This window comes from Xenopus laevis, chromosome 9_10L (assembly GCF_017654675.1).
Source record: "Xenopus laevis strain J_2021 chromosome 9_10L, Xenopus_laevis_v10.1, whole genome shotgun sequence".
Lineage (NCBI taxonomy): Eukaryota > Metazoa > Chordata > Amphibia > Anura > Pipidae > Xenopus > Xenopus laevis.
Genome location: NC_054387.1, coordinates 52,559,809 through 52,631,897, shown reverse-complemented (window position 1 = coordinate 52,631,897; position 72,089 = coordinate 52,559,809). Strand labels below are relative to the sequence as shown.

The window sequence follows — 72,089 nt, the reverse complement described above, 5'->3', positions numbered from 1 at the left end:
GATGAGCTGGCTGACCCAAAACCCATGGGACCAGCGGGTCGGGCGGGTTTGGGCTGGCTACTGCAGGTCAGAGATGAGCTCTTTTCCTGCTCTCCCTGCCAATGACCTAGCACAGCCAGCTTCCGGTGCACAGCCAGCCAGCTTGCGCCCCCACCCCTTTTGTGACATCACTGCGGGGTAGGCACGGTTCTATAATAGAGGGGGGGATATCTCATCCCGCTCAGACTTTGGGCCTAAAAAATCAAATGCAGGAAGCAAGCAAACAGGTCGGGTTGAGGTAGTGGAGTTTGAGTTGAGGGTAAGGTTTCAAAAAATGGATGGGCCAATTCCCTGAGGTTGTTTAAAGGAGAACTAGCCCCCCAATGAAAAAGCTCCATCTAATACCATAGATAGTCCCCCTTCCCTGCATAATACCCTCATAGTGAATTTTCTCAGAAAGTGCCCCTAGACAGCATGCTCACTTATTTATGCAGAGTAGCGAAGTGGAGCTCATGGGCGCCATCTTCCGGGTCTTCGCATGCACAGTTGGAGCAGTCTGGTATTTGTACCAACTGTGCATGTGCCGAAAGTACATGCACAAAAATTTCTGCAGGGAAAAGGATCTGATGAAGACCGAAGAGCCAGAAGATGTCGCCCATAAGCTCCGCTGCACTACTGAGCTATATGGGTAGGAAGCAGGGAGGGGGAACTAACTTTTTTATTGGGGGGGTTTAGTTCTTCTTTGAAGGGGTTTTTCACCTTTGAATTAGTGATGTGCAGGTCCAGTTGGTCCAAGCGGCCTAGCTGCTCCTCGTGTGGGTCGCAGACGGGTTCGGGTTGAGTTCTTCTGCCTGCTCTCCCCACCCACGACCTTCGACTGGCAGCTTCCAGCGCCTTCCCTTTTGTGACAACATGGGCAGAGTGGTGCAGGTTATAAAATGGAGGGGGGAAGCCGGGTGCGGGTGAGTGCGGGTCCAGGTTGGGTGCGGACATCACTACTTTGAATTAACGTTTAGTATGTTGTAAATCAGTGCTGTCCAACTGACGCCCGTGATGCCCCCTTATGTGGCCCCCCCACATAAAAGTCTGCCTTCTGTGACTGCTACCTTGTGTATTCCAAGTCAATTTGCAATTGATTTACATTTTATATTTGTTTTTTTATGAGTTATTTAGTTTTTTATTCAGCAGTTCTCCAGTTTGCAATTTTAGCAGTATGGTTGCTAGGTTCCAAATTACCCTAGCAACCATGCATTAATGTGAATAAGAGATTGGAATATGAATAGGAGAGGGTCTCTATAGAAAGATGAGTAATAAAAAGTAGCAACAACAATACATTTGTAGCTTTACAGCGCATTTGTTAACTAGATGGGGTCAGGGCCCCCCATTTGAAAGCTGGAAAGAAGTCAGAAGAAGAAGGCAAATAATTCAATAACTATAAAAAAAAAAAAAATGAAGGTCAACAGAAATGTTGCTTAGAACTGGCCATTCTATAAAATACCAAAAGTAGGTAAACCACCCCTTTAACGTTTGAGCCAAATGTATGAGTTAGGCTAGACAGAGCATTGGCTCAGCTGCTCTCTGCATATTTTTTTCAGGCTGAGAGAAGTGGATCTGCTCAGTGCCCCCATTGAACTGCTTCTGCTTGCATGCAGTCACACACAATGGAGCAGAGGTCGCCTTGAAAACTCCTGCTTTCACATATTTTGACCGACCTCTGCTCTGCTGCGTGTGACTGCACACAAGCGGATCTTATGCAAATGAATGGGGTCACAGAGTGGATCTGTTTCTCTCAGCCTGAAAAAAAAAATATGCAGACTGAGATCAGTGAAGCCAATGCTCTGTCTGGCCTTGGCCTTAACCACGCGGGGAGATGGTAGGTATAACAGACACCCCACTATTTACTGTTACAAAATTATCCCCCCCCAGATCCATTTGTAAATGTGAATCACTGTTTATTGTGACCTTAAAGAAACAATTCAGTGTAAAAATAAAAACTGGGTAGATAGATAGTATGTGCAAAATAAAAAATGTTTCTAATATAGTTAGTAAGCCAAAAATGTTACTTGGTGTGACACAGAATTTGCTGGTCACACGAGGGTATCAAGTGACCAGGATGTGATTGCACCTGCTTTTACTGCAAAATGAACAAAGGTGGGAATGGGGGCCACCGTCACTTCCACGCAGGGAGATGGTAGGTATAACAGACACCCCACTATTTACTGTTACAAAATTATCCCCCCCCAGATCCATTTGTAAATGTGAATCACTGTTTATTGTGACCTTAAAGAAACAATTCAGTGTAAAAATAAAAACTGGGTAAATAGATAGTATGTGCAAAATAAAAAATGTTTCTTATATAGTTAGTCAGCCAAAAATGTTATGTATAAAGGCTGGAGTGACTGGATGTCTAATATAATAGCCAGGACACTACTTCCTGCTTTTCAGCTCTCTAACTCTGAGTTAGTCAGCGACTTGAAGAGGGGCCACATCGGACATAACTGTTCAGTGAGTTTGCAATTGATCCTCAGCATTCAGCTCAGATTCAAAAGCAACAGTTATGAACCATGTGGCTCCCCATCAAGTCTCTGATTGGTTAGTGACTGGTAACCAATCAGTGGAAACCAAGAGAGCTGCAAAGCAGTAAGTAGTGTTCTGGCTATTATGTGCATCCAGTCACTCCAGCCTTTATACATTATATTTTTGCCTAACTAACATTTTTTATTTTGCACAGTCTATCTATTTATTAGTTTTTATTTTTATACTGAACAATTCTTTTAAAAGAACAGGAAAGGGTTAAATCACTGGGGGGGGGGGTCAATACACCCTTGTTGAATGCAAAAACTCGTTTCTCCTCCTATTAGGAACAAAATACACTGGCCCAGATCCTGGAAGTAAAAAGCAAAGATTTCTTTCTGTGGGACTGCTTTTTAACACGATATTCACAGGCTGTTCCTATAAGATATAAGGACCTTGAGGCCACTGCACAGCTTTAAATTAAAAACATAAATCAGTGGCCCTAATAAATTATCTCAAAGAGACTGCCAAAGGGCACATGCCCCAGAGGAGAAAGTGTGTGAGTTTGTCGCCCTTTCTTACTACTGGGGCTGAATAGGGTCTGCACTTTCCAAGCCAGTAACAAAAATGGTGGATTATAAAAAACTGTCCCATAATGCCTAGTCGCTTTTACATTGGTTAACTACGTCAGATATTTCAAGTCAAGGCAGGTTTGCGGTCGTTTCGGCTGCACATCTATGGAAATAAGTAGGTACACAGAAGATTTACAATTAGAATTCCTATTGTAGACTGCGCTCAGAGAGAATTCCCAGCATGCTCCGCGCTAGGAACGTCAGTCTCACAGGTATCCCAGCGTCCTTTGCTTCGTCAGATCCCTGGGAGGGGCATTACGTTTAAAGGTTGTGCCTTTCACATGCGAGTGTTCCCAGCATGCTTTGCATTATGGAATTATATTTGCGTGCCTCGTCTAAATTCAGATTTTGGCCATATTTCAACCCCTCTCTTCCTGCGCTAAATTTTAAACCAAATAGGACTGTTTTGCAGAAGTAAGCAGATCACAAAACAGAATCACGGATCTCCTCGCCATAAGATGAAAGCGTTTAGTCCAAGGGACTATATATACTTCTGGAGTACATAGTAAGTTTGTGCTCGCTTCGGCAGCACATATACTAAAATTGGAACGATACAGAGAAGATTAGCATGGCCCCTGCGCAAGGATGACACGCAAATTCGTGAAGCGTTCCATATTTTGTTTCTCCCCCCAGTGCAGATTTTACTGAGCCAGTCCAATTCAGCCAATAGCTGGAGGGATTCGAAGGGAAGTGGCCAAAGGACTCCAATGATAAATGTGTGAATAGTTACAATTTCATTTGGGACCTTAAAACTTTTTTTTTTTTGTATGTGAAATGAAGTCTTTATAATTAGGACTACAACTCCCAGAACCCTTTGAAAGCCCATGAATGGCCAGTGCAGGAAATCTCAAGACCTCGAACTTATTTTAAATAATGACGCGTTCTAACCAAAGCTGTTAGACTACAAATACATATTTAGAAAAATGGGGGGTTCTATATTGCCAGGCAGCTGAGCATCAGGGACTAGCCCCAGTTCTCAAGGCACCATTAAATTACAATATAAACAAAAATGTCCCATAGCTTGTAATCCATAAAATTCAAAAGTTTATTATATTAGCATGGTAACAGAATAAAAATTGGTATATACTGACCTGTATGATCCACCTTACGTGTTTCGTGCCCTCCGGAACTTAAAGAGGTTGTTCATTTTTAAATTAACTTTTAGTATGATGTAGGGAGTGATATTCTGAGCCAATTTGCAATTGGTTTTCATTTGTGGTTTTTGTGTTATTGTTTTTTATTTAGCGCCTCTCTAGCTTGCCATTTTAGCAATCTGGTTGCTAGGGCCCAAATTCCCCTAGCAACCATTGGTTTGAAAAAGAGACTGGAATATGAATAGGAGAGGCCCTGAATAGAAAGATGTGTAATAAAAAGTAGCAGTAACAATACATCTGAAGCCTTACAGAACATTTGTTTTTAGATGGGGGTCAGTGACCCCCATTTCAAAACCGGGAAGAGTCAGAAGAAGAAGAAGGCAAATAATTGAAAAATGACAAAAAAAATAAATAAATAATGAAGACCTTTTGAAAAGTTGTTTAGTATGAGTGTTCTATAACATACTAAAAGTTAACTTTAAGGTGTTAATAGGTGTTTTACAGACTACAAATCCTAGTATCCCCCAGTAAAATCAGGGGGCCTGGGAATGTTGAGTGCAAGAGACATGACAGCACACGCCTTTCCAAGTAATAATTCTGCCCTTAAAATAGTTTCTTATCCACCCTCCAGCTCTTGTGAAACTGCAACTCCCAGGCATGTGATCGCAGCAGGAAACATGCAGGGAATTATTACGAGTCACCTTTCTGGCTCCCAGTTCGTTTAGCGAAACCAAATCTGCCAAGTGAGTAAACAAGTGACAAGTCTTCCCTGTGGCATCCTGCGCATCTGGGTCAGGGAAGGAGGTAACTGGTTGACTCAGAACCTCTTTATTTGCCTCGGTGAAGTTGAAAAATAGCTAGTGAACATGGGGAATCACGCTCAGCTCTGTGCACTGAAACACGTGTTCCACAAAAACAAGAACAAAATATTTTGGGGTGTAAGTAACCCTTTATACTTATACGGGGCCATTAGTGATGACATGTTAGCATCAGGGGTGAAATATGATTGGCCAGGATGTACGACAACAGACTGGAGGATGCTGGGAGCCAGGTCTGGACTGGGTGTCAAAATAGGCCCTGGCATTCCAAGTACACAGAGGCCCAAATAGTCCTCCACCAGCCTACTAAATAGTCACTGTCTATGGGACCTTACAGCAGCCCCTCTGGCATTTGCCAGAACTCACAGATTGCCAGTCCAGGCCTGTTGAGAGCCAGACAGGACATGGAAGACTGAACAGCAAGAACCCAGGAGGTGACCAACTCTGCCGTTGAGACAATCAGCAGCTGGAACTGCCTATGATGTCCAATAAGCCACCCTCTGTGATGGCCCCAGGGAGTAAGTCACCAATTGGGTGGCCAGCTAACTTGTATTTTACTGCCCAGACATTAAAAATGGCCCCTGATGCCAATGTTATTCATTTAGAAAAAGTTCAAAATATAGGAAGGCTGGTGTTTCATTTCAGAAATGGAGGCAACCATGGAGGTGACTGGCAGCACGACAACCAAGTGTGAGGACCATTAAAGGGCAGGTTTTCTTTTTCTGCCTGGAGCAACTGCTTTGGTAAAGAGTGTGTGGGTGTAAAAGGTTGGGGTGGATTGAACTGTATGAAGCAGATATGATGCCTAAATATATATTTGGTCAGGTGGTGGTGGGTCAGTGGGTCTCCTATATTTGGCTCATGGGCCAATAATCAGATTAAAACACTGCCCAGTAAGGCTAGCTGGGGAGAAGCATATTAATGGAGAAGGAATACCATTTGGGGTTCCAAAACTTAGCCGCCCCCAAGTGATTACTTTTACTTACCTGACACCCAGGCCGATGCTCCTATCAGCAGAAAACCACACCGGGCCTGGGTTCTTCTAGTGAGCACCATGGAGCGATCTTCTTCTTGCTTCTTCGGTTTTCAAATTTCTCGGGGCAGACGCATGCACAGTAGAGTGATATAGCCGGCTTTTTCGTTAAAGTTCAGCTTTTCGCTCAACTGCACATGCACAGCTGCGAGGAGACCAGAAGAAGCAGGAAGAGGATCTCTCCTTGGTGCTCAGTATTTAAACCAGGGCCAGTATGGTTTTCTGCTCATAGGAGCCCCGGGGTGTCAGGTAAGTAAAATTAGTCCATTGGGGGTGGTTTATTTTTGGCACCCCAAGGGTAAAATGGTATTCCTTCTCCTTTAAGAGGCTCATATGGCACTTGCCCCCAGGTATTGTTAAACTTGCCAACAGATATGTGGCTCACCCCTTGGCCACACAGTGGACATTGAGCCTGTGCTAGTTAGCCAGCCTGCCCCCTATGTGACCCTTGTGCAGGGATTCCCCTGTTCTATTAGATGTCTATTAGATTATGGGAGTCATTTAGTATGCATGGGGCATAATCTGCCTGTATGTAGATGGATAGCTGCAGAGGGCTCTGATTACACCACTTGGTGACAAGGGCCCTAAATGTGCACACCCACCAATACTTTGGAAGGTTCTTATGGTTGCCAGAAATGAGGAAGCCTGTGTACACTGGAGTTTGATCTTGCCAGGAAAGGGCAGAACAGGTAGGTGTAGTTTAACAACAGCTGGAGGTTGGGGTATTGTTGATATACTAGAAGTGGTTTGGCCCTCATTCATGGGGATGATTTCTTCCTGGCCAAGTTTGTCCTATTTTATGGACTGGGAGTAAATTCTGCTACCAAAATACAACATCCAATCACACTGGGGTTACAGCACACAACCACCTATGGCACAAACACTAGATTTCACTGATTCCTGCACTGCAGTTTGTTGCTGGAAGTAAAAGTCCCCATAGACGCAAAGATCCTTCATTGGTGAAAGACCGATTTTAGCGAAATCCGACCAATCCGTCAAATTATCGTGAAGTTAGTGGTAATCAAACGATCGTACATCTTATGATTTTTCATCCATCTGTCAGAAAATTGATCGGCCAGGTTAAAAAAAATTTATCGGTCCCAGTGCAATCTATCTATGTTTGCGCGGCCAAGCAGGCAGCTACCCTCAGTTTTCCTGGTAATATCGCCTGAAATGGTCTTTTTAGTTGATGGACAAATCGTACATTTAAACGATCGTTTTGAGATAATCGTGGTCTATCGATAACGAAAAGTTCTTTTAAAGATCTTTACATCTATGGCCAGCTTAGGTCTGAGAATGTGAGTGTGATTCAGTGTGGGAATGGGAGTGGATTTGCAAGAGAGGTATTGTGTGAATGTCAAACTGTGGGTATGACTAGCTGTGATTGTGAGTTTGAGCCTTGTGAGTTCTTGATTGACTCTCAGTTTGAAAGAGTGTCAGCCTATGAGTGTCTTGTTTTGGTACAATGAGAGGTTGGACGAATCAAATTTTCCTACTTGTTGGTTTAAATGTCCTGTGTGTTGTTCTTGCATTAGTTAAAGTGACAGCCATGACAATGTATATGCACTACTCTCTACGTGCCACATCATTGTGTAATCATAGACATATTGGGTATCATACTGTTCAGAAGACCCCTGGCGTTTATATTCATGATGTTTGGTCTTGGTAACTAATGACCTCTGGCAGATAAGATGTAGTAATGTGCAGTGAGGTTGTGGAATGCACTGCTGGGTGATGTTGTGATGGCTGATTCAGTTAATGCCTTTAAGAATGGCTTGGATGGTTTTTTGGACAGACATAATATCAAAGGCTATTGTGATACTAAGCTCTATAGTTAGTATAGGTATGGGTATATAGAATTTAATTAAAAGTATGGAGGGGTGTGTGTATGGATGCTGGGTTTTCATTTGGAGGGGTTGGACTTGATGGACTTTGTCTTTTTTCAACCCAATTTAACTATCTAACTATGTAACTTTAAGCCGATTTTCAGAAAATTCATCAACACTTCTAATTTAAAGGACCAATAACATCAAACAATTAAATTGTTTGAAAGTAATACAAATATAATGCAGTGTTTCTCTGTACTAGTAAAACTGCTGTGCTTGCTTCAGAAACACTACTATTGTTTATATAAAAAAGCTGCTGTGTAGCAATGGGGCAGCCATTCAAAGGAGAAATGATTCAGGTTACAGATAAGATAAGCTCTGTAGAGCATAATGGTGTTATCTGTTATCTATTATTTATCCTGTGCCATATAGCTTTTTTTTTCAATTTCTACCTTTGCTACTCAGCAGCTTGTTTATATAAACTATAGTAGTGTTTCTGAAGAAAACAGATCAGTTTTACCAGTGCAGGGCAACAGTACTTGATACTTTCATTACGTTAAAACACTTTAATTTTTTGGTGTTACTGTTCCTTTAATTACAGGTTTGCATTTTAGCGTAGAAAGACGTATTTGCTCATTTTGGGAGAATGTGTACTATCTATAAATATATGGTTTTCTGGGGTGAATTTATATAATATATAACTTACATATTGTCTTTTGGGGGAATTTGAGAGAAGATTGCCTTTTCTATTGATATTTATGTCCCATCTCTCCTGCTGTAGAGCGCCCTGTTTTTGAATGTTGCACATGCAGATCCAGGCAAGTTATGTAAAGGTTAGATAATCAGGTTGGATAATTCCAGACTCTTTCTGTCTTTCCTCACATCACCCATGTGATAGAGGAGCCTCCTGAAATTCTAATAATAGTCCCAATGTGACCCCTCTCAGTGCCAGGGCTCGTGCCACCCAAACTATTCCACCCTTTCGTACCCCAGTCACCCATCAACCACTCTAATTAAACCAGAAACTGAAAATTTACTTTCACAATTCACTTTACTTTCACTTCTTTCAGAACATAAAGTGCCTTCACCCCATAATATAAAAGTATAAAATAAATGTCTTTACATTTCACAGTTATTAAAAGCTGGTGCGGCAGCGCCACAGTTTGGAAAGAGTTCAACAGAACTCATGTTGTGGAGCTGTCATATTGATTTCTCTCTGTGTGTATACGAAGACAAGGTGATGCTGGTAATGCTACAGGTTGGGGGAAATTGTAATTATCATTTATGAGCATATTTTGGCACTTTGCTTCCTTCTGTTTCTGAGCATAGAGACTTTCAGCCCTCCAATAAATGCAGCACTGTATTTATGAGGGACAGGAGTGGGAGGGTAGAAGGGAGTCCCCTCTCCCACCCCCTAACTTGCATAGAAGTGGAGAACAGGGCCCTATATTGACCACATGCCAGGAGAGGGCTGGCTTCCATTCGCTGACACTTTGCTCTGCGCAGCGCACTGGATCATATTTGCGTCACTAAGGGACTAAGTGGCGCAATTCATAGCAAATACCCTACAGGTGCTGAGCATGATGGGAGAAGCTGTTTTTTAACATGTTGTACAAACATTAACCATCGGTGCTGGCCATGTGACTGTTGGGAGTTGTTAAGAGGTGGTTCACTAATAGTTGCCTCTCTGTGATATAGATAGCCACTGTTTCCCAAAGAAGAACACACCAAGATCTCAAGGAACTTCCATTTGGGATAAAGCAAAGTCACCACTGAACCACAAACGTTCCATCAAACTTTTTTGGACAACAAAATCCATGGCAATACAGCTGCCATAATAGCCACTACAAGTATCAATAGGAGGATGACTATTAATACTGGAGAGCGGCAGACATTGTCACGTGTGTTCAATATGATTGACTGGGCAGGGTTAACCTCCTCGCTCTCCAGAGGCTGTCCTTGGTCGCTGATGATAAAAACTTGAGACCCAAAAGAGGTGCTGAGGCCTTCTGGGCTAATGGCAGTCTGACACGTGCATGCTGGAAATTCAGGTTCCTCTGTTCTCTCTTCGGTTTCAGTGATGGGGATCACCACTGTGTTGGGGTTCCTGGCACCCTCGCAGTGTCTCTGGCAGGAGGGGGAGATTGGTACTTCCAGGATCTGGTGGAGTTCCCCTGATTTGGGAGGCAAAATGAGTCCCCCCTTGTTGAGGAAGGTCACATAGCGGCACAGGGGGCAGATGATGTTCTTCTTGACGGAACCTTCCTGCTTGGCCGTCAGTAGATATTTCACTAGACAGTCATGGCAGAATGAATGGCCACAGGTCAGCTTTCTCTGTGAGCTCGGACTCTGCAGCTGCTCATAACACACAGGACACTCATTAGGTGGTGGTGGTGGGGTCTCTTTGCTGCCTTCCTCATTAGACATGGCTGTGGCTTGACCTTTGGTGTCTGAAACACAAAGCCAAACAGTTCCCAAATTAGCATGGGAGCAACATTTTAACAGGTACAGCTGATACTTTCTGCAAAGGTGGGAGAGGGGTGGGTAGTAGATGCAGTAGGTACAGTGGGTTCCCTGGGTATCAGGGGTAGGTACTGTCTGTGCAGGTGGGAGAGGGATGGGGATACACAGTTCCTCCCAGTGCAGTAGGTACAGTGGGTTCCTGGGTATCTGGGATAGGTACTTTCTGTGCAGGTGGAAGAGGGGTGGGGATACACAGTTCCTCCCAGTGCAGTAGGTACAGTGGGTTCCCTGGGTATCTGGGGTAGGTACTTTCTGTGCAGGTGGAGAGGGGTGGGGATACACAGTTCCTCCCAGTGCAGTAGGTACAGTGGGTTCCTGGGTATCAGGGGTAGGTACTTTCTGTGCAGATGGGAGAGGGGTGGGGATACACAGTTCCTCCCAGTGCAGTAGGTACAGTGGGTTCCTGGGTATATGGGGTAGGTACTTTCTGTGCAGGTGGAAGAGGGGTGGGGATACACAGTTCCTCCCAGTGCAGTAGGTACAGTGGGTTCCCTGGGTATCTGGGGTAGGTACTTTCTGTGCAGGTGGGAGAGGGGTAGTTCTCAATACGAAAGGATTGTACACACTATAATTAGTTAGAGCTGCACATCATGTTGTCCAGAGCAGTATGAGAGTTGCAAAACAGTGAAAGGAATGCAGAAAACCTTCATTTTATGCCACATATTGTTTACACTAAATAAAGAGAGTCAGATATACAGATAATCTCCCTCCCACTCTCCTTACGGTAGATAAAACGTGCACTGGCTCTGCACTGTGTGAAGACCAATGGCCAGTTGGCATGGTGGCACTGAGCAAATCTCTCACCATGCAAGAAGAAGTCTTACCCTTTACCAGACTATACTGACAGACAGAAATTACCATATAAGACAGTTCTCAGCCTTGATCTCATGTCTGTAAATGGAAGAGACCTTGCCATGTCCCAGCGATTGCTACTGAACAGGTTCAGGGCATCATAATACTGACACATTTACTATACTTTTGCGCTAATCAGTTAGATACCAGGGCTCATTTATCTTATACCAAGAAACATCAAAGGAGGCTGGCACAAGCCTGGTCCCACAAAGTAGTAGAGCTGAAGTCAGATGGTAAAAGTTTAAAAACGTACATTTTATTTTTCTAAGATTAAGAACCAAGGCCTGACGCGTTTCATGTCTACGAAGGACACTTAGTCATAGTCATATGTTTATCTCTGCAGAGTATTAGTGGCTGACACAATGTGACTGAGGAATCGTGTTCCCAGTATGGGAGCTGCCAGTGGGCATCAAATGAAACCATAATGCAATTTAAAGGGCCATTACACACAAACAAACATATACATATCAGGGATTTCCTACCTACTGCCTTGCTATTGGGATTTCTGTTTGGCTGTAGTTTAACATCAGCTAGATGTTCCCTATTTGGGAACCCCCTTAAATACCGGATCCCCCCCCCCAATATATCAGCGTGCCAGCCTCCCCCCAAATTTACACTCCAGCCCTTCATTAAAATGTATTTTTCAACAGACTTAAATAAATGTCCTGAACATATTTGCCCTTTAAGTAAAATCTTCCCCCACCTCATTATATTAGTGTGCTAGCCTCCCCCCAAAAACATCCTTGGGCATACTTGCCCTTTAAGCAAAATCTGTGCCCCCCTGCACCTCACTTACTTGCTTAGAGGATCCCTGGGTTGTCTCCGGCTGTGTCACGTTTGGGAAGCCAAGCAATAGTGAGGGACAGCAGGGTGTATACATATAAGTATGTAATTCTCCTTATCCGTCCTACATTGCCATGACAGGACCGAGTGAATCAGTCAATCTCTGAATGTTGTTCAACCTGTTTTCCTTTTTGGCAAACAAGCAGGAGGAATCCAACCCCTATATCTATAGAAGCTCAGTCATCCTTAATCTCCGATGCTCATTTACAGCACAGCCTAGATATACTTAGAACTGACTGAACTAGAGTGGGAAAAAATAAAAAATCTTGGGCAAGTGGCAAAACTCATGGCAGAACTATTTACATTTATAGTTTGTCTTCTGGTGAGGCCATAAACTGGGGGAGTGGCATCGCCAAACGAGCCGATCTTTCCCCAATATGCCACTAACGGGCATGGCTATATCGGGAGTAATATGAACGTTCGGCCATATGGCCGAACGATCAGATTACGATGAGAGCGCAATGGGCTCCGGCGGAATCGACCAAACGACCGATCTCCGCTGGACGAAAAATGTCGGGACACTCCACACACGGTCCGAAAATCGTACGAATCCTCGATTCCTACGATAGGATCTTTGCGTCTATGGCCACCTTTACACAGTAGGAGAAACAATAACCTGTCAGAAAGCAGTTCCATCCTAAAGTGCTGGCTCTTTCAGAAAGCACATGACCAGGCAAAATGCACTGAGATGGCTGCCTACACACCAATATTACAACTAAAAAAATACACTTGTTGGATTAGGAATGAAATGTTATATTGTAGTGCAGGGGTCCCCAACCTTTTTTACATGTGAGCCACATTCTAATGTAAAAAGAGTTGGGGAGCAACACAAGCATGAAAAAGTCCCATGGGTGCCAAATAAGTGCTGTGATTTGCTATTTGGTAGCCCCTATGTGGTCTGGCAGCCTATGGGAGGCTCTACTTGGCACTATACTTAGTTTTTATGCAATTAAAACCTGCCTCCAAGCCAGGAATTAAAAAATAAGCTCCTGCTTTGAGGACACTGAGAGCAACATCCAAGGGGTTGGAGAGCAACATGTTGCTCACGAGCTACTGGTTGGGGATCACTGTTGTAGAGTGAATTATTTGCAGTTTAAACAGTGTAATTTAGGGAAAAAACGACACCATAAAAATACAGAATCCTTTTAACTAAAGCAGTGAAGTTGAAGCTTTAAATGACATAAATATATGACAGCTGAATGTCTGATATGAAAAGGAATTATGTTTACAATCCACCGCAACTCCTGTATTTCAACTCACTACAACGGTGGTGCTGGTCATCCGCAGACCCGGCCAGGTCTCACAACAACAGCAATTTTTGTTCAAGGATCCGCACACACGCTATTATTCTGCAGTTGGGGAAGTGCCCCTTTCTTTATTTTATAACACCACCAGTATCAATTTTTTCGGGGGGTACTTGAACAAAAATTGCTGTTGATTTGAAAAGAACACAGTGCTGTTTGGGCTCAAGTATCAAACTTAATCGGTTTTTAGCTATGGGATGATGGCACCCCTTTTTCACTAATAAAGATGTTTATAGAAAAGGGGAAATACACCTGCACCCCTTCTGGCTATGAAGGCTGCTGGGTGGGCCACAGGTTGTAGAAATTGAAACCTAATTCACCCCCCCCCCACATACACACACACACTCACTCATCATTCGTTCTAATCCTATTTTATATATACTAAGGTTCCGGTTTGGCAAGTTCTGGGTGGATTTCTCTATATATTTATAGTGCAGAATGTATCTCTGTATATATTTTATAAAACAATGTGCATATTTGTGTGTGTATATATATATATCTCACCTAAAACACAGTGGAAATTACCCACTACCCACTGTGACAATATGCTCTGTTATAAAGATAGCTAGAATCTCAGCCATAAAGCAGGACAGTATTGCTGCTTACACTGGGTATCAGATAGGATCTGTGTCACTGTGACAGAATGCTCTGTTATAAAGATAGCTAGAATCTCAGCCATAAAGCAGGGCAGGACTGCTGCTTACAATGGGGATCAGATAGGATCTGTGTCACTGTGACAGAATGCTCTGTTATAAAGTTAGATTCTCAGTCTAAAGCAGGGCAGGACTGCTGTCATCACAGTAATATAGTTATACTGTATATTATATAGTTGTTGCCATTTAAGTGAGTTGCAGTAGCACAGGGAGAGGACTGTATAAAAATTAGTAGCTTGGGTTGGCAGGGGGCACAAGGTCACAGGCCTCGGGAGATATTATAACACAAGATGTAAGTATTGGCTCTGGGCCTGTGGTACTCCACATTTTTAATAGTGGCAGGTAAAGTAATTCCTTTTAATGGCGCTATGGGAAGTGACATGGCTGCTCCCGCTAAATATTTAAAAGCAGATATTCTGGCAGGGGATGTGATCTGTTCCACATAATTGTTACAGTGGTGCCAGAGGTACCCAGCACTAAAACCTACAGAATTGTGTTCTCAGGGGCAATAGAGCCGACCCCTTAGGATTCCATGAATTGACCAGCTGGAAGGTTTCTGTCTTTGTACATGTTAATGATCTCCTGATAATCATGCTGATTATCAGAGGGAAATCCCTTTCTATAAAAGCCATTGATACTCTCTGACTCCCCATGGAGGAACTCAGGACCCAACAAATAACAAAAGTCACAATGTACAAGAGCTGTAATTGCTGTTGAATAAAGAGATTCCAGCTCATTCATTGGCCAATTGGGGTTTCAGTTATTATATATATAAATTAGGTTGGATGATTAAGCTTTTGTGACAAACAGGCCTCAGCCTAATTCATTATCTAATTATCTAGAACCAACCAGGCTCCTACAATAGCAGTCGGGAAAATAGCACAAGTATTTCACATTATATAGCAGTATGTTAGTATGGGCCATGGGGAATATGAATGAAAGACAAGACAAACCCTGGGTCAGGTGGTCTGGGGGGGGTTAGAAAACACAAAGTTTGGGGCAGTCAGATAATGGCAGTTTAGCAGACATCTGGCAAAGTCCACTCCTCAAGGTCTGTCAACAGCAGAGAGCAAGTTTCTCTTTAGGAATTGTTACAGTTGCGAATTCTTTTGGAATTCAGGTAACAACAAAATCCTGAAAAACTGGCCTGTTGGTATCCTAAAATTAAGTGCTTCGGGGGGGGGGGGGGGCGGGGGTTGGGTTTCTATAGTATGTCTGTTAATGCCCAACTCGTATAGCTTTCCATTTCATTCAAAATATTTAGAGAATATTGTTAGTTTTTAATGCTGCAATTTTTAATATGGAAAAAAAATGATTTCTTAATTAAGGATTCAAAATTAGATTGCCAGTTCTTGTGCCCATAGCCCCTTAATCTTAATATTTTATTCTGGAGCCTTTGTCTGTTTATTTATTGTATACCCCCCCCCCCATTCTCATTTCAGGCATGGGATCCATTATTCAAAAAACCTGTTACCCAGAAAGCTCAGAATTACGGAAAGGCCACCTCCCATACACTCCATTTTATTCAAATAATCCTTTTTCTCTTTAATAACAAAACAGTACTCTGTACTTGATCCCAACAAAGATATACTTAATTCTTATTGGAAGCAAAACCAGCCAATTGGGTTTGTTTAATGTTTACATGATTTAGTAGTAGACTTAATGAAGATCCAAATTACGGAATGATCTGTTATCCAGAAAACACCAGGTCCCGAGCATTCTGGATAACAGGTCCCATACCTGTATTGTAATTTGCTACATAAATAAAAAATGAAGCTGCAATTAGCCCATTATTTCAAAGCACTTCAAGTGTTTTGTAGATCTTCGGTTATCAGAACCTTGGGAATGCAGAGTGTCCACCCTCCTTTAAATGAATAACTTGGTTCCAGAGCTTGCACTCTACATACCAAAGCAACCCATTAAGTCCTGCTCAGTTAGTTTCACATGATCAGATACTCTGCCCAGGATATATACACCCAGTCTTTCATGCACCCCATGTTGTCCCTGACCAATGACTTACCTTTAGTCCTGCAAAGCTGAGCTGTTTCTGTTAGATCCCTGCACCAGAAAGCTCCAAATCTTGTGCAGAGATATTTATGGTTGTCCCAAATGCTCCGCCCCTGTTCCACGTGCATTCAGGGTGTGATCTTACCTGTCTCCCTGGCCGCCCAGAACATGTCTTGGTTTTCTCCCACTACACAGACAGGTATTGATTTGCTAATATGCTGGTAGGGTTTCTGTTCAGGATCTGTTTTTACTCAGTAAGTTGTAAGGGGAACTAACCTAAAAATGAAAGCTTTCTCTGATGAAAATAAGAAATCTATCAAATATAATCATACTCCAGTTCCATAATCCCACTGGCAGCTCAAGATACATTGATTTAACTATATGCTTCATATTTTTCTATTGGTTTTCTATGTATTTTGCAGATTTTCTTGGCTGTCCGGAATCTGCTGTTGGTAAATTGTATGCAGTGCTGTGTAAAGTGAACTTGGCTTGTGTTTCCTAAACATGGCAATGCAGTGGTAGCTCTTTGTCTAAATGTATCTAATTGATAATCAGACAAGGGCTCCAAATATGGTGTTACTCAAGACTCCACCAATAGCTTAATCAAGGGTGCCATATTGTACAGTACAGTGCAGTATTAGGGTATAGCTAATTGTGCACCCAGAACATTCCTTTTCTGTATATTTATATTTATACATATTGGTAGGAGCTGCTATTTGTTCTCTAAGGGTTAGGGCAAACCAGCAGATTCGGGAGATTAGTCCACCGGCCACAAATATCCTCTTCTTCGAGGCGACTAATCTTCCCAAGCTGCCTTCCTTGCCTTCCCACCGATAAAATGTAAATCGCCGGTGGGATGGCACTCGAAGCAATTCGTTTTGCGAAGTCGCCCGAAGTTTCCTCGTGAGGCAACTTCAGAAAATAAATCACTCCGTGTGCCATCCCGCCAGCTATTTATATATTTGCCGGCAGGGGAGGCAGTTCGAGGAGATTAGTTGCGCCGAAGAAGAGGAGATATGTCACCGGGCGACTAATCTCCCCGAATCTGCCTGTGTGTCCTGACCCTTAGACAGTACAGTATGAGGATACAGTTTAGTGTGTTTAGAATATCCCTTCTCTGTATATTTGTATTTATACGTATGAGTAAGAGATGCCATATTGTTTCCCTTAGACTGTTCAGTGTAAGAGCATAGCTGCCCAGAGCATCCTTTAAGGGTTTAAGCACATGGGCAGATTCGGGGAGACTTAGTCACCTGGCCTCACGAGGAAACTTCGGGCGACTTCGGAAATCGAAGCACCTCGAGTGCATTGGTGCTGGCGTTTTGTCATTATAGCAGGTGGCAGGCAGGGGGAAGGCAGTTCGGGGAGATTGTCGCCCCCGCAGAAGATGCGATTATTCGCCAGGCGACTTAATCTCCCCGAATCTGCCCGTGTGCTTAAACCCTTAGAAGTAACATTCGAGAAAACAGAATAAATAGATTTAATGTATGTATTTATTGAGAATGAGTCAGAGATAAGCAGAGAGAGAGACACACACAGAGAAAGAAACAAAGAGAGCACACTATCATCATGTGATGGTTCATTCGTGCAGATTAGTTTTAGTACTGGGGGAGGATTAATAAGTTTGAACTTTTTTTTTTTCAAAAAAAAAGAAAGGAAATGTTGTGAAAGCTGTGATTATCATCTTAGTCAGCCAATAAAGGGATCATGTTTAAACCACATATCAAAAGTATTACCCTGTAACTTTTTCAAATGGCTAACACACTGTACAAAAAAAATTACTTGGAACTTTCTCTTAATCCTGAGTTCTAGTAACAATGTTGTAAAGTCTTTAGCACCCACATTTGCATGATAACAACAACTGACCTTCCTCTGTTTGTTTCCTTTTCACCGATTAATAATATTGGCACTAGGTCTCATTTTTATTCTGCAAGCAAGTAAAAGAATGAATAGGCAGCAACAGTGCCCATAACCCAAAAATGTTTCCTTCATTTAAAGGGGTGGTTCACCTTTAAGTTCATTTTTTAGTATATTATAGAATGGCCAGTGCTAAGCAACCTTTCAATTGGTCGTCATTATTTCTTTTTTTTATAGTTTTTGAATTATTATATTCTGACTCTAAATAATAATGCTCTATAAGACCAATTTATTGTTATTGTTACTTTTCATTACTCATCTCTCTATTTGGGCCCTCTCTTATTCATACTCCAGTCCCTTATTCAAATCAATGCATGGTTGCTAGGGTAATTTGGATTGCTAAAAAATGCAAACTGAAGAGCTGCTGAATAAAAAGTTAAATAGCTAAAAACACATATTAATAAAAAATGAAAACCAATTGCAAATTGTCTCAGAATATCACTCTCTGAATTATACAAAAAGTTATCTCAAAGGTGAACAACCCCTTTAAATACCCCCAAATTTTTTTCAGTTTAAACGACTGTAATATTCCAACAAACCCTGTTTCAGATCATTTTTTACTATAAGCAAGAAAAGCCCAGAATCCTGTCATTGGTTGTTTCCTTACAGAGACTTTGCTGTGTTCAAACCTCCATGCTCAGATTTGTTGCATTACCCATTCTTCATAATAATCTGGCCACTAAACGGCACTGTTAAGATGGAATCATTGTATCTCGTTAGAGTAACCATTAAAATGTGAAGTTCATTTTCAGATCAGATTCAAGAGAAACTAGTCTGACTCTGTACTGCAGGACAAGTCCCCTACCCCTGCTTAGAATCACATTGTCTTGTATCCCCACACCTTGTTCCACAGTGAAGTGATGGATTCTTGGACTTGAAGACCCTCTGCTTTCCTGAAAATCTGTGCACCACCCACTAAACTGTAACTCTGCCACTGGTTTATAGGTCAGTGAATAGAAACCAGAACTTGATTCCACCAAACCATCTGTGCTGAGAACACCAAACTGAACATAATGAGTTCTACAAACCAACCCAGAGAAAGAGAACCTATGACCCATCCTGAATGATATAGATGAAAGTGACACAGACAGTGACATAACAATAGGAGAAGAAGGCCCTGGAGCTGCAGACAGGACCCAGGATTAGAGGGGGGGCGGTAAGAACCCCTGATTCTGCCTCTCTGCACCTCCAGATGTATAACCATGGGTGTGGGGGATCAAATCTAATTAGACTCCTGGACATAGATGATTGGTTGTGTCAATCATGTTATGTTTCAGATTTGCTGAGTATTGCCTAAAGCTGGCCATACATAGGGAGATCTGCTGGTTTGGCGACATTGTCAGATGAGCAGATCTCTCCCCGATATGTCCACCTTGAGGCCATGGCAGTTGGATTGAGGACCGCATTAGTGAACCAATGAGATTTTTAAACCTGCCCAATCGACATCTGGCTGACCTTTGGCTAGAAAACTATTGGGGAAGCCAGTTTGAGGGCCCCATACACTGCCCACCAGTTAATCTGTCCGCAGCTTATATCTGTCCATGTATTTAGGGGTTGGTGTAGTAACCAATGCCACAAGGACAGCTGAAAAAGATGATTTGGGCTGAAAAAAGGGTTTAATTTATCTGAAATATTACTACACCAGCCAGCCCCATAAGATCCTGAGCCCAAAGGAGAAAATAAGATTTCCTGATATCACTGTAAGGGAATTTCCCCGACTCGCATCCGACACTAACCCGCCCTCCCTTGGCCTGCACCCAACAGCATGTGTGCTTCCAGGGGCTGCTTTTAAAGACCCACGCCGACCCGCCCGCCGATGATGTCACAAAAGGGGCGGGGTGAGCAGGTGCATCATCTATAAAAGGCGAACCCGGAAGTCGGATGCCGGCATTTGATGGTGGCGGGTGGGGAGAGCAGGAGAAGAGCTCAACCCACACCCGTCCACCAACCGCGATGAAGCATGTGAGGTCGGCCCGAACCTGCCTGACCCATGGGTATCGGGCTGGCCCGCACATCACTAGTAAGTATGTCCCTATGACTTTAAATCCCTACACTTCCTCATCTCCCTAGTAATGCCCATTTATCTAGTTACTTCATTAACATATTTCATGTATTGGCCTACTTGCCTATGACCAATTCCTGCCACACTTTCACATAGTGTCAGGGAGCCTGGGATCAACAAGGCCCAGTAAAGCTGTTCTGCCCTAGAGGGACCTGTACCTCTAGTAAAAAGTGGAGGAGCAGGGACTCCGTGAACGAGGCCAGGCAATGACAGGTTAACTCTTTCATAGCAGCCTCTAGGAGAGGGAGATAGAGAGGTTAAGTAGAACAAACAGCCTGTGCTCCAACTCTTCCCTAGACTGAATCTGCCTAAAGTAAAGGAACCTTAGTTGGATAGGGAATCAGCCTTATATTTATTCTCCCTAATCATTCCACTGCATGGGATCTGGCAGGGCCGCTATCAAAAATCATGGGGCCCTGTACAGCAGAGCCAGACTGGGAGTAAAAAGCAGCCTGGGCAAAAAAAAAATCAAAGCAGCCCCCACACACACAGACACACACAGACAGAAACATAGACAGACAGACACACAAAGACACACACACAGACAGACACATAGACAGACAGACACACAAAGACACACACACAGACACACACACAGACAGACACACAAAGACACACACACAGACAGACACACAGACAGACAGACACACAAAGACACACACACAGACACACACACAGACACACAGACAGACAGACACACAGACAGACACACAAAGACAGACACACAGACACGCACACAGACAGACACACACACACAGACAGAGAACATACACACATACGCAGACACACACACACACACACACACACAGACAGACACATACACAGACATACACACAGACAGACAGACACACGGACACACACACACACGGACACACACACACACACACAGGCACACACAGACACACACAGATAGACACACACACAGACATACACACAGACACAGACAGACAGACACACACAACACACACACACAGACAGACAGACATGCAGACACACACACACAGACAGACACAACACACAGACAGACACACACACACAGACAACACACAGACAGAGACATACACACACACGCAGACACACACCAAAGACAGGCGACACACAGACAGACATAGACAGACACACAGACAAAACAACCCACAGGTAGTCATGGTTAACCTTATCAAAAGCTTTCATCTGATCCACAGACAACAGATATTTTCCCCAACCTTGAGCTTTGCATGACTTCAAGGCACTTCTTACATTCCCCCTCACTCCTCACTAGGGATGTAGCGAACGTCGGAAAAAATGTTCGCGAACATATTCGCGAACTTGCGTCAAAAATGCGAACGGTTCGCGAACGTCGCGAACCCCATAGACTTCAATGGGAAGGCGAATTTTAAAGCTAGAAAAGACATTTCTGGCCAGAAAAATGATTTTAAAGTTTGTTTAAAGGGTGCAACGACCTGGACAGTGGCATGCCAGAGGGGGATCAAGGGCAAAAATGTATCTGAAAAATACATTGTTGACACAGCGCTGCGTTTTGTGCTGTAAAGGGCAGAAATCACACTGTAAGGGAATTTCCCCGACTCGCATCCGACACTAACCCGCCCTCCCTTGGCCTGCACCCAACAGCATGTGTGCTTCCAGGGGCTGCTTTTAAAGACCCACGCCGACCCGCCCGCCGATGATGTCACAAAAGGGGCGGGGTGAGCAGGTTGCATCATCTATAAAAGGCGAACCCGGAAGTCGGATGCCGGGCATTTGATGGTGGCGGGTGGGGAGAGCAGGAGAAGAGCTCAACCCACACCCGTCCACCAACCGCGATGAAGCATGTGAGGTCGGCCCGAACCTGCCTGACCCATGGGTATCGGGCTGGCCCGCACATCACTAGTAAGTATGTCCCTATGACTTTAAATCCCTACACTTCCTCATCTCCCTAGTAATGCCCATTTATCTAGTTACTTCATTAACATATTTCATGTATTGGCCCTACTTGCCTATGACCAATTCCTGCCACACTTTCACATAGTGTCAGGGAGCCTGGGATCAACAAGGCCCAGTAAAAGCTGTTCTGCCCTAGAGGGACCTGTACCTCTAGTAAAAAGTGGAGGAGCAAGGGACTCCGTGAACGAGGCAGGCATGACAGGTTAACTCTTTCATAGCAGCCTCTAGGAGAGGGAGATAGAGAGGTTAAGTAGAACAAACAGCCTGTGCTCCACTCTTCCCTTAGACTGAAATCTGCCTAAAGTAAAGAACCTTAGTTGGATAGGGAATCAGCCTTATATTTTATTCTCCTAATCATTCCACTGCATGGGATCTGGCAGGGCCGCTATCAAAAATCATGGGGCCCTGTACAGCAGAGCCAGACTGTGGAGTAAAAAGCAGGCCTGGGCCCAAAAAAAATTTAGCAGCCCCATGACACCAGACATACAGCGACAGGACAGAAACATAGTAACAAGACAGACACACAAAGAACACAACGACACACAGACAGGACACGGATTAGACAGAACGCGAGACATCATCAACAGATCACACACAGGTTACATGACACACAGCACAGACACAGAGCCAGACGAAATATGGACACACACACAGACAGACACAGCAGAAGAGACAGACAACAGTCAGACAACAGCACAAGTACACACACACAGAACACACAGACAGGACAGAGCCACACAGGGATCATGACACACAAGACAGACAACACGTTAGATGTGTCGGACAGACGGACGGCACACAGATTATTTGATGCACACACACACAGACAGAGACATACAGGCGACTGGATACGCAAGACATGCACACAACACCACACACACGAGGCAGAATAGGACACGCATACTCACAACAGACGTACACACAGACAGAACAGGACACAGTGTCAGATGTTTCGGACCACATCACAACACACACGGACACAGCACACACACACAGCAGGGAGCACACAGTAGGACAGGGACACAACAGTAGGACAGCCACACAAGACATACACACAGAACAGACAGAGAGACACGCGCGGACACAAACACACACACACAGTATGTGAGAGTGACAGACAGACATGCAGGAGTACACACACATACCAGAACAGACACACATACAGACAGACACACACAGACAGTACACAACACCACAGCGACAGACACAGTATCCACAGCAAGACACAGCACAGAACAGATAGGACATACGACACACACGCAGACACCACAAAGACGGGCAGAACAAGCGACAGACGCAACGCTATAACGGATAGACACACAGCTACAGTGCGAGCTCTGGCAGACAGATCCGATGCACACAGACATTAGCACACTCACACAGGCGACATATGGCTGCAGACATGGCCATGGTTACCGTACCCTCGCATTCGCACAATGAGGACTGAGGCACACAACTATGCAATACAGACGATGCAGGACCGAGTCAGTAGAGACACACAATGCACGCGACGAGGCGAGTTCACACAAAGATCAAAACCAACGAGGACAGACAAGACCACACAGAACAGACAGACACACAATAAGACACACACACACGACAAGTGCACACAGACAGCACAAGAGCAGACAGACACCACAGACAGAACCCACACAACTACAAAGTAGAGAAGACAATGGCCGCACACAGACAGACACAACAACACACCCAGACCAGAGACATACACATGAGAGAGACACGAGGCACGACACACATCGACCACAGGGAGACGGCATCCGGTATTACCATTCATACACGAAGACAGTACACACAGACAGACAGACAACCGGACACAGGTAGCCACGATCCCTGGACGTTGAGAGGACATCACGACAACCAGGACACACCAAGGTGTAGACACATCAGATAGGACCAGCACACAGGTATTCTTCGTAGTCGGATCGTTTGGCGTATGCCCGTTGTAGCTGGGAGGTTAGAGATGCAGGAGCATGAAAGCAAGACAGGAGGCAGAGCAGGAGCGGACACTACTAACACACATGACCGCAATCTGTAGGTCTAGCGTTGGTGTTGTTGGCGGATTGGCGAGCAGGAAGCGAGGAGTGACAGAGCAGCGAGCATGCCAGACACTCAGGCACGGATACAGACGAGGTCGGTAAACGAGCTACATACATGACAGACACACAGGGTCAGTAGCGCAAGACATACCGAAGATAGGATTCTGAGAGTGACAGGCGTGTGTGGATGTGCGACACCAAGCGACACAAGACAGACACACACATTCACCGCAGGACACAACACAGACAGAGACATAACACACACACGAGACATTCGACGAGCACAAGGACAGCAGGATCACAGACAGCACAGAACAAATGGATGAGCAGGAGCACACAGAGACGCAGTGAGCAACAGAATCAGCAGCGACACACAGACATACACACACACAGGCACACGCAGACACACACAGATAGACACACACACAGACATACACACACAGACAGACACACACAACACACAGACACACACACAGACATACACACATACAGACAGACACACAGACAGACAGACACACAGACAGACACACACACACAGACAGACACACACACACATAGACACAGCCAGACATGCAGACACACACACAGACAGACACACACACACACACATACAAGCCTATGATTAAGGGATACAATCCCAAAACGCGTTAGGCCGTTTAAGCAATTTTCCCAATAAATAATGTCCAGAGGTGCCGTCTGCCTGTGGAGTTTTTGATGACACACAGACAGATACACACACACACACACAGACACACACACACACACACAGACAGACGGAAACACGGACATGCACACAAACACAGACACACACAGACATACACACATACAGACACACACGCAGACATACACACACACAGAGACATACACACAAACACAGACAGACACACAGACATACACACACACGCAGACAGACACACACACAGACAGACACACATAGACAGGCAGACACACACACTCCCCTCCCTCTAATTGACAAGTTGCTTAGAATTGGCCATTCTATAACATACAAAAAGTTAACTTAAAGGTGAACCACTCCTTACTTTTTAGGGAATTGTACTATATGATACATGGCTATGGTGTTGCCACTAGATGGCAGGGCTGAGTAATAAATGTCATATAATGGAGGTCTAGCACAGACAAGGGTGAGGCTTGTTTGTAAATATGGTCAGATGCCAGTGGCTGTTGCTGCTTCTACATTGAGTAGATTAATAGAATCTCAGCCATAAAGCAAGACAGAACTGCTGCTTACAATGGATATCAGATAGGGATTTTTTATTTAAAAAAATAAGAACGTTAACAATAACCAAATCAAACTTCAAAATTCCATAACAAACAAATCAATTTATAAAATCATAGAAACATATTCAAAATACATCTATGGATTTTACCCATGCAAAATCTATCCGCCTCCACTATCTATTGTTTCCTTTATTTATACTTGTTTCGTTTAATCTTATCAACTATAATTCTTTCAAAATCCTCTTTGTTGTCAAATCTACAGAACCCTCTTCCCTCCCTAAAGTTTTACCACATCTCCTCGTCCATAAGAAATATCTGATGACTGAGAAAATAAGAAAAAGTGTCTCTTTATCTAGTCTAGAGGATGGCTCCTGCTCACAATGCCATAGGCTCTTTCCCTGTAAGTGTTCCTACAGAAGTTCTTGATTCCCAAAATCATCAAGACTTGGTCGTAAAGGGCCTCTGGGATCGAACACTCCACCAAAAAGTGATCTACTGTTTCTTCCTACATCACTCTACTGCCCTCCACCCAGTCTCTGATACAAGGTGAAACCCAGGATCTGACACATTTTTCCTGCAGAGAACACATTCTTTGACCCAGATTCACAAAATTGAATTTAAGGAAAATGGTGCCATAGAAGGCGATCGGACAAACCATCCCAAAACCTCCCTCTTTCCTCTGCAGTTTGCTTCCCCAGAGCATCTGGAAAAACAAACTGTAGACCCAAGTATAGAGAGATTCTGGCAAGGGAAACACATGAGCAACAAAAAGAAACATCGGGATAACATCTTTACCGGATTAACCCTTTCTCTATAGGTCAGCTTCCAAGACTTCCAGCGCCAAATTTTGCCAAAACAACATCCAATTTTGCTGCTTAATTTTTTGCTTAATTTAGCCTGCTATTATTATCCCTCCCAAAATTTTAACCTGCTCTGGAGCCATTGGGAAATTCCCGGGCTGAAAAACTGGTTCCCCTCCTAAAGTCCAAAAAGCTTCTGACTTTTCCTGATTGACAGAGGACCCTTAGGCCCCCAAGTAATTATGATGCAATCAATTACCACCTCAACCTCCGCCTGCTTAGAAATGATCATCATCATCATCCACAAAGGCTACAAACCTGAGTGGCTGCCCAACGGGCACACAGACCCCTCCAAGCCTTTGCTCTCCAGCATTCTCAGGTAGAGATCCAGAGCAAATACATAGAGAAGAGGACTCAGAGGGCAGCCCTGTCATACCCTGGCACCAACTTCAAAGTTTTCACCTTCACAACCATTAATCAGTGAGAAGCTGCTGCCCCTTCATACTGTATCTTTAACCAACTAATAAAAATGACCGGGATGCCGTATTTAGACAAAACAACCCACAGGTAGTCATGGTTAACCTTATCAAAAGCTTTCATCTGATCCACAGACAACAGATATTTTCCCCAACCTTGAGCTTTGCATGACTTCAAGGCACTTCTTACATTCCCCCTCACTCCTCACTAGGGATGTAGCGAACGTCGGAAAAAATGTTCGCGAACATATTCGCGAACTTGCGTCAAAAATGCGAACGGTTCGCGAACGTCGCGAACCCCATAGACTTCAATGGGAAGGCGAATTTTAAAAGCTAGAAAAGACATTTCTGGCCAGAAAAATGATTTTAAAGTTGTTTAAAGGGTGCAACGACCTGGACAGTGGCATGCCAGAGGGGGATCAAGGGCAAAAATGTATCTGAAAAATACATTGTTGACACAGCGCTGCGTTTTGTGCTGTAAAGGGCAGAAATCACACTACGTCACTCAGGTGATGTTTCTGGACACGGAATGTGAAAAAGCTCACACAGCTAGGTGGCACTTGGTTAAAGACTGGGCAAACAATGCCTGCAAGGGCAACGTATACAGTAGTGGATACGGAATATATTATTGCTGCTGTAAAAACATCACTCAGGTGATGTTTACGGACACGGAATTATTATTATTTAGACAGAATGTGAAAAAGCTCACACAGCTAGTTGGCACTTGCATACCTCCCAACTGTCCCTCTTTTGACCACTCAACCCCCTGTCCCTCTTTTGTACTGGAAAGTCTCTCTTTTCTCTGCACTGAACAGCCAGAAAAAAAACAGTTTCTAACTTAATTGGCTTTTGGCAGAGAGCTCAGAACAGCTAACAGGTGCAAATAAGATACTTTGTAACAATTTTGACTCTGGTTGGTGCTGGTAGTGGTGAACTACTAGGAGGAGCAGCACACCAGTCCCTCTTTTCTCTGAACTGAACAGCCAGAAAAAAAACAGTTTCTAACTTAATTAGCTTTTGGCAGAGAGCTCAGAACAGCTAACAGGTGCAAATAAGATACTTTGTAACAATTTTGACTCTGGTTGGTACTGGTAGTGGTGAACTACTAGGAGGAGCAGCACACCAGTCCCTCTTTTCTCTGAACTGAACAGCCAGAAAAAAAACAGTTTCTAACTTAATTAGCTTTTGGCAGAGAGCTCAGAACAGCTAACAGGTGCAAATAAGATACTTTGTAACAATTTTGACTCTGGTTGGTGCTGGTAGTGGTGAACTACTAGGAGGAGCAGCACACCAGTCCCACTCCCCAACACAGCTAGACTAATAGCACTGGGCTCTTATAGTAGCAACTAGCAAAGTAAAAAAAAAAAAAAGAAAATAAAAGCAGTCCTTACAAGGACTATTGGGTTACAGGCAGCAGTCAGCAGATGAGAGATCAGCAGCAGTGCCCACAGCAGCTACATACAGAGCACTGCAGTAGAAGGTAGATTACTAGCCAGCAAAGCTACCTAACCTAAAATGTCCCTCAAATCCCTGCAGAGTTCTGTCCCTACAATACAGAGCAGTATCAAGTAGATTACTAACCAGCAAAGTTACTATCAACTGTCCCTCAAATCACTAACAGCTCTCTCCCTACACTAGCTCTTCCAAGCACACACAGGCAGAATGAAAAAACGCTGCAGGGCTTCAGTTTATATATGGAAGGGGAGTGGTCCAGGGGGTGTGGGGGTGGTCCAGGAGGGAGAGCTTCCTGATTGGCTGCCATGTATCTGCTGGTCTGGGGTGAGAGGTCAAAAATAAGCTCCAGCTATGGCGAACCCAAATTGGCGAACGTCGCGCGACGTTCGCGAACATTCGGCGGACGCGAACGGTCGATGTTCGCGCGAATTAGTTCGCGGGCGAACAGTCCGCGACATCCCTACTCCTCACACTCTATAATTGTGTAGGGTACATGGACATTAGGTCCCCAATTCTGGCACATACACAAGATTTTAGGGCGATAAACAACTTGCCTTGTCACAAAATGGCACCTGCCTGCTAAAAAAGACTGAAGGAAACAAATTTTAAGTAACAAATATAGTGTGAGTAAACTTTATTTTGCTCAACTAAAATGATAGAAAAGAATTTGGAATTATTTCTTAGGGTGACAGGTCCCCATTAAAGTAAAGGGTAAGGGTTGCCCCAAAGATTCACCATGCAAAACTGACAAGACGATAATAAAGCTCCAAAAAACAAAATTGTGAATCTGAATTTAGAAGGGCAATTGGCCCCCAGTTCTCAATTCTCTCATCATCCTTCCCCTTTGACAGCAGAAGAACACCTCATTGGCTCATGCATACCCACTCCAAACATTCATTAAAGATCTTAAGTAACACTGGGACTAATAGCTCTTTAAAGGTCTTATAGAATTCTTTATGTATTCTATCAATCGCACCTGCTACCTCTTGCTGTCAATGGGGAAAAGTCCTCATTTACTGAATCAGGTCCCAGGGCCGCCTTTAAGAAGTTTTCGGTCATTTACCTCTCCAAAGTTTTACATCTGATCAGACCAGCATCGTACGACCTTACAACTCCGAGGATACCCTCCTTGGACGTCTGTAAATAGCCCTCGGAATCAATAAGGCAAGTCATCTGCTTTTTCTTAAAGGTCTCTCTATAATTCTGAAAGGGATCCTGTAGGCTTCTCATGAAAGGGTCCAGGGAAAACACATAAAAGAGGGCTTAAAGGGCAATCCTGTCACATCCCAGTTCTCACATCAAAAACTTCACCATGCCAGCTGTTCATAAGAGGGAAACTCTTTGCATCCTTTTATAGGGCTGATAGCCAACCTATACATTCTCTTGGAATACCATATTTTGACAAAGTAACCCACAGGTATTCATGGTTTACTCTGTCAAAACATAAGCAATTTAGAACAATCGCACACCCTTAAGCTGGCCATAGACGCAAAGATCCGATCGTACGAATCAACGTACGATCGGACTTTCCCATCTCCCGACCCTCCACTAACCATTCAGATCAAAGTCTTTACCATTCCGATCAAATAAGAACAGATCAGCCGATGTTCTACCCCTGACAGCAATCGTACGATACTTATGTCTGAAAACACTAGTGACAGTCTCCCTCTGAAAATCGTACGATCGACAATACATGCAGAGATATTATCGGCAGGCGACAGAAATCTTCTAACCTGTCCGATCGACCAAACGACCGATCTCCGACGGACGAAAAATGTCGGGACTCTCCACACATGGTCCGAAAATCGTACGAATCCACGATTTGCGTCTATGGCCAGCTTTAGAGAGATCAGCCCTGTGCACAATATTAGAGGATCAGTAACCTCGCAATTGATCTGGGAAGAAGATATCAGCACACAAGGCATAAGCGTTGCACCCTGCTCGTTTATTGTGCGGAAATGCAATGTTTCAGGGACACGCCCCTTTGTCTGCACTAAAAACTTTAAAGGAGAATACTTCTGTTACCATCACTAAGCCGACAGGGTTGGTGGGATAGTAGTTTTGAATACTGTGGATTACAATGCGGAGGCTGAGCGCCAATTAATGAATACCCTCCACTACAAAAAATTGAATAATGACCGTACTTTTAAATGAAATGAATATCTTACTTCACTCTGCTGTTATGGAGGGATTAATTACTGATGATGTGTTCCAGTTACTCACCACAGAACACCCTAAGGCCCCCAATGTATACTTTCTTTCAAAGATTCACAAACAATTGATTAACCCTCAAGGGCGACCAATTGTGTCCAATATAGGATCAATCTGGTAACCATTGGCAATATACATTGAAACGTATCTCCAAGAAATTTTACCCACTTTAAAGACAGGTTTGAGTGACACTGCTGCATTTCTGAACAGATTGCAGGGCCGCCATCAGGGGGGGACAAGTGTCCAGTGCTGCATTTTTGAAAGAGCCGGGCCCCCCAGCCGAGCGCCCGAGTCATGTGGCCATTTCGCAGGTTGCTGAATGTGGAAGTGCTGGAAAACTGAACAGCAGAAGTCCTGAAGCCGCAAAAAAACCCGAAGTCACGAAAGGAGGCAAAGTTGATGTCCTGAAGCCTTGAGTTCAATTCTACTGAACACCAGTTTGTGTTTTTTTTAATCCCCTGGCCACCAATGTATTATTTTAATATTCTATAGGCCCCTGCCACCAATGTTTTTTTTTAAAAAATTTTGGGGCCCCAATTTTTTTTTCACTTGTAAGGGGGGCCCTGGCACCAATGTTTAACCTGAGCCTTTTCTCCTTTGAATGGCTGCCCCCATTGCTACACAGCAGCTTATTTATATAAACAATACTAGTGTTTCTGAAGCAAACACAGCAGTTTTACCAATGCAGGGCAACACTAAATTATATTTGTATTACTTAAAAACTTTTTTTGATGTTACTGTTCCTTTAATCTAGAAGATGTATTTTTGCCAGTAACTTTCTGTCTGTGTTTAGCAAGGCAATTGGTCTCCAATTCTCTATATGTCTATCGTCCTTACGATAGATAGATCAGTGCTATTCTTTAATTGACTGGGCTAAAATGCCTCAGTTCAAACAATCATTAAAAACTTCAACCCAGATTGGGGCCAACAGATCTTTATGGATTTTACAAAATTCAGCTATCACTGCTTGGTGATTTATTTAGATGTAACTTATCAATTGCCTTCACCTACAGTGATTCTTGCTACCAAGGGGGAAAAATCCAAAAAATTTGTAGCAGGAAAAGGGGTTGTCGCTAAAAATGCCTTCATCTTTCAAACCTTCTCTCCTTAGAAAGGTCACTATAATAAGATCTGACGACTCCCAGAAAACCCTCCTTTGATTCATGTAAATTACCCTTGGAGTCAAAAACACCAGAAACAAATTTCTTCTTAAAAGATTCTTTACAATTCTGAAAAGGATCTGGTGTTTTAAAAATGTTATAATCCTCCATAGCATTCAGGATGAAATTAAGCAACACTTACTAGATTTCTTTACTGACGGGACAATCTTTCCAACAGCTTAGGGAAGAATGTAGTATCCCCCATACACAATTCTATCGATATTTGCAGATAAGGCATTATGTGGAAACTGCTTGCAAATCCCAAACGTCTCAAACCCTTACATATTTTGAAAGGATGTGTCACAAACATTCATACCCAACACACCTTATCTCACTTCTGTATATGAACCTCGCGACAGACAATACAGACACACGTCAACCTTACATGCTAAAGTGGGAAGAGGACTTAGACCTCACAATTTCTGAAAAGTCCTGGACAGAAATTTGGGAAACGGCCAAACGAACCTCAATCTGTGCAGCCTCTAGTGAGAGAGCTTATAAAATAATATTTCGTTGGTACTACACGCATTGCTAAACTAAGCGGTAACCCGGATCACTCAAAGTGCTTTAGAGGATGTGGAGAGAGGGGTTCCTTCCTGCACACCTGGTGGACCTGTACAGTAGCTCAGGAATTTTGGAGGATGGTGGCAACTTTGCTCTCTGAAGTTCTACATTGTGCTATACAAGCTTCTCCACACACTTTTCTCTTGGGAATGAAAATTAGAGCCATTCACTTAAAACAAACACGTAAATTAGCTACTCATATCCTGACAGCAGCAAGATCTTTATTGGCAGCAAACTGGAAAAGACCTACAATTCCGGGCTTACAAATGCTGATATCAAAGGTAAATTGGATTAGAGCGATGGAATCCATACGAAACAGACTTCAGGATAGAAGTTATGAAGGGGAGCTGGAGTGGTATCCGTGGGCTCAACATCTGGAAACTTTGCAACTTCGAGGTACCGTGCAGTAATCTGAATTTACTACACCCCCAGACCTAGTCAGACCTGTCTACTTTTCTATTTCTCTTGAACCAACAAAAACTTCTTTCATTTCCATGAGGATTCAATGTTTCACTGTTGCAATATACATTTTCAGGATATGATGCATAAGTGTTGATTGAGCTAACTGAAGAGTCATATTCTGTTGTGAAGCATCTGATACAGTCAATTGCATATTTTCTTGCATCATTGTTGTACCTGTTATCTTTCCTTATAAATGAAGTTAAATTACAAAAAAAAAAAATGTGATAATCCATTTCAAGAATAAATAATCTATAACAACTATATTGGTGCTGTTTTATCAAGTTCTTAAACTGAACCACCTTCTCACCCCCCCCCCCCCCACTCCAGCCAAAAATACTTTTTCCTCAAAGAATTGTATTTCTCTTTTTACTTCCCTTTTTAAAGATAGGGACTTAAAGAAGGCACTTAATTAACTCCCGGTGTATTCCCACCAGAAAGATATTGAGTTAAAAATCTCCTGCCTTGCCAATACAATCTGAAGAGAATCTTCAAAGGACTTTTTTCTTGTACATCTTTCAAATATTCTATTCCCAGTCTCCAAAGACCTTTCTCTTTTTGCGGAAAGACTGATACACCATAGGTAAAAGAAACCCTCATTTAATCAGAGTATTCTGTCAGTTCCTCCCTAACCTAAAGAATTCGATTCTACTACTTCTGCTTGAGCAGAAATAAGTGTAATAAGCTTTCCTTCCTCCCCAGGTACAAATGTCAAATCAGGTCAGCTTGTGATACCACCTTCTCCAAAAAAAGCCCCTTCACTCTTATTAAATCTTCCTGACCTGTCTTTAGCACGTAGGACTTGATTAAAGTCTCCAGCTAAAATTATTGCAACAGAAGTGCATAAAAAAGGTTGCATTTCCTCTAAAAGGGACCTCCTTTCAGAATATGCTGGTGGGCCACTGGTGGGCCATACACATAACCAACTCTTTGTTTCTAAATTTAACATCCTTCTTGTATTTAAATGACTTTCTTAACAATAATCTCCTCATTACTTATAAAAAGCATCCCAACTCCTGCCGGCTCAGCTGCAGTTGACCAAAAAGAAGGTCCAAAGACCCTGCGGCATGGCACTCGCATTGCTACCTCGTGAGGCAACTTCAGGCGACCTCGGAAAATGAAGCGCCGCAAGTGCCATGCGGCGATTTTTCATTCTAGCAGGCAGAAGACGGGGGAAGCAGTTTGGGGAGATAAGTCGCCCCAAAGAAGAGGCGATTAGTCGCCAGGCGACTAAATCTCCCCGAATCTCCCAGTGTGACCTTACCCTTAGCAGCCTTTGTTGTTAATCTTGTCTCCTGTAAAAAGATTATATCTGCATCAGAAGATTAGAGATTAACATATGTTACAAATCTAGCCTTTGGGGATTTAATGCTACACATATTGGAAATTGACAATGTAAGAGATTGTTCTGGCAATTTAGATTTTTTACCTTCTTTGTTTCTCCTCACCAAATCTTTTTCCCTCCATTTCAAGAGAATTAGCCTATTCAAAAGACTCCCAATCATCCTCATTCTCATTGAGTCCCTTTACCTAAACATGTATTCTCTTTCCTCCTTCATTTTGGTAATTTGCCCAGTATACAAATATTCTCCATCCTTCTGTGTCACTGTGACAGAATGCTCTGTTATAAAGATAGCTAGAATCTCAGCCATAAAGCAGGGCAGGACTGCTGCTTACAATGGGGATCAGATAGGGTCTGTGTTGCTGTAACAGAATACTCTGTTATAAAGATAGCTGGAATCTCAGCCATAAAGCAGGGCAGGACTGCTGTTTAAAAGAGGATGGGCATTTAAGAATGTGATTCTTTACACATTTCTTTATCACACATAGTTTTGACACAAATATGCCTGTGCTGTTTATTTTGTTTCATATCTGATTTTTCTTTTTTGTAAAATGCACACACACATTGATGTTTTACCAATATGGTCTCAAGAGCCCAAACCAGTCACAGAATTAATATGTACTGTATGTGTCATGTGAATCCGCAACAGGTGCCATTGTATCCCCATTCCTGTACCTCCCCAGCAGGAGTTTATTTATATCTTGCAAATCTGATATGATACCTTTCCAAAAATGTGCAAATGAGGATTAATTATCATGCAAATGCCCTGATAATAATAAGGAAGAGGGAATTTCTGGGAGGGAGTTGCACACTAATTACACTCACTGTAATAGCAGTTATTAGCTCTCCACAAGCCATTCTCATTGTTAGCAAGATGCAACCAAATCCCACCTGTCCCCTCTATCCTTATCCTTTGTCTGTTCAGAATATCCATGGAAATCCCTCTTGGCCCCTGGAATGATTGATGAGTTTGGTGTCTGGTGGGGAATGATGGGATTTGTAGTCCCATTTATTATGTCTGCTCAGACAATAATAACTTATTGCTGTGTCTGGGGGGGGGGGGGTTTATTGAATCAGCACTAGTGCCCCAGTCTCATACCTTTTAACTCTAAATTTTAACATTTACCCTATGTTACTAGCAATCTTGCATCATAAGTGACACACACACACATTACATTGAATATTTCCTGAATGAAAAACCAGTAGGAGCCTTGGCTCCTCCTTGGCTCCTCACTGTCTAAACCTAGAATAATCAGAGAGGCATATCTACTATAGCAAAGCACAGACATCACCATGTTTTTTTACCAACTTTAAAATATTAATTAAATCATCTCATTATCCCCCCCCCAAAAAAAATTACTAGGTTTTTTATTCTGCTCACAGTATTGCGCTCTGTAGCAAAAAATATGCATTAGAAGCTATTTCCTATACATTAGCAGGGCCCGGATCTAGAACTTACAAGTGGTACAATGAGTGGTAGTATTCATACTTGACACATCAATTAACATTGGATAGAGACGGATAGAGCTTCAGAGCAGGCCTGTCAATTGTGCTCATTTTCTGCAATAATGTTTAACACTGTGACAATGAAGTGAAAAGTGACAGTAAAAGTAGGATATTGAAACAGTGTTACATTACATGGTGATTTTAGCAGTAGAAGTGTTTTATTGTTTAAACATAGAAATTATAAACAAAATGCTTTTTATATATGTGCTATGCACTTTTTAATACATTTCTTGAAGATGTTATTAGTGATATTTAAATTGGCAGTAAATAGATCAGCACTCTCGGTAGGTGGGAAAAAAAATCACCATGATTGAATACATTTTGAATTTTTTTCACCTACAGAGAGTGCTGATCCCTTTATATGATATACAACCATTTTTTTGATCCTGCACCTTGTATAAACCATTGTGGATTGAGTGCTGGCATATTGGATTTACTAGATAGATAGATAGATAGATAGATAGATAGATAGATAGATAGATAGATAGATAGATAGATAGATATAGATATATAGTCCAACAGTTCTTTCCAGCACTCCATTCTGTGTATCAAACAATGACCCATACGTGCTTCCATATAAAAAATACCAGAAAAATAGATGCACACCACGATTTATAAGATATTAAAAAATAGTTAATTTTATTTAATACATTTCTTAAAATAGATCAGGTCAACGTTTCAGTCTCTGTTTAAGACCTTTGTCAAGACCCAAATGTTCAATTAAAAACAACACTTTTATAGATAAATTGTTCCTGCCCACATGTGGTTGCCCCTAATATGTATAAATTGGGTATTTGACCCTGCTCCATAGCTTGGTACATATTCATTCATCTAAAGTTATACTTGCGGGGATAAGCTGGAGAGGAGAATATAGATAAAAACAAACATAATCCACTAAATTACGCAGAGAAAATTTGCCTGAACAATTTATAAATCTTCTGTTACAAACTAGTAACACTTGTATCAACTAAGTGGCATTTCTATCTAAAGATGATTTATTCATTCCATAAATAGTAACAATTTAGAAACTTTATCAAAGATTTAAGATAAGAATAGAAATATCAGCGCTGATTCAAAAAGCATATAAATGAACAATGGTCATTTAACCCTAACGGTGCCAGTGTTCAGTTTCTTGATCCAAAACACTTTAGATCTATCTCCTCCTCTCTGTGATTGATGTGATTGATGGCAATATACTTAATATATATATGAAGGTGGGCATTCTGTGGCCATGTTCAAGAAAATGTTTAGCCAATGGTTTAGGTGTAAAGCCATCTCTAAAGGCCGTACTTATAGCAGAGCGTTGCCCGTCCGTCCGCAGCCTCAGGGTTTGGTCTGCTTTACCCACATATGCTAGACCACATGGGCATGTAATCAAATAAATTATATGTGTGGTGGTGCATGTAATATGATGGCGAATCACAGAGGCGGGCCAGGCTGGCTGGGCGCCCTAGGCAACCTAGCTGGCCAGCTCGCCCACTCCTTCCCCTGTAGCTCGATGTGTGCTGACTCTGGTGCACGCATGAATGGCGACGCTGGTGTGCGCATGCGCAACGACGCTGGTGTTCGCATCGACACGATTGTGTGCATGTGCGTCAACGATGGCATGCATAAGTGCTGTTAGAGGAGCGCAGCCAGGTCTAGGGGTAGGCAGAAGAGGTAGCTGCCCAGCGCCCCTCAATTGTTGCGCCCTAGGCAGCTGCCTCTTCTGCCTACCCCTAGTTCCGGCCCTGGTGAATCAAAAAGCGTTTCCCTGTATGAGGGTGTAAAAAGGAAACGCCAAGTGTCATATAGCGACATAATGTACAACTCGGACACCAAAAACACCCAGGCTTTAATCTGTTAGCCATGTATTTCTCCCTTTGGTTTCATAACAATCAACCAGGTCAGTCTTGACCCAACAGGTCACACAAATTGGTCCCATACTTATAACTGACTATAGGGGGTTCCGGTAAGATTTTAGCCAAATCACTGTCTGCCCGAATTTTATTCCACTCTTTCTTAATAACATCCCCAAGTGCCTTAGTACCCGTATTCAGGGCCGCCATCAGGGGGGGACAAGTGTCCCGGGCCCAGGCATGAAGGGGGGCCCGGCAGTGCTGCACTTTTGAAAGGGGCCCCCCTTGAGAGCGCCGAAGCCTGTGGCCATCCTGAACAGCCGAAATGCGGAAGTGCTGAAGGACCCGAAGCAACCAAAACAGCTGAAGCCGAACTCCCGAAGCGGCGAAAAGACCCAAAGTCATGAAAATAGCCGAAGTCCCGAAGCGGAGAAAAGACCCGAAGTCACGAAAACAGCCAAAATTGAAGTCCTGAAGTGACGAAAAGACCCGAAGTCACGAAAGGAGGTGAAGTTGAAGTCCTGAAGCCATGAGTTCAATTCAACTGAACACCAATGTGGGTTTTTTTTTTTTTTAATCCCCTGGCCACCAATTTATTATTTTAATACTCTATAGGCCCCTGCCACCAATGTTTTTTTAAAAAAAAAAAAAAGAATTTTGGGGCCTCAATTTTTTTTAACTTGTAAGGGGGGCCCTGGCACCAATGTTTTTTTAAAAAATATTTTTTGGAGCCCAATTTTTTTTTAACTTGTAAGGGGGGCCGTTGCACCAATGTTTTTTTTTTTTTTAAAAAAGGGGGCCCTGACTATCAATATCTTTTTATAACTTGTGTGTAGGGGGGGTAACTTTTTTAGCGCTGATGTCTGTGTGGTCTTTGGGCGGGATGAAATGAGGCTTGGGTGGAGTGGGTGGGATCTGGGGTGGGGCCCCGAAAATTTTGTTGTACGGGGCCCCATGATTTCTAATGGCGGCCCTGCCCGTATTATACTTAGTGCAAAACACAAGTCCTGGTTTGCGTTTTTCAAACACACTATTCTCTGTACATTTTTTATTTGCAGTATCTAAGGCTCGTGGCAACACCTTGTCTGGGTATATAATTAAATGTGAATTAGGGAGCACCAACTATCAATTAAGAGAAACAGTAGATGGTGTGCAGGGTTGGAAATGTAAAAGGCCTTGGCTGGGTACCCTTTAACAATAAATCTATTCCAGATTGCATCAATTTGCTGTTTACACGGGTGGTAATTGGAATTATTCCTTAAAACTCTGCAAAATTGGCTGATCGGTAGTGCTTTTTCAGGTGGCTGGGATGGCAGCTTTCATAATGCAAAAGTGTTTTCCTATCTGTTGATTTGCTGAAAAAGGTGTATTCTAAGTGGTCACCTTCCACTATAAATTCCACATCCAGGAATTGTATTCTTACTGGATGTATTGCATAGATGAATCTAACAGGACAATCAATAGCATTTAAATAGTTAATCATGTGACATGCATCCTGGTGTGCATCAGTTTTTTAACTGCATTTCAAGCAGTGATTTCTGTTCTCTGTCCTGAAACAATGTTGCAGAAGCCAGTTGAGTAACAGACCTGGTGGAAAAGGATTACTGTTATATTGTTTCCAGAGACGGGACCAGATAATAGAAAGGAACCAATGCTGCTTTCAATAGCAATGACATTTAAAATCACAGATAATGTACAATGAATGGATATTGGGAACTGCACACAAAAACTGTACTTTGGAAATTGAAATACAATGAACTTGCCTGCACCCTAACGGGGACATAGAGGTGCTTTCCAAGTCAAACGATAAGCAAAATTCATGGCATTGCTGGAAATCCCCTGTTCTTTGATATTTTCTCCCTGCTGCTCAGTGTTTACTTTGACTTTGTACTGTCAGAAAATGATGTATGTAAATTCCATAGTTTGCATACCGAAATATTGACATCCAAGACATCAGCTAAATCGGTTTGCAATGGTCTTCTTTCTCTGGAGGTGTTTTTTAAGTAATGACAGCTTCATAAAAGTAACTACGAGTGGGGGTTTCCATGTAATCTTTGCAACTTCATTAAAGGAGTTGTTCATCTTTGGATTAACTTTAAGTATGATGTAGAGCAGGGGTCCGAGCTACTGTACATTCAATTGTAAATAAAGGTTGGGGAGCAACACAAGCATGCAAAAAGTTCCTGGGGTGCCAAATATGGGCTGTGATTGGCTATTGGTAGCCCCTATGTGAACTGGCAGCCTATAAGAGGTTCTCTTTGGCAGTACTCATGGTTTTTTATGCAACTAAAGCTCACATTTAAGCAAGGAATCCAAACAGAAGTTATTTGAATCAGAGACTGGAATATGAACAGGAGAGGGACTGAATAGACAGATGAGTAATAAAAAGTAGCAATAAAAATAAATGTGTAGCCTTACAGAGCTTTTTTAAGATGGGGTCAGTGACCCCCATATGAAATCTGGAAAGAGTCAGAAGAAAAAGGCAAATAATTAAAAAAAACTATAAAAAATAAATGATGAGCAATTAAAAAGTTGCTTAGAATTGACTATTCTATAACATACTAAAAGTTAACTTAAAGGTGAACCACTCCTTTAGCTACAGAATGTGTGAAAGGGCTCCCTGTGCTTCAACTGAATATATTATATTTTGTAAAGGAAACATTGGCCTCATTACATATTACACAATAAATAATGTAGGCACCCTGTATAAGGGTTATGTTCCCTTTGGGCTAAAACTGCAGATTCACTTAGACACAATGTTGACCTTGATGGGTGTAAGTCTTTTTTCAACGTCCTCTACTATGTTACCTTTGAAAATGGCATCATTATTGGAGCAGCAGGTGTGTCCTAATTGTCCTCTTCCAGAAGTACAGTAGGAGGTGGGTAGCCAATCATATCCGTGACCTTCACACAGGGAAAACAAGACTGCAGTTTCCTGTCAAGTCCAACTGCCGACTCAACAAAACAGCACACAAACAAACAGTTAAAGGCATATTCCCTCTATATTTGTTTGAATTGCACCTTTACTTCTGTTCTTCACCCAGTTAGTGAGCTGTAGTAACCCTCTTGTGGTAGAAACTGGAACATATTATCAACATACTAAAAGTTCATTCCAACAACAGATTCCTGGAAACCCCTAAAGTCGTACCCAGCCGCTATGGACCGAGAGAATTATATGGAGCGGCTCGGTGAAGGTAGCAGTAAAGGTGTACAAGTGTCTGATTGGGTCACTCAGTTCAAAAAAAGAGAGGCGCCCACCCTCAAACTCTAGGTATATCCCTATTTCTTCATTGGAGAATGTATGAGGCAGTATGACTTCCCTAGCATTGTGTATTATGGAATACCCCTTATCCCCTCTGGTCAGCACCCAGGACTTGTCATTGTACCCCATTCTGGACTCATCCCCTTTCCTCTTGATACTGGTGTAGGCCATTCCCACCATCCAGTTCCCTGGATTGCTGGTCTCAATCTTCCAGTAATGGCGCCCAGAGGAGAAACTCCTGCTACTCAAGACCTGAGCACACCAAAATCTTGCAGGTGTTTCCGGGCGGTATTTGTTGGTCTTTGACCAGGAGGCAGCCCTTAGGTCATCGGACAGAGTCATGTAATTGCCGGCCGTGTTTATATCCAAGATTGTGTCATTGCTGTCTTCAGTTAAGAATATTCTTCTTCTGTGCAAACCAATCACTGCGGTGACCAGCAAGTCCTTCAACGCCAGGTCATTTTCCTGGTCACTTTCAACTTCACAATAATCCACGTTATCTGGCTCCCATCCCTGTAAAACTGTTAAGGGGTTCTCCGTGTTGCACAACAACTTAATATGGTGGATCTTACTAATCAATTGGCCCCTCTTGGTCTTGAGAGAGTAAATATGCTCAAAGGCTGGAAAGGGGGGTTTCCTGTTCCATATCCCTCTACCTGGTTCTTCCTTATAGCGTTGATCCAGCAGTCTTTGGAGCTTCTTCTCTATTGCCTTGTTCTTAAAGATCAGCTTCTCCAGGAATTTTTGGAGCTCATTCTTGCGGTTTTTAGAGGCCACTCTTACATGCTTCTGATAGTGGTCCTTGTGTTGCCTCTCACAGCAGCAGGACTCACAGATGCAAATCTTGTCATCAAAGCAATAGTAGTTCAGCAACTTCTTATGGACCACGCAGGAAGAAGAACTGAGCTCAGATAAGACATGCTCACCTGACTTGCAATGCACCCTAAGGTGGTTAGGGCACAAGTAGGCTTCACACAGTAGGCATGTTTTGGAGGCTGTTACGGAAGCATGGAGGCAGTAGGTGCAGAACATACCAGTGTCCTTCGGCTCTGGTTGATTGCCCATGACCGCCTTCACTATTTTACACAGTGTCAAGTTTTTTTTCAGCTCTGGCCTCCTGTAGAATGTTTGTCGGCACTCAGGGCAGCTGCATTCTGCCTCTCTCTCCCACTGGCTGTCCCAGGTGCGGCTGATACAGTGCAGGCAGAAGTTGTGAGCACACACCAGCGTTACGGGATCTTTATAAGCCTCCTGGCAGATGGAGCAGGTTAGCTCTTCTCTCACAGCAGCTAACTCCATGGCTGAGTCTACCGAGATTGAATGAAAAACACATTTTCTCTTTCTTTTCACCCTCTGAAACTGGTCTTACAAGGAACATGATGTGGTAAAAAACATGACAGGTTGACCTTTATTGTGTTAAGATGAGAAAGAAAGCTCCAAAAGGGGAAAACCCTTCACAATTCAGCTTCAGTGCGTTAGGGAAGAAGGAGGTGCAACTGCACCAGGCCACTATGCATCTAGTTATTTGCCTGCTACTACACTTCTGAAATTGAAAAAGCTCTCTAGTCTTCCAGGCTTGTGGTTCTGGGACTGATCATTACAAGCCCCCTAGAGGCAATCTAATGTAACAAAATTATCCCAACAAACGTCACCCCAGGAGAGTAAATAATGTATGGGCTGTGTCCCAATGGATACCCCAGCAAATGCCACCCTTTATCTCTGCAGCCAATTTTGATGTCACTGTTTAGGTTTAAGTAGAACTAAATCCTAAAAATGAATATAGCTATAACTGCTGTATTTTTTATACTGAAGTATAGTACCAGCCCAGAGCTTCAGCATTGCTATAACAGTAATGGTCCAGACCTTCAAAGTTGTCCCTAGCAGCCCCCTATCTTGCATTGGCGTAACTAAAGAGGAAGCAAACCCTGCAATAAATATTTGTAAAACAACTCAACATTTTGGGGGCCTGAAAAAGAATTTGCTGTGGGGCCCAGTAATATCTAGTTCTGCCATTGCCATCTTGGATCTTGTTAGGGCATCTTTGGTCTTTGGCGGTTGTTGGTAGTCATCCAACAAAAAATTACATTTGTCTGTCATAGAAGCTGATGCTATATGGCTGACTATTCAATTTTTATGCTGACTGCACTGGTTTCTATGTCATCTGAATTAATTACTAATCAGCCTTGTATTGTGACTTTTTAAATTCTGTATACCAGTAATCCCCAACCAGTGGGTCGTGAGCAACATGTTGCTCCCCTACTCCTTGGATGTTGCTCCGAGTGGCCTTAAAGCAGGTGATGATTTTTAATTTACTGGTTTGAAGGAAATCTTTAGCTGCATAACAAAACATATGTACTGCGAAACATAGCCTCCTGTAGGCTGCAAGCCCACATAGGGGCTAGCAAAAAAAGGTTGGGGACCCCTGCTGTATACAATGTATATTGTGAGTTGGTCCCTAAGCTCAGGTAGCAGCCCAGCATATGTGCTGTGAATCAGCAGTAAAGATGGCTTTAATTATTCTTTAAAATGAAGCCAGAAATTACTGAGCTCTGACATTAAAAACCAAGTACACTACACTTAACCTTGAGATCTCAGATGTTGCTGGACTTCAATCCCCAGAATCCTTTCAGATAAAATTAATCCTCAAAGCATGCTGGGAGTTGTAGTACCTCAATATCAAGGTTTGTTGTTTGGAGAAAGAGCTGTCTCTGCCTATGAATCAGGTCTTATTCCATACAGTGGCCACAAGGGAGCATGCTGGCACCACTAAATCTGATATTGCAACAGCTTGGGTTCCATTATTGTTTGAGCTGTCAGTTTGCAGAGTACAACAAATCCTGTCTTGTGTTGACAGTTCAAAAGCCACTAAAGTCCACGACCATAACAGAGACGAGAGTTAATTGCTATGGAGGATTCTGCAGATTTTGCTCAGTACAAATGAAGTGGTGTCTGTGGCTAAATTTCCCATATATATAAAAAAGATATTTATTGATTTGAATGAAAAAGATTTGTATTAAAAAGAAAATAATAATGAAAGTGAATGTACAGGAGTCATACGCACTGGGTATTAGCTGAGACGGCAACAAAGTATAACAATGGAACTTATGTTAGTGGATATGTGAAAGGGCCTTTTAGTTTCCATGGCAACACATTCCCTAGCTTTTCCTTTGCCCTCACTGAGAAAGAAGGAGGGGGAAATCAATGGCAGAATTGTGGGATTTGTATATACAATTGTGACATTTTTGTTTATCACTCATACAGAAATGATCCAGTAAAGGGAAATCATCCAGTAAAAACAACTCTCATAGACTTTGTATAAGCTATACTGTGGCACCTCCCTCTCATATGTATAAATACAAATATACAGAGAAGAAATGTTCTGGGCACACAATAAGCTATACCCTCATACTGTACTGTCTAAGGGAACCAATATGGTAACTCCTACCCCTATGTATAAAAGTAAATATACAGAGAAGGAATGTTCGGGGCACACAATATGCTATAGCATCATACTGTTTGATGTCACGATCTGCACCATCCAATCTTGCGTCATGGCTCCGCCCCCTTTGTCATCATGACATGCCCCCTTTGACATCACGGGCCACCCTTTCGTTCCCGCCCCCTCCACCAGCCGGTGTCAATTTTATTAAAAGGTGGCAACCCTAATTATATCCCATATAATTAAATACTGATTAATAAGAAAATGTATATTGATATATTTAACAAACAACTATTTTTTATATGACCTTAACATAATAATGATCTGAATGAAAAGCATGAAATGATTTAGACAAGCTGTTTGTGGACAGTGTCTTCAGATCTACTGATCACCAGCTACTGGTAGATCACTATTTACCTTTTGGGCACCCCTGGTCTAAGGGAAACAATAAGGCACCCTTTACCCATATGTATATATACAAATATACAGAAAAGGAATGTTCTGGGCAAACAATATACTGTTGTGTATATAAAATGTATAATGTAGTGTACAGAAAGCTACAAATAATAGATATATTTCGACACCAACACCCCTGTTATGAAATCCCAGGACATAAAAGAATGACGAGAGAGAAGAGAGAACTGTAACAATTGGATGTGACGGCAATGTGTGAGTGTCGTTAAACCCTTTACTAATCCTAATAAGCAGAGGAATCCCTATTGTGTGGCTCCTGATCCCAAGGGCAGGGAAATGAACTTGAAACAAGGCACAAAAGATCTGTCTGTCTCCCTCGGCAGATGGAAATTCCTCTGCAAAATAAAAGTGACACTGTAGCCTGAATGAATGCTTGAGAGAGCTCATGCACACACTGCAATATTCAGCAAGGAGGATACTACCCTGGGTGGGGAAATAGGAACCCATTTGATGTTATTCAAGGGAGATTGAATATTAAAGGATAACTCACACCTATTTTTTTTTTATCACGTGTAGGATAATGTTTTAGGGAACCCATAATAAGCACTTGGCTGTAGTCAATATGGTAGTTTATCAAGAGTGCTTAATGGGAAAACAGAAGTTTGATAAAGGGCTGGTTACGCCCGAAAGGTTGCTTCATTTGCACAAATAAATTATTTTTCACTATACTGGATTGCTGCTGGAATTTGTATTGGAATTTGAACTGGACCTGGGCAGACAGAGTCACAGCCGGCACCCGACGCTACAAAAAGCGGTGAGATTGAGTGTGTAGCACTACTCTCCATGTTTGTGTAATGGGAAAACAGCAGTACTCACCTCAATCCACCACCAACACTTCCCATAGTGATCTATAGTATATGATTTGGCTAGGGCAACACTTTACAAAAACAAATCTGTAGGCACACAGGGCTGCACCATCTTGAGCCCCTTTAATACAGTTCTCAGAAGGGGACAAAGTTGTTGTTGTGCCATGTTTTTATGGAGCTTGCAATCTAAGGATACAATCTAGGCAGGTGCTACCATGGGAAATGTCTAATTTAAGGTCATTGGGTGCCAAGACCCATTCTCTGCAAATTAACCCATTCCCTGATGGGAGAATCCGACCACTGCTTGACAGACCCTTTCCCACGCTGCTCAGGGACAATTTGGGACTTTTCTTTATGTCCAAGTCTGTTCTCAGGGAGCATTAACAAAAGTGGCAGATAATGGCATCATTCATCCTTAACAGCAGCGTGCTTGGAGGGGGCTCTTCTTATCACAGTGTCAACAGCTATTCTCCTTGCCTGGTACCCATTGAACCCATACCCTTTAGAAATATCTTTATTTCTTCTTAGGTCTGTGTGGCAAAGTATTTTTCTTCCTGTGTATATTTGGAATATGAGGAGGAGGTGCCAGAATTTTTCTACAGTACAGCATGAGGGTATATCTCATTTGTGAGCCCAGAATAATTCTTCTTTGTATATTTATACATATATTGAGGAGCTATATTGTTTTCCGTAGACAGTAATGTATAAGGGTATAGCTTACTGTGTGCCCAGAACATTCCTTCTGTATATATTTGTATTGGGTAGGAGGTGCCATGTTGTTTCCCTTTGAGAGCACAGTATGAGGGTATAGCTTATGTATGTGTCCAGAACATTCCTTTTTTGTATATTAGTATTTATATAAATGGGAGAGTGGGGCCATATTGTTTTCATTTGACAATACAGTATAGTTTATACACAGTTCATGAGTTGTTGTCATAAACAAAAACTGCGACAATTATACTGTATATACAAATCTCAGCCTTTTGCGTGCCCAGAGCATTCCTTCTCTGTATGTTTGCATTTAAACATATGGGGAGGAACTGCCATATTGTTTCAGTTAGATAGTACAGTGTGGGCACACATTGCTATTTAACTTCTACAGGATGGATGGAAGAATACAATGCATGGAATAGATCAGGCGCTTGTCATTTTGATGGTACATGACATTTTGCAGAACAGAAAGGCTGCTGGGAAAGAGGAAGTGCAGAAGTGGGAGACCAGATTACAGTTGTGAGGGGGAGGATTAGGGTCTGAGAGTTGATCTGCAGAAGCGCAGATTACTTCAGTTCCTTCCTGTCTTCATCACATTTCCTGTCATTCACCCAGAGGAACAGCCAAGAATGTCATTATTGCTATAAACATCCCCCCTACCCTGCACAGAGAAATCTAAATTGTATGTTGCCCTAACAGTAATAAATTCAGGTACGTGTTGCATGGCATGGCTACTTAGACATCAGTATAGTCTGCATGCATTTATCTGCAGTACTGTCCCATACAGAAGGGTTGTTCTGACATGGGTGGAAGGATTGTATGATTCTTACCTTAATCCCGTCACTATGGATATAAGAGTTTAGAACTGTTAGTCTGTATTGCCAGTACACTCTGCACTGCGCCCCTTTTCCTAAAGTTAATTGTTAATGTTGCAGACTCCCAGAATCGGATGATTCATTGCACAATCCTGTGACTCAGCGCAGTGCTGGGTGCCAGCTGGACTGGGTGCAGAGTAATGGGAGATGCTGGGGAATGTTCTATTCATGGATCTATGTTTGTACAGAGTAACCTAATGCTCTCCTGCCTGGGCCCAAATTATTCAGGATCTCAGGAAAACACCGAGGGTGCACAGCGAGGGGTGATTTGGGGATAGTAAAACACAGTACACTTGCCTGCAGCATTAATCTGAGGGAAGATTTGGTGCACAGAGGAGTCAGGGTGATGGTCACAGTACAGTAGCCTGCAGCATTTGTTTGAGAGAGGACCTGGGGCTAGGGACACAGTGCACTTGCCTGGGGCATTTACTAGAGGGAGGATTTGATGGCACAGTACAGTTACCTACAGGGCCGCCATCAGGGCGACACAGGGGGTACTGCTGAACCAGGCCTGGGCCTGAAGGGGGGCCGGCAGTGCTGAAAGTTTCAAAAGAGCCAGCCCCCCTTGACATCGCCGAAGCCGTGCTGCCCTTCCAAAGTCCCTAACAGTCAAAATGCAGAAGTGCTGAAAAGCTGAACAGCCGAAGTCCTGAAGCCGGGAAAAGGCTTGAAGCCATGAAAATAGCCGAAGTCCAGAAGCAGCGTAAAGATCCAAAGTCACGAAAACAGCCGAAACTGAAATCCTGAAGCGACAAAAAGACTCAAAGTCACAAAAACAGTTGCAATTGAAGTCCTGAAGAGGAGAAAAGATCCAAAGTCACGAAAACAGTCGAAATTGAAGTCCTGAAGCGGCGAAAAGACCCAAAGTCACGAAAACAGTCGAAATTGAAGTCCTAAACCGGCAAAAAGATCCAAAGTCACAAAAACAGACGAAATTGAAGTCCTAAAGAGGTGAAAAGACCCAAAGTCACAAAAACAGTCGTAATTGAAGTCCTGAAGAGGCGATAAGACCCAAAGTCATGAAAACTGTCGAAATTGAAGTCCTGAAGCAGCGAAAAGACCCAAAGTCACGATAGGAGGCGAAGTTGAAGTCCTGAAGCCACTACTGAACACCAATGTGTGTGTTTTTTTTAATCCCCTGGCAACCAATGTATTAATTTAATATTCTATAGGCCTCTGCCACCAATGTGTTTTTTTTAATAAATATTCTCTGGGGCTCAATTATTTTTTAACTTGTAGGGGGGGGGGGGACCTGGCTTGACCACCAATTTTTAAAAAACTTTAACGTGTGTGTGTGTGTGGCTTGCGGGCGAAAATGTTGTTGTACATCGGTATTTTCTAATGGCGGCCCTGGTTACCTACATTAATATCTGAGCGATGGTTTAGGGGACACAGTGCAGCATTTATTTGAGGGAGAATTTGGGGTCACATTACAATTTGCTGCAGCATAACGACACCGTGATCCCGGTCCCAGTACCAATGGGCGAGGCTGAAGGATTTTCCAGCAGACAAGGGACAAGAGGGAGACGTTTCTCACGAGACAGTAAGGTGTTAAACCTGTGACGCTTAGGGGGTGAGGTCTAGGACTTCTGCGTCACGTGTCTGAGCCCCGCCAGCTGGTGACGTTTGGACGCTGCGTGGCTGCCGGAAGGCACTGGAGCTGGGAGAGCGGAGCGGGAGGTGAGTGACTGGGGGCGCCGCTTGAATATAGGGGTGTCTGACAGGCTCTTTCTTAGTGAAGGTGCCTAATACGTTGGGGTGACGGGGAGTTGCCTTTATCAGGCTGGCGAGCGTCTGACACTGAGGGGAGGTGCCTAGTTTATTGGGGAGACGGATGACACTGAAGGGTGGTGCCTATATTTCTAGGGTGACAGGCTAATATCACCAGGGAGATGCTTGTATATTGGGGTGACAGAGTAATACTGAGGAGAGCTGGGTGTGTCTGAATTGTAGGGACATTGTTATTATTATTGAGGTTTCCGGATGGTTCTCACCACTCGCGGGAGGTTCATTTTGATTTTGGGAAGCAGGTTGGTAATTAGGGGAGGTGCCTGTTTTATTGGGGTTACTGGCTGATAATTAATGGGGTGCTTGTATTCAGGTGACAGGCTGATATTCATGGCAGGTGTCTTTGTTATTGGGGTGACAGGCTGATACTGGGAGGAGGGTTTGTAATATTTGGGTGACAAACTGGTACTGATGGGAGGTGACAGACTGGAACTGGGGGAAATGTCTGTATTATTGGGGGTACAGTTGCTTCTGAGGAGAGGTGTCTGTATTATTGGGGGTACAGTTGCTTCTGAGGAGAGGTGTCTGTATTATTGGGGTACAGTTGCTTCTGAGGAGAGGTGTCTGTATTATTGGGGGTACAGTTGCTTCTGAGGAGAGGTGTCTGTATTATTGGGGTACAGTTGCTTCTGAGGAGAGGTGTCTGTATTATTGGGGTACAGTTGCTTCTGAGGAGAGGTGTCTGTATTATTGGGGTACAGTTGCTTCTGAGGAGAGGTGTCTGTATTATTGGGGTACAGTTGCTTCTGAGGAGAGGTGTCTGTATTATTGGGGGTACAGTTGCTTCTGAGGAGAGGTGTCTGTATTATTGGGGTACAGTTGCTTCTGAGGAGAGGTGTCTGTATTATTGGGGTACAGTTGCTTCTGAGGAGAGGTGTCTGTATTATTGGGGTACAGTTGCTTCTGAGGAGAGGTGTCTGTATTATTGGGGTACAGTTGCTTCTGAGGAGAGGTGTCTGTATTATTGGGGTACAGTTGCTTCTGAGGAGAGGTGTCTGTATTATTGGGGTACAGTTGCTTCTGAGGAGAGGTGTCTGTATTATTGGGGTACAGTTGCTTCTGAGGAGAGGTGTCTGTATTATTGGGGTACAGTTGCTTCTGAGGAGAGGTGTCTGTATTATTGGGGGTACAGATTCCTTCTGAGGAGAGGTGTCTGTATTATTTAGTTATGGGGCATATTGAGGTGCCACGTTTGTATTGAATTTCTGGTTAAGCAGTCTGGTACAGAGAGTACCTATATTACTGGGGTAACAGGTTGGACCTTAGGGATGGTGTCTGTACTATTGAGGTGCCAGGTTATGCCTAAGGACAGAAGGGGGTTCAGAGCTGACATTACTGGGAGAACATGCAGCTCACTGTCTTTTTGGGTCCCCGTGGGATATTTAGTGACAGCGGAGCATGTGATGTTGTGTTCTGGAGCTGCTTGCCTCACACTGCTGGCCAGGATACAGAGCAAGAGTCCATAGCTGGGTATGTGACTGAGCTGCTGTCATGCTGATGATCGGATCATTGCTGCAGTGGACTTACAGGCCCTGCCATTATTACTGGGCCACACCACTGTTCTCAGTGCCTGGCTTGTCTGTACTGGAGGTGCAACGCATACTGGGGAAGAGCTGAGGCATGTGTCACTCCTGAGTACATTTATAACTGGCACCACATGCTCATTCTGTTGCCCAGGTTGTATGTCAATTGTAGTGAAATATGCCACAGAATAGTGTGGCACTGGTATATTACATGATTATCGGGGCAGTATTGTTAGAGATGCAGCTGATGATGATCATGAGCACATGAAGGGGGGGGGGCACACATATATTACTTAGTCTCTTGTTCTGATGCCAAGCTAGGATCCCTCTTACCATGTCGTTGCTGTATTTGGGTAGCAGGGCTGATGAAGGGCAACTGTCTTTGTTGCCAAGTTAAAGGCTCTAGAATTCCTTGGCAGTCACTGTGATGCAGTCAGTCTGTTGATGGTGTGTCTCTACCCAGACTCACCCCCATACCATGCAGTTTCTCACGCTGAGATGGAGAAGCTCAGCAGAGGGGGCTTCTATGACTGCTGATACTGTAGTCCCACCCTAGATCACTGGCTATTGGCTGGCTCTGGGAGAGGATGTTTGGACATCATGTGTCTGTGATTGGCTTTGCCTGAGGTCACTCAGGACTTGTATTTTGTCTGAGGCCGTAGTTGTAAGCTGACACGTCTGAGCCCTCAGTCCCTGCCTTCAGTCCTCAGAGAGGGTGTGTTTATTAGCCTGGATACCATGGTAGGTAAAAATACTTTCAAAGCTCTCCCCTTAAGTCACTTTCTTCCAATGGATAAAGGTGCATCGTGCGGCCACACTGCTATTTGGCACTGGAAACCGCTATAAAGTGCCCTTCGATCTGGTGAGTTTTGACCAAAAGACTTTTCTTTAAGAGGTGGACGTATTTTTCACACCAAGTTTTCTGGGGATTTGCATTTATTGTTGGCGAGATATGGTTCTGTCTGGATTTTCCTTGGCTCTCGGGAGTTCCTTTTGTGGGTGTGTAAATCTTTTACTGCTGTTGCACCCGTTTGCTGGCAGCTCTGTGAATCTGTATTAGGGCTTGGCATTCTCCTATGACTCTTGCGTCAATGATGGCTGTGGGCTGCCATGAGCTAAATCATTGGGAGCCACTAGCTTCCGTGGCCAGGCAACAGCTCTACCTGTGTGTACCTTTGGGTCCCTGGGCTCTCGCCTTACAGCAGAAGTGCCCATACTTTACTAATGTGAGGTCTACTTTTAGTGATGTCCCATTATGATCAATATCCATAAAAGCATTGTTAGCATTCTGTTCCGTGGAAAATATTACAGGTATGCGACCAGAATGCTCAGGACCTGGGGTTTTCTGGATAATAAATATTTCCATAATTTGGATCTTCATACCTTATATCTACTAAAAAATCATTTAAACATTAAATAAACCCAATCAACTGGTTTTGCTTCTAATAAGGACTAACTATATCTTAGCTTTGATCAAGTACAATATACTTTTTTTATTGTTATATGTTATGTAACCTCAACATAATAAATATCTGAATGAAAAGCATGAAGCAGGACGGTGAGTCAGTCAAGCTGTTTGATGACAGAGTCTTGAGATCTAATGATCACCAGCTAAAGGTCCCGATCTACCTTTTGGGCACCCCTGCCTTACAGCATGAAATTTTGAAACCAGTATTTATCACTGAGTTTCATGTCTTCTCTTGTGTTGCAGACACCTTTATTTAGCTCACACAGGTCACTAACACTCTGCTTCCGGAAAGGACCAAAATACACCCAGTGGAAAGGTACAAACAGGGCAGTCACGGCTCCTTGGCAACTTTGTGTTGGAGGTATATCACTCCTTTCTCCCCGACAGGATTCACCACATTCAGAACTAATTCAATCTTATTGTTCCACCCTGTTGGCCATTTGTCTACCTGCTTTAAATATAGTTTCCGCTGTAAGATGGGACTTGCACCTCCCTAGTGACTTCCCTAGTGCTGTTTATGGAGTGAGCATTGTATGTCTGGGAATATTGTTACCTTTTCACTCCCAGCATTGGTTGTTTGAGGAGTTCATACTATAATAGATATATACTAGTTCATCTGTGATGCTGCTTGTTTGCTCTCCTATATTCAAGTTGGGCCCTCATGGGGACCCTGGTAAAGGCTGGACCTTCAAGTGCGCTTGTAATGTAAATATTGGCAAGCATTGGAGCTAAAACTTTATGTGTGTGTGTGTGCGCCTCTTTTTTTCAACATCAGCTACTATTAATCATATAAGTCATTGTCCTTAGGGCAGCTTGGTGTTTTATTTAAGGGTAAGGCCAGACAAGGAGATTCGGGAGGATTTGTCGCCTGGCGACTAATCGCCATGTCTTTTGTGCAACTATCTCCCCGGACTATTGAAAACGCATCGCCGCGTGTGCATTAGCGCAGGCGACTTTGCGCTGTAGCCTATGGGGAAAAAACACTGAGGCAACTTTGGGCGACTATTGAAAATGCATCGCCGCGTGTGCGTTAGCGCAGGCGACTTTGCGCTGTAGCCTATGGGGAAAAACGCTGAGGCAATTCGGGGAGATAGTTGTGCAAAAGACGTGGCGATTAGTCGCCAGGCGACAAAACCTTCCCGAATCTCCTTGTCTGGCCTTACCCTAAAGGTGGGCTTTTTCTTGGCTAATTAAGAGCAACACGTGATTATCAGTAATCTTTTTGGGCGGGCATAGGGCTTTATATATGCTAAAGCCTGTAGCTGTAGTTCTGTGTTGAACCGACACCCTAGCTGAGGCCTGCAGCAGGGTCCTGGCTATAGACCTATATCAGATTACAAGCCATGCTGTTGGCTAGGGTTTCGTGCTCAGTGGGGGGTAAGTTAAATGGGCTGTATCTAATGCCAAAAAGGATTAACAGTCTTTCTGATCATGCTATAAAAACCACCACCCAGCTGGTGGGGACATAAAGACTGTTTTCCTTGTTTCTGTTTTTGATTAAGTACATATTTATCCCTAGGCTGGCATATTTGTCTGTAACATTGGAAAGAATATAATCACATGCTAAAAACCGCTCAGTCAGATTGTTTCAGGAGTCACATGCATGCCTTGCATTTCTGTGCGGCATCACTCACTGCTCTGTTTTTCTTGATTCTGTAGTTCTTGCCCTTAGCCTTTCCGGACTTGACTACTGTCACCTACAGTAGTCCCTATATTTTTCAGCTGTGTGTCGTTGCAACTGCACTGTCCTTTTTGCCCACTTAAACTGTAGACTCTGCAGGGCAGGGACCTTGATGTCTTAATACTTAGCACTTTATTTTGAATGTCACTGCACATATAGTCACATAGCTGTATGTTTGTATCTATAAAGATATAGGACTACTGGTGCGCCTGGCTCTGTAAAGTAGAATGATAAGCAGTTCCTTACGGGCCTTTTTATACATTTGCAATTTGCTAAGGCTGTCCTGAGGTTCCCACAATCCTAAATATAAGCCCAGGTCTTTTATTACTTATACAGCAAACCCCGTGGGAGGAACCTCATAGCAGTGCAAGTGGCCGTTTGCCTAAGAAACCTTATTACTTCGGCTTTAATAATATCCGCCTGTTAGAATGAAGAACAATGTGCTCATGTGACTGTTGTTTGGTGCCAGAAAAGGAGATTTGGGAGGTGTCTGCTTTCAAACTAAGTGTCCATAACTTCCCTACACTTGAATTTCGGCTAAATCAGCATTGCATCACCCTTGCATTACTCACTGCCCTGCCGGCAGTCTTCCCATACACTTCCTACAGAGGATTCCAGCTTCATGATATCATGATTGGGGGGGAAGGGAATAGCAAGCTGCTTGGAATTCCATCTGTCTCTAACCCAGGAACTCAGTTGTGTGTCCACAAGCCTGACCCCTCACTAAATCTCAGTCCAAGGATCTGCATGCAGTAGGACTTGCAAAGATAATTGCCTTTGCCCAGTGTTCGTAAATGAGCTTCAGTATCTCTGCAAATGGTAATCAGCAATGGTAATATAATGTCCAGCTTGGAAAGAGACCATTGCATAGAAAAGTCGGGAGCATCATACCTCCAATCGAATGCTCCTATCTGTGCTGCACGTGTAGCCTGTACCTCACAGGAGATCAATTAGCATGACACTTTGTAAAACACGGAGCCTCAGGAACTGGCGGCAAAATATCTCTTTTAATAATCCATTTGAAAATGTTCCAACATATATAATATACCAAGGGGATCTACACATTTCGTGGCATCTCGCCACTTCCTCAGAAGTGATCGGATCGGCCACAAAACGCATAAAACGTAGATCCCCTTGGTATATTGTACACGTTGGAACGTTTTTAAATGGATTGTTAAAAAGTGATATTTTACCGCCAGTTCCTGATGCTCTGTGTTTTACAAAATTTCATGGAAAGAGACAAGCTCCTTTACTGCAGTGTTGCAGAAGCCTACTATGTTTTTGGGTGTACTTCCCCTTGAATGCTGCCGATGGTGTATTCCCATTGCTTCCTGTATATATAGAGTTGTGCCACAAGCGCAGTGTTCCTGATTTTTAATTTACCTCTCTAACCTCCTCCTACAAATGCTTGATCCAGTTAGGAACATTAATCCTCTATCCCATATTAGCACCCTCTTTCTCTCTCTCTCTCTCTCTCTCTCTCTCTCTCTCTCTCTCTCTGTATTTTCCTCTGCACAAAGCAACAACAAACTACATTCTGCCTTTCAAAGAATGTATTATGTAACCCTGGTAAATACTCTCGTTCTGTACTTTACTTGCCCTTTCCTGGAATCCGTGTGCTCTTTGTAACTGCCATACCATAATGTTATGCCAGAAACTTCCCTTGGACATAACTGTGAGACATAATGCATGTGACTAGTAAACCTGTAATTAACTGGAGTTACTATTGGCTTATTGAATGTGTTTGGCTATGGCCCCCTGCTTAACTGCCTCTTAGCTCCTTGACTGTATTTTAAGAGCGTGACTTATTCTGAGATCTTTTATTGTACATGTTTTCTAGTTTAATCAATAACCCATGTTCATATTTGGCAGCATGTGATTGGTGTATCAGCACTGGGTGTTTGGGTAGTGTAGATGTCGCATAAAAGGATTGTTCACCTTCCAAACACTTTTTTTTCAGTTCAGTTGTTTTCAGATTATTCCCCAGAAATAAAGACTTTTTTCATTAACTTTCCATTATTTATTTTCTACTGTTTTTCCAAAAACTAAGTTTAAAGTTTAAGGTTTGTGTCTCTGGTGTTTGAGTCTGGCAGCTCAGTAATTCAGATGCAGATTCTGAACTGTTACAATTTTGCGACATTTAGTTGATACATTTCTCAGCAGCATCTCTGGAGTATTAGCAACTATTGTATCAATTCTTATATGTTGCAGAATGATTTAGAGGCCTACGATAAGATTTGGTTGCCCTGGTTAGCATATGAAAACGATCCCTTGCTTTTCTCAGCATTGCATGTATAATCTGTTGACTTTCTCCCTGGGTCACCAAACTGCCTATAACCTTGAAAATGCCCACGACCATTGTTTTTATTTGCTCTGATACCTAGCCCAGCCACTCTCCATTTTACTCCATGTTATCTTACTGCTCTCTTATTCACGATTGAACCTACATATGATATCTTACGATTTTCTGTGCTGTACTCATGCAATAACATGTTGATTTTTTTTTATTGGAAAATCAATAAAACATTTCAGTTAAAAAAAAAAAAATGGAAAGCAATTGAAAAAAAATATTTGTTTATGGTGAACAATCTGAAAACAACTAAATTGAAAAAAGTGTTTGGAAGCTGAACAACCCCTTTAATATATTCAGCCTATTGAAACCATAAACATCTATATTTATCTCTAATGGGGCCTCACACTTTCATGTATAAATCCTCAGAGAAGCTCTTCTAATCTTCACGCCTTCAGGGGCAACAAGTGTGACTTGCTTTACAGCTGTCCTGTTTCTCTGTCACCATCATTTCTATACTGTGTATGTCTGCGTGTTATGCTTGCATTACACTACACAAACGTCTCTGATTTGTTTCCCCTTCATTAACTCTCTTTCTTATCCTGTCTCTTCCAGATTTCCTTAACCATGGAAAACGAGGAAATCCCTGAGTTCCTGAGCCCCAAAGAGGAGATTGTCTATTGGCGGGAGCTTTCAAAGAGACTGAAACAGAGGTATTTTAATTGGTTCCCTTTGTTACATAGTGAATATAAAAAGTGAATGGTGCATTCTTTCCTCTGATCCTGCCCCTTGGAACTGAGCCTGGAAAAACACATTCTAACTGACAAGATTCAGTGTAACAAATGGACTGTGCCATCCTAATTGAACCTTGTAAGAAAGAAAATCCAAATAAGGTTTCTTCATTTTAACTCCTCAGTGTGCCTACTTGGCCACCGTTATTTTTCCATAACCAAAACGTAGAAAATGTAAAGTAGTTTGCAAGTAATCCTTGTGGCTCCAGGTCTTAAAGGACCAGTAACATTAATTTTTTTTAAAATTTGTTAGTATACAGCTAGTGATGGGCGAATTTATTCGCGAAAATTTGCGCCGTTTCACAAATTTGTCGGCAGAGCAAAACGCCCCAAATTCGCCCATCACTATATACAATGAAAAAAAAACACAAAGACAAATTAAACTTTGAAATCACTAAGTCTTTATTAAGAAATAACTGACCGAAACTCTGCTTACCCTCCTCTTCAGAAAAGGCGATTCGGCAATCCATCGTGTGGCGCTCGATTTCTTCTCCCTGGCTATCTCCTATAAGGAAGGCAGGGAGGAGAAATCGAGCGTCGCATGATGGATCATCGCATCTTCTTTTCTGAAGAGGAGCATAAGCAGAGTTTCGGTCAGTTATTTCTTAATAAAGACTTGGGAATTTCAAAGTTTAATTTGTCTTTATGGTTTTTTTTTGTTGTATACTAAAGAAAATTTTTAAAAAAATTTGATGTTACTGGTCCTTTAATTGAAGATTTCATTTGTTTGCCAAGGGTAATATTGGTTTTATTATTTATGATCGTCCCACAGGGCGGGGGTGCTTGTGTTGGTACTCATCTCCTCCTTAAAGAAGTAAACCCTAAAAATAAATGTGACTAGATATAACATTTTATATACTGAACTTTTTGAATCAGCCTAAAGGTTCAGAATCTCTATAATCGTAATGATCCAGGCCTATCAGTGACACTGCACATGCTCTGTGTGCTTTTGAGTAGTTGAAAAGGTAAACTTAGGGGTTGTTGCAAATCATCAATCTTATAAGCTGATGCTACAGGGCTGATTTTTGATGCAAATTGTGCTTGTTTCTGAGCTGTCGGGTACCAATAATTTGAATGAATTACTAATCAGCCCTATATCATGACATTTATATTTTATATAAACTGTGTGTTTTGCGTCGGTCCCTAAGCTCAGTAACTAACTGACAGCAGCACATAGCATGTGCAGTGAATCAGCAAGAAAAAGGATGGGTAGCTACAGGGGCATCTTTGGAGGCCCCAATATTCACTATTCAAGGACTGTGGTTGCCTTGAGCTAGTATAGAAGCGTACAAACATAATGTACAACATTTCTACCCTACTGCTTTAGTTCTCCTTTAAAAGAAAGTAGAGACAGGCAATCAGTGTGCATGGGGTTTATTACTACAGTCCAGTGTGACATCTTTTTCTGTGGCTTTACTTGCCCTTCATGATCATGTATCATTTTAAGGTGGCTATAGACGCACCAATATTATCATATGAAACAAATTTTGCTACGATATTCAGTGCATGTATGGCAGGAGATGAGCCAACTGATATCGCTAGAAGACTTGGATATCAGTCAGCTTGTTGATCGGCCCAGGCAGAAAATTTTGATCTGGTGCCTTTGAAGGCACCCAAACGTCGATCGTTGTTAGTGCTGAATCGTCGGATACAGGTAGAATTCTACTGTTTCTACCTGTATATCAGACGATTCAGCTCTACATGTGTGTATTGAAACTAATGATCTTTCTTGGAAAGATCTTTTCAAGAAAGATCGTAATTGTTACATCTATGGCCACCTTCAGTTGCAGAATCTAGCAGCCGAGTAAAAGGGAAACTATTTAGGGTAAGTTAGTGTATATCACTATGCAATAAGCTACAGTTACTATTAGCATACATGTGGCGCTGATCAACAAACCTAGCTCATGTTTATCTCCTTAGTTACCAAGAGGCACGTGATGAACTGATAGAGTTTCAGGAGGGGAGCCGAGAGCTGGAGGCCGAGCTGGAAACACAACTGGTTCAAGCGGAACAGAGGAACAGGGATTTGTTAAGTGATAACCAAAGGCTAAAGTGCGAGGTGGAGTCTCTAAAGGTAAAGGGCCCTTGTTCTCACAAGCTATGTAAGGGGAAGAAGCACACCAATTCCCACTGGCTTAAACCTTCATCTTGTTTATTGCAGACATTGTGGCACAAGCTTTCGGGGGACCAACCCCTTCCTCAGGTTAAAATACACAACAGTGAACACTAATCAAGTTTAAATACCTTACAATAGTCCAAAAAAATTCTCTATAGTCATGCTATTTAAAAAGTTTATTTATTGAAACATTTACGTAAAATGCAAAATTACCCCAATTGGAGCCTAACGTTTTTCATGCATACCCAGCACTTAATCATAGGTCATCTCAGAGAGCAAACACATGCCCCCATTTATTACATATATACATTTTCAAACAAACCCACCCATATGTTAGGACCAATCAAGTTCATGTCAGGTCAATTGTTGTTAAACCACCTCGTTAATGTTTGTCAGACCTGCCCACTTAATTATAAAAACACTCTACTAAACAGATTCTCAAAAATCCAAGTTAGGGGGTACAGTTACAATTCATATAAAATATAGATAGTCAAAATATGTAAATAACATATATTACACATAGCAAGTTACATCAAATATAAAATTCAGTCCCAATGGTAGCCGTGTGTCTATGTAATATATCCAATACACCTCTCTTTTGTGTAATATGGTTAAAATATCTCCTCCTCTGATACCTGTTTTCACCTGTTCTATTCCTTGTACTGAAAAATACCTTAGGTCCCTGTTGCTGCATTCCATAAAGTGCCTAGTGACATTGTTTTTTTTGGAATATTTAACATTATTAATTTGACTTTGATGTTCTTTAATTCTTTCTTTTAGGGAGCGCATGGGACACCCCACATATTGTTTATTACATTTTTTGCACGTTATTAATTAGATAACCCTTGAGCTATTGCAATTTATGTGTAGAACTTGACAAGTAGTGCACCGTTTATTTCCACATTTATAGCATCCTTTATATTTCAAAAATTGAGTTTGCCCAGCTGTTTCTATATAAACTTGGTGAAAGTAAGTCCCCCAGAGTATGAGCACGCCTGGCTACACTGCCCACTCCCTGATCTAAGGTTTTATAGAAATCTGCATCTGTATATAAAATGGGAAGGAATTTCTTCATTATATAAACTATTTCCTTATACTGTTTACGCATTGGATTGTTCTACAATTGATTAACATTAAGCCGTTTTTTGGAGCACGATTAAGCGGCTAAAATGGTGTTAATGGCTCACATGCTTGTACCACATGGGTTGTAAGGTATATAAACTTGATTTGTGCTCACTGTTGTGTATTTTGCACCTGAGGAAGGGGTTGGTCCTCAAAAGCTTATGCCACAATGTCTGCAATAAACAAGATGAAGGCTTAAGCCCGTGTGAATTGGTATGCTTCTTCCCCTTACATAGCTTGAATACTATTGGACTTGGAGGCTGGGAATTGAATGCACCCGTGACCCTATATGCAAGTAAGTGGTGTGCAGCAGTGAATTTTCATTTCTTGCTAGACCTTGTTCTCACAAGTCATTGTATTCCTCTCTCTTTATGCGACTCCATGGCCTTCTTCATTAACACATACCTACAAGTGTATATCCTGCTATAAATACAAACCAGCTACTTCCATGAGTTTGTATTTACCTGTCCGCGTAGCTGACTATCACACATTGTAACCGGGTGGGTTCCTTTATTGTAGGAGAAGTTGGAGCACCAGTATGCACAGAGTTACAAACAGGTGTCGCTGCTGGAGGATGAATTGGCTCGTGCCCGGAGCATTAAGGATCAGTTGCACAAGTACGTCAGAGAGTTGGAACAGGCTAATGATGACTTGGAAAGAGCCAAAAGGTGAGTTATGGACTGGCCAACTAATGCTTGGGAGGAGGGAGTGTTTATTGCAACTCCAGCCATTGTTTAGCTTTCTCAAGGTGCGGTGAAAGGTGTATACCTTGTATATAAATGCTATTATTATTATTATTGTACCAGCCATTTATCACATGGTATTGCAGGCTTTCAGGGTGCTTGTTTGTGCCGAGCTATGGCCTCGGAGGAATAAAAGATACTTGCAGAATTCTTATTTCCCCCATAGTTTGTATGTGTAATAAAAATCTGAGTTGTTTTGTTAATGAGATAAATTGGAACAGAGCATCATCTTCCCCACTGTTTGTGCAGTTTTATTGAAGTGACTTAGGCTGATTCTGGTAAACATGGTTACACGTAGTGATGTCAGTGGGCAGTTTAGGACTGCCAGGAAGTGTTAGTTCTCCATTAATCAGTTTCCCTGTGTTGCTGACAGCAGTGCTTAGCACCTAATATATCTCCTATAAATCATTCAGGGTGTGTATAAAGATCTTTATAAATAGACCGAGGCCTGCAAGAACTGTGGGAGGATATAGGGATATGATAGTGTCTCGGTGTCTGTGACTTCGACAGCTGCCGTCTGCAGGGGGTGTGGTTTAAAGCGGGATAATAATACAATAAGTCTTTGTTTAACTTTGTTTTAATTGGAGATCCTATTCATAAGTTTATTATTAGTAAGAGATGCTGTCTTGTTGCTATATCTGTTTATATTACGTCACATTGCTGAGGAGCGTTGGATATTACATGGGGAATTGCATCCAATCAGGTACAATCTCTCTTGTGCCCTTTATGGACTTAAAGGGGTTGTTCACCTTCCAAACACTTTTTCAGTTGAATTTTTTCAGATTGTTCTCCAGAAATAGACTTTTTTTTTTTTGCTTTCCATTTTTTTATTCTTTCAACATTTTTAATGTTCCTGCCTCTGGTGTTTCAATCTGGCAGCTCAGTGATTCAGTTGCAGATTCTAAACCAGTGATCCCCAACCTGTAGCTCGTGAGCAACATGTTGCTCCCCAACTCCTTGGATGTTGCTCTCTGTGTCCTCAAAGCAGGTGCTTATTTTTGAATTCCAAGCTTGAAAGAAAGTTTTAATTGCATAAAAACTAAGTACAGCGCCAAGCAGAGTCTCTTGTAGGCTGCCAGTCCACATAGGGGCTACCAAATAGCCAATCACAGCCTTTATTTGTTACCCCAAGGGACTTTTCCATGCTTGTGTTGCACCCCAACACTTTTTACATTTGAATGTGGCTCTCAGGTAAAAAAGGTTGGGGATCCCTGTTCTGAACTATTAAAATTTTGCAACATTTAGTTGATACATTTCTCAGGAACTTTCTCTGGAATATTAGCAACTATTGTATCAATTTTAACTCCCTTTAATAAAACCCAGAGATTCTGCTCAGCAGGGACAAAGATAAGAAATGTATAACTTTTAACAGTTTAGACGGTCGGCAACCCCCTTCCAAGAGCTGCTATAGGGTAAGTCCACACTTCGTTTTCCGAAGTTGCCTCACGAGGAAACTTCTGGCGACTTCGGAAAACGAATGGTCGCATGCTATTAGCGCCGGCTTTTTTCATCTTAGCCGGCGCAGAGTCAGGGAAGGCGACTGAATCTGACCAAAACGCCCAGTGTGGCCTGACCCTTAGAAGGTGAAAAATTTGATTTACATCTAATATTGGAGAAACAGTCACACATAGAAAATAGAATGTAATTGGAAAAAGTCTTTTTTTCTGGTGAACTATCTGAAAACAACTGAACTGAAAAAAGTGTTGGAAGGTGAACAACCCTAAAGCTGGCCATAGATGCAAAGATCCGATCGTATGAATCATCGTATAATCGGACTTTCCCATCTCCCGACCCGCCACTAACCATTCAGATCAAAGTCTTACCAGTCAGATTAGTTAAAGAACAGATCAGCAATGTTCTGCCCCTGACAGCAATCGTACGATATCTATGTCCAACCAAAGCTAGTGACAGTCTCCCACTGAAAATCGTACGATCGGCAATACATGCAGAGATATTATCGGCAGCCGACAGAAATTTTCTAACCTGTCCGATCCACCAAACGACCGATCTCCGCCGGACGAAAAATGTCGGGACTCTCCACACGCGTTCCGGAAATCGTACGAATCCTCGATTCGTACGATAAGATCTTTTGCGTCTATGGCCAGCTTTAGAAATGGAAGAATAAGCAACTTTTTATGGGCAGAAAGCAGGAATTTGTTTAAACTTCGATACAGTGAGAGTTCACCCTTAGCTCTGTTCAAAGTTCAAATCCTGCGTGTCACGCTGCTCAGCTTTTGTTACATAACTCTACCTTTCACTGTGTTCAAACAACAAGCAAACTGGGTTCTTCTGAAACCGTAACCTGAAACCGATGCCTTTCTCTGCCATATGTAGGGCGACCATCGTATCTCTGGAAGACTTCGAACAAAGGCTGAATCAGGCAATAGAAAGGAACGCTTTCTTGGAGAGCGAGCTGGATGAAAAGGAGTCTTTGTTGGTCTCCGTGCAGAGATTGAAAGATGAGGCGCGAGGTATAATTATAAACTGAATATTGGCGGTTATTCTACCTGACACTCAATTGGCATACGCGCCACTTTTCCCTATTATAATGGTTTGCTATTCCCTCCTGAAAAAAACCCAACACATTTAAAGATTATTACTGTGATTCTGTTTCCTGGTCCCTTCCTCATACCCATCTAGGTATAAGTGTATATGATGACTCTGTCCTTATTTTCTGCAGACTTAAGGCAAGAATTAGCAGTACGTGAGAGACAGACGGATGGTACAAGGAAATCGGCCCCCAGTTCACCAACTCTGGACTGTGATAAAACAGACTCTGCAGTCCAGGCTTCTCTCTCTCTCCCAGCAACCCCTGTGGGCAAAATATGTGATAACAGCTTCACTTCACCCAAAGGTTGGTCTCATTCTTGCTCTGCAGCAAGTGATTATCTTTAGTCTGTAAATCAGTGATTCATATTCCAGTGGATATTTCCTTTTTGGTTATGTATCAGAGAAACCAAGTAATTGCCTAAGTGATCACAAGTCCACGGAATGAGACTCTCCGCATCTGTGTGGTGGATTTTCCCTGGCATACTTAGGGCAGTGGTCCCCAACCAGTAGCTCGTGAGCAACATGTTGCTCTCCAACCCCTTGGATGTTGCTCCCAGTGGCCTCAAAGCAGATGATTATTTTTGAATTCCTGGCTTGGAGGCAAGTTTTGGTTTCATAAAAACCAGGTGCACTACCAGAGTCTCAATGTAGGTTGACAATCCACATAGGGGCTACCAAATGGCCAATCACAGCACTTATTTGGCACCCAAGAACATTTTTTATGCTAGCGTTGCACCCCATATCTGAATATATAGATATATATGAACCTTGCTCAAAGGTTCAAAAGGTTGGGGATCCCTGATTTAGGGGAATCCCTAAGTAGAGTTGAAGGTTTCTGTGTTAAGGAGTTGCATGCTGCATCCTAATTTAGTTAAAAACCAGGGACTGATTGGACTCTGAGCAGCCTATTCCAGTTAGACTTGATAAAGGGCCTAGCCTGAGACATATAGTGTGGCATTCACTTCCCCAATTAAAAAATTTGCAGTCGAAGGCTACTGCCTTGGATTTGTCCTGCATTTCATCTTATCTCTGATCGGACTGTAAGCAGCCTATTCAGGCTACCATTTTATATACTGGTATATTAAGATCGGGTCTTTTCATATACAGGGGCAGAAATTACTTTTCACGGACGGCCATGTTTAACCACTTAGCACACCTTAAGAACCACAAGTGCATTTCCTTTAGTAAGGTAGCACATTCCTTAGATTAAAGGGATTCTGTCATGATTTTTATGGTGTAGCTTTTATTTCTAAATTACACTGTTTACACTGCATAGAATTCACTCAACCATGTAAAATGTCATTTACTGAACCAACAAGTGTATTTTTTTAGTTGTAATATTGGTGTGTAGGCAGCCATCTCAGACCATTTTGCCTGGGCATGTGTTTTCAGAAAGAGCCAGTGCTGCACTTTGGAACTGCTTTCTGGCAAGCCGTTGTTTTTCCTACTCAATATAATTGAATGTCTCTTAAGCTGGCCATAGACGCAAAGATTTCTCTGCAATATCGGACGAACGATCGTACGTCCTCATCTCCCGACCTGCCACTAACCATTCAGATCAAAAAAGCAGTAAAGAACAGATCAGCCGATGTTCTGCCCCACAGCAATCGTAGGAAAGTTTTCGTCCGACAAAGCTGACAGTGACAGTCTCCCACTGAAGATCGTCAGATCGGCAATACATGCAGAGATATGATCGGCAGCCGACCGAAATCTTTTAACCTGTCCGATCTACTGAACGACCGATCGGCATGGCAAGATAAATGTGGGAACACTCCACACATGATCCGAAAATCCTACAAATCGAGGATTCGTACGATCGGATCTTTGTGTCTATGGCCAGCTTTAGTGGGACTTGGCTTTTTACTATTGAGTGCTGTTCTTAGATCTATCAGGGAGCTGTTATCTTGTGTTAGGGAGCTGCTATCTGGTTACCTTCCCATTGTTCTTTTGTTTGGCTGCTGGGGGGAAGGGGAGGGGTTGATATCACTCCAACTTTCAGTACAGCAGTAATCAGTGTCTGTAGTTTATCAGAGCACAAGTCACATAACTGGGGGCAGCTGGGAAACTGACAATATGTCTAGCCCCATGTCAGATTTCAAAATTAAATATAAAGAAATCTGTTTGCTCTTTTGAGAAATGGATTTCAGTGCAGAATTCTGCAGGAGCAGCACAATTAACTGATGTGTTTTGAAAAAAACATGTTTTCCCATGACAGTATCCCTTTAAAGGCAAATCTCGCATGGAGCTAGATGGAGTCACATCACTCTCCTAAGGGGAGCCCAGGGGTGGCGTTGCTTTGCAGGGTTGATGACAGGATCTCATTAATCTCATGTTAGCACTAGCAGGGATCCCCAACCTTTAGAACTCATGAGCAACATTCAGAAGTAAAAGGAGTTGGGGAGCAACACAAACATGAAAAATGTTCCTGGGGTGCGAAATAGGGGCTTTGATTGGCCATTTAGTAGCCCCTATGTGGATTGTCAACATACATTGAGGCTCTGTTTGGCAGTACAACTGTTTTTTATGCAACTAAAACTTCCCTCCAAGCCTGGAATTCAAAAATAAGCACCTGCTTTGAGGCAACTGGGAGCAACATCCAAGGGGTTGGAGAGCAACATGTTGCTCGCGAGCTACTGGTTGGGGATCACTGCACTAGATATTAAAGTGATACACACCCCCAGCACTAATTTAAAATCTGGAATGTGTGCAGCAACTCTTAGGGTAAGGACACACGAGGAGATTCAGGGAGATTTTGTCGCCTGGCTACTAATCGCCTTGTCTTTTGAGCAACTATCTCCCTGAACTGCCTCAGCGTTTTTCCCCATAGGCTACAATGAAAAGTCGCCTGCGCTTATGCACACACAGTGATGCGTTTTCAATAGATGCCCAAAGTTGCCTCAGTGAGGCAATTTCAGGCAACTATTGAAAAGGCATCGCCGTGTGTGCATTAGCGCAGGCGACTTTTCATTGTAGCCTATGGGGAAAAACGCTGAGGCAGTTCAGGGAGATAGTTGCTCAAAAGACAAGGCGATTAGTAGCCAGGCGACAAAATCTCCCTGAATCTCCTCGTGTGTCCTTACCCTTAGGCTTCTGATTATGCAGTCACATGAGCATAAACGGAATAGAAGGATCCGTGCAGGGTTGGGTGACCTGTTGTTATAACACCAAGTTGGCGAAAAGCTTGAAAGATGGGTGTTAATTGTTAAATAAACTAAGCTCATTTGGATTCACACCATGTTTGCATTCTGTTGCAGGGATACCAAACGGTTTTGGAACAACTCCACTTACACCATCTGCCAGAATATCAGCACTTAATATTGTAGGGGACCTGTTGAGGAAAGTTGGGGTAAGTAATTGTGTGGTGGAGGAAATCCCCTAAACCAGGAACCTCTCTCCTGTGCAGTATGAATGTTGCTGGGCAGGTATTGCTTAGCTTAGTAGAGACTGCAAGATACTCTGAGTTCTTTAAAGGAAAACTGTTTACTCAAAACTAAGTTTTGGTTTCTTGTTCCCACCCAGGCCTTGGAATCTAAGCTTGCGGCTTGTAGAAACTTTGCCAAGGACCAGGCCTCTCGGAAATCCTACACACCTGTCAACTTGAACAGCAACAGTAGCAGCAGTGTATTAAACAGCAGTGGGGTAAAATACTCTCACGCGGGGCACACGTCATTCTTTGACAAGGGGTAAGTTTTTACATGACTCTGAGCGACTCTGCCTTACGAATCCAGAACCCCCATTAAACTGTATCCAGAACTATGAAGGTCTAGGCCACACGTAACAATTTTCCATGCCTGAATAATGTGTTACATTTGGCCAAGCCCTGCAGGCTGAAATAATCTGTGTTTTTCTCCCTTTTGCTAGGCAGGAGAAGGTCATTTTCCCCACGTTGTTTATGGGTAATTAAACCTTAGCCGTTAAGCTGCATGCTGGTGTTTCTGGGTGACAGCATTAACCATTTATAACTTGAGAATCCTGGACTAATGGCATGGGGCACCTCTTTAACCAGACTAGATGTAGAGTTCAGCTGCTCTCTCTGTAGTCTCTTGGTCTGAAGGTGACAGGGAGGAGAGTAGCGTAGGTTTGGTTCATGTAATAACTCGTAGATATACAGCAACGGCCGGATGTCTTGTCACTGATGAAAATTGATATTTGGTGCCATTGTTCTTTAGTGGCTTTCATGGCACAGACTCCCGTTTGAACATACTTATTTCAGACTGGGGATCCATTTACAGGAGTTGTCGGGGGCTCAGTCACAGTCTGCAGTGCTCCCGTGTCTTTACATGAACACAAGCCCCAGTGTTCCCAGCTTCTTTGAAGGATGGCTATGGTCATGCTGCACATGGAGTGCTGAAGATTTACTTCTCTGACCCAGGACAACCCTGTCCATGGCTTTCCATGCATTGCCATTTTTACATTTTTTCATGTGTTTGGGGCCTTATTGATTTAAAATAAGATACCAAAGTAAATGGTCATTTAACAATCATGCTGGAAGCAAAATAAGAATGAGACCGCTCCAAGCTCCCCCTTGTTTCAGGCAGCTCCCAGGGGCCAGGTGCTCAGTCCACAACGTCCCCACTGTAGCAATAAATCTGCCTAACGCATTTCGGGAATCACTCCCTTATTGTAAGAGGCCGTGGATAAATCCGCTTAACGCGTTTCGGGAATCACTCCCTTATTGTAGCAGGCTGCGGATAAATCCTCCTAATGCGTTTCGGGAATCACTCCCTTATTGTAGCAGACTGAGGATAAATCCGCCTAACGCCTTTCGGAAATGCGTTAGGCAGTTGGCTTACTATGATAAATTTTAAACCAGAGTGCGGTCCAGTCAATTCTTTTTGTTGGCTATTTAGCAATCATGGCCTCAGTGTGACATTCAGTAGCTCCTATTCAGATTGTATTACAAGTGCCCCCAGACTGCGGTTTAGATATCAGTAGCTGCTGCTTTGCATTGCAGAATTGGACCTTATTTCCCCACCTGCTCGGCACCAAAGAGCAGTTTATATTGTGCTTTCTTGTTGGTGAGGGAAGACTGAGTTCAGTAACTGCCTGTAAGCTATAAGCTTTGCATCCAGATGGGAATTTCATTTGTTGTTATAATTTACACCCTGCCCCACAACAGGCTTTACCAGTTAAGCTTTTTTAACTTTAACAAAGGGCACTTTCGTGGATTAATTGTACGGATGCTGCTGGGTTTATTGCTTTTTTGCTGTATAACATGTAACCTCTTGGCAAATATTGGGAGCAGCCTGAACCTTTCCCCCAGAGGAGCCTGACAACTTACTGCATGGAAATAATACATATCCAGCTGTCTTCTCTCCAACCCACCTTGGCATTTCCCTCTTCTCCCTTCCATGTAGTTGATTGTTACAGACAAGAGGCCATGAGATCTCTGCAACAGAGCGTAGGACTCAATGGCTCTCACTTATCCACTTGGCCACCCAGGCCTAAAGGGAACTCAGAGAAAGCTTTAGCACAGGGGGTGTCTTATCAATGGTTTCCTCCTTGTGAGGCCTCTTCATTGACTCTGAATCTCTGATAACTGTATGAGCCGCCCAAGGGAAGGCACGGGCCTTTGTACTGTACAATAGCTGGAAACATGTCTAAATGGTCAGCTCTTTGAGCAGGGACTTCTTGATTATGTGCCTGTGGCTCTGATCACTGTGTTTTTGGTTTGTTACATCACTGTAGTAACTAAATAATCCATGCACTGCTTGGGCAACACCTGAGTCAATAAACACGGAGGATTCATTACACACAGCTGAACTGAAGATGTTACAGTTGTACCCTGATTGTGTCTTTCTTTTACTATAGTTATTGTGGCAACTATCTGCGGGGGTATTAGCCCAGTGTAACAGAGCTTGGGCTAAGATACGAGAGTCTCCTTCTAACTGGCAGTCTCTGTATTTTCCCTTTTTCTCAATTGATGATCTTATGAATTCCATCATCATACTGTTAGCAGTGATCCACATGCCTTGGCTCTCCTTGGAGTCTTGTAGCTGAGCAACACCATGGCTACAAAAACTCGTATTTGTGCCTTTAAATAGGCGTTTCCACGCAGCCTGTTCATTCCAGCTTGCCTGTGTAAGGACATGATCCAACAAGGACTCAGGCTGATTCTGCCTGTAACTCTATCACTGATTAAACTCTATAAATCTGCCCGGATCTGAAGAGAGTGCTTGCTGTGAGCTCATTCCTTCTAATAACCTGTGTCCCCTGGCATAGGGAGTGTTCTGTACTAATCATGTAACGCTCAGAATGGAGTTACATGGAGAGTCCAAAAACCCCAAAGTATGTTTTTATGGACCATGTTCTAGAGTCCTGCGCGGAACCAATTTCTAAGATCTGGACCCGAACCCGCAACCTGAATATTTACCCACTTTGATCCGCTACCCGACCCCGCAACTGCCTTAATCGCAACCCGCCGACCACGATCAAACAGGAAGTGATAGTGCTGCAAACCGGAAGTGACACCATAAAAAGTGGGCGGGACAGACACAAGTTTTTTAAAACATTAAAAGGAGTCAAATATAGACAATATTACATAAGATAACAAATTTAGATGAGACCCGCAACCCGACCCACAACCCGCATCTATACCCGCACCTGAAAATCCTCCTCTCATTCTGCAGGGTGCCCGACCTGCTGCAGGACTCTACCATGTGCATTACATGGGATTGATTCATTTCTATAAGGCAGGTTAAATACGAAAAAGTTGTTTGTTAAATATAGCAATATACATTTTCTCAATATTTAATATTTTCAATGGAATAGAATTTTAAAAATGCCTTTATGGATGTAGATCATAAACGAAAACATCACTAAAAGTAGACCTCACGTTAGAGTAAAGTATGGGCTCTCCTGCTATAAGGGGTTGGTGTGTGTTTCTGCTTCAGGCTGAGGGATATGGATAATATTCCGCCTAATAACTATAGGGACCTCTCTCTATGTTCACCCTAACAGAGTATGTGCCCCCCAATAAGCAATGCCCTCCCAGTCCCTCCTTGAGTTTATCCACACAGTATAAATGGGAGCAGCCGCTTGTTAATGTATCCGCTCTGTCAGTATGAATATACAGGACCCCCCCAAAGAGATGTAGCCAGACCCATTCTTCTATACAAATATACAAATGGGAATAACGGGAAGAACCTGTGAATATTCTAATGTAGCTCAACTTCCTTCCAGCTTTACAGTAGCCATTGTCATGTTCTGCTTCTTGTTACCCCCACATAACACTATTAATATATATTTTTTTTTTTTATTTTCAGGGCAGTAAATGGTTATGAACCCCCAGGAGTTTTAGGATCCCGGCCTCCGTCCCCCCCAGGAATGCTTCCGCTTAGTGTATGAGACGGAGACTTTCATTAATTATTTATATTTTTTTTCGGCATAAGAACAAAACTTGCTACGGTTTAAACCACTTTGCTGCCTCTCCTCTCCCCGGCAGACATGGGGTTAAACACTATGTGATTGAGCTGCACTACATCATCTCCTCTGCTGCCTCTCTGACACTTCATAAGGACTTGTCCTCCAGTTCTACCCGTGTATCGTGGTTTGTTAATCGCCAACGAAACCTCACCCACTGCTATGGTGACTAATAATGCTCCAGTATGGCATCTTCCCCCATCATGCCTTGCCTGAACTTGCCCGGGGGTAACCTGACGCAGCAGGTGAAAAGACAGAAGGAAGGGCCTTTTCTCACCTGCCAAGCACTACTTTTTGGGGGTTCTGGCCACCCCAGGAATCATCCATCTACGTTACAGGGTTAAAGCTGACCTCATGTCGGCATTTGTTTATGGTTAAACAGTGTTGTTGGAATATATTTTGCTGTGTTACAAATAGGGCTTTAATCTGACCTGCCGGGTCTCTTGGTACCATTGTGGTCTTTCCAGCTCTATATTATATATATATATATATATTTGTGTATCTCCCCCCCCCTCCTCATAAATACATGTAGATTCCACCCAGTTTGACTTAACAATGTCCAATTCTGTATAATCCCACTCCATTTCCAGCCCTACACCTCAATCCCTGACTCTAAGTCTTCATTGGATCCTTCCTGCACATTACTTTTAAAGCACACTTAATTTTAACCCCTAGTTAGCCTATATATATATGTACATATGTTTCTTTCCCCTTTCACCCTTGAACCTCAATGTTGGAATTGTGATATGATGGTTTACATTTTCCTTTTTTTTTTTTGTTTTTGTTTTTACTGTACATAGATTTGTAAAGATAATATTTTTGGCCTAAGATATTTGTACATAACTTGGGCGCTGTAGCTATATTTATTGAGAATTCTATACGGCATGTTTAAAGGAAGGCGATGCACAGTCCCACGGTTGCTGTCAACGCGCGCACACGAAAAAAACAAAAAACAAGATGGACTCGGCGTCATGGTTGTGAAACGGTGAATATTTTTAAAAAGAATAAAAATCTTCAACGTGTAAAATGGGAACTGGCAAGTTAATGATGTATATAGCATGAGAAAGATCTCGGGATATTTCCTAGTGCGTCTCGGCTCTGTGTATTGAAACAAGGAATAGGATGTCGGACACCGGGAGCAGCTGATTCATGGATTCATGGACTTGCTGTTGCTCCTGTGAGGGATCAGCAAACAGGGGTCATCCAGGAGGTAAACTCATTCCTGTTCTACTTGTGCTGAATGGGGTTATTGTTCGCGATGCACCAAATTCACTATTTTAGATTTGGCCGAACCCCCAAATCCATCGCAAAAGATTCAGCCGAATACCGAACCAAATCCTAATTTGCATATGCAGGCGCTCTAGGTGCTGCTCCACACAGACTCACTGTCTTATCCCATTGTCCCCTTGCGTCTCTGCATTGAATGGCAGTGCTGGAAGCCCATCTTCTGCCTAATAGAGTCAATATGAACCCCAGGAACATCTCTAAAGGAGACTTCCGGAATAGCAGAGTTGGTAAAGAGTCGGGAAGGTCATTGGTTAGATTCCCACCTCTGCCAAAAACTCAGTGCCAAAACAGCTCTGGTTGGTTGTGCTTCAAATATCTCTGGAGAGTGATGGAAAGACAAGTGCCAGATGTCCATCATCCGCCTTCCATTTGGCTGTACCTTTTTCGTACAGGGGTTGTCCTAAGCTACCCAGGGGCGGGAAGGGGAAAACATCTTTTACTTCCTTGTTTTGTACAAAAAGTCACCCAATTTTCCCTCCCTTGCATATGCAAATTTGGATTTGGTTCGGCCGGGCAGAAGGATTCGTCCGAATCCTGCTGAAAAAGGCTGAATCCCGAACCAAATCCTGGATTTGGTGCATCCCTAGTTATTGCACAATGATCTCTGCTGATTCCACATCAAATTAAAGCGTTTGTTCACCTATGAATTAACTTTTT

General features: G+C 42.8%; 3 protein-coding genes and 1 non-coding gene across 8 annotated transcripts; 2 read left to right on the top strand and 2 right to left on the bottom strand.

The window, feature by feature from the left end:
• The first annotated feature begins 3,638 nt into the window (after positions 1-3,638).
• On the top strand, positions 3,639-3,745 carry LOC121398530. The gene has a single exon (XR_005964358.1). It is a non-coding gene; the product is annotated as a U6 spliceosomal RNA (small nuclear RNA).
• Positions 3,746-8,928: 5,183 nt separating this feature from the next.
• rnf222.L (ring finger protein 222 L homeolog) lies at positions 8,929-16,247 on the bottom strand. Of its 2 annotated transcripts, none has more exons than XM_018235485.2 (2): positions 16,092-16,247; positions 8,929-10,346 (listed from the first exon to the last, which is right to left on the bottom strand). In XM_018235485.2, the coding sequence occupies exons 1-2, from the start codon at positions 16,204-16,206 to the stop codon at positions 9,688-9,690; spliced, it is 774 nt and encodes a 257-aa protein (XP_018090974.1). In that variant the 5' UTR covers positions 16,207-16,247; the 3' UTR covers positions 8,929-9,687. The 2 variants fall into 2 exon arrangements, with proteins under 2 accessions (XP_018090974.1, XP_018090975.1); XM_018235486.2 differs by lacking the exon at positions 16,092-16,247 and adding an exon at positions 12,068-12,570.
• A 23,428-nt stretch (positions 16,248-39,675) lies between these two features.
• On the bottom strand, positions 39,676-42,315 carry LOC108701186 (E3 ubiquitin/ISG15 ligase TRIM25). Its single transcript, XM_018235483.1, has one exon. It carries the CDS (start codon positions 41,643-41,645, stop codon positions 40,221-40,223), a length of 1,425 nt encoding a protein of 474 aa, XP_018090972.1. The 5' UTR covers positions 41,646-42,315; the 3' UTR covers positions 39,676-40,220.
• Positions 42,316-48,295: 5,980 nt separating this feature from the next.
• ndel1.L (nudE neurodevelopment protein 1 like 1 L homeolog) lies at positions 48,296-71,172 on the top strand. Of its 4 annotated transcripts, XM_018234402.2 has the most exons (10): positions 50,525-50,703; positions 56,017-56,114; positions 58,113-58,266; positions 59,950-60,098; positions 62,508-62,644; positions 62,854-63,027; positions 65,978-66,069; positions 66,243-66,406; positions 66,585-66,619; positions 69,989-71,172. In XM_018234402.2, the coding sequence occupies exons 1-10, from the start codon at positions 50,701-50,703 to the stop codon at positions 69,994-69,996; spliced, it is 1,014 nt and encodes a 337-aa protein (XP_018089891.1). In that variant the 5' UTR covers positions 50,525-50,700; the 3' UTR covers positions 69,997-71,172.
• The last annotated feature ends 917 nt before the right edge of the window (positions 71,173-72,089 follow it).

Excerpts from the sequence above, each read along its gene's own strand:
- LOC108701186 (XM_018235483.1), bottom strand. The coding sequence starts at position 41,645 with ATGGAGTTAGCTGCTGTGAGAGAAGAGCTAACCTGCTCCATCTGCCAG.
- ndel1.L (XM_018234400.2), top strand. Across the intron at positions 60,099-62,507 it reads GACTTGGAAAGAGCCAAAAG|GGCGACCATCGTATCTCTGG; the intron begins GTGAGTTATGGA and ends TGCCATATGTAG. Across the intron at positions 63,028-65,977 it reads CAGCTTCACTTCACCCAAAG|GGATACCAAACGGTTTTGGA; the intron begins GTTGGTCTCATT and ends ATTCTGTTGCAG.
- rnf222.L (XM_018235485.2), bottom strand. The coding sequence starts at position 16,206 with ATGCACGTGGAACAGGGGCGGAGCATTTGGGACAACCATAAATATCTC. Across the intron at positions 10,347-16,091 it reads TCAGCTTTGCAGGACTAAAG|ACACCAAAGGTCAAGCCACA; the intron begins GTAAGTCATTGG and ends TTTGTGTTTCAG.